At 46.3% G+C, this 71,401-nt stretch overlaps 3 protein-coding genes across 3 annotated transcripts; all 3 read right to left on the bottom strand.

Annotated features, from left to right (window-relative positions):
- Window positions 1-41,728: 41,728 nt before the first annotated feature.
- HOXA1 (homeobox A1) lies at window positions 41,729-44,107 on the bottom strand (the record flags this gene model as incomplete). The annotated part of the gene is made up of 2 exons (XM_082014707.1): window positions 41,729-43,052; window positions 43,492-44,107. 2 exons carry the CDS (start codon window positions 44,105-44,107, stop codon window positions 42,697-42,699), a joined length of 972 nt encoding a protein of 323 aa, XP_081870833.1. The 3' UTR covers window positions 41,729-42,696.
- A 3,694-nt stretch (window positions 44,108-47,801) lies between these two features.
- HOXA2 (homeobox A2) lies at window positions 47,802-50,559 on the bottom strand. Its single transcript, XM_081996709.1, has 2 exons — window positions 50,163-50,559; window positions 47,802-49,484 (listed from the first exon to the last, which is right to left on the bottom strand). The coding sequence occupies exons 1-2, from the start codon at window positions 50,542-50,544 to the stop codon at window positions 48,739-48,741; spliced, it is 1,128 nt and encodes a 375-aa protein (XP_081852835.1). The 5' UTR covers window positions 50,545-50,559; the 3' UTR covers window positions 47,802-48,738.
- Window positions 50,560-55,795: 5,236 nt separating this feature from the next.
- Window positions 55,796-58,437, bottom strand: HOXA3 (homeobox A3; the record flags this gene model as incomplete). Its single annotated transcript, XM_082015294.1, has 2 exons — window positions 55,796-56,565; window positions 57,966-58,437. The coding sequence occupies 2 exons, from the start codon at window positions 58,435-58,437 to the stop codon at window positions 55,796-55,798; spliced, it is 1,242 nt and encodes a 413-aa protein (XP_081871420.1).
- Window positions 58,438-71,401: the final 12,964 nt, after the last annotated feature.

Genomic DNA, 71,401 nt, shown 5'->3' with positions numbered 1-71,401 from the left:
CCCTGGTAAATCATAAGTGCAGCAATAACACCTTTTATTAGAACTGGTACAAGAATTTAAAGACTTGCTTAAGTAATAGCAGACATTTTCAAAGGTCCTGTGAAAGTCAGGCCCAATTTCCCAAAAATTGGTAAGAATTCAATGTGAATGCCCTGTGAAAGTCCCCAAAGGGGAAAACAGCACAGCAACATGCTAAATCAGCCACCTTGGTAGCCGACCTACCTATCACCTACAGTTACACAATAAACCTCCTACAGCCCCTTCCCCCCAGACTATGATATTTTATGCCCACAGCTTACTACGTGAAGTTACTAGTAACTACTATATTCTTCCAGGCCAGCTGAATCTTGGACGTTGGGAAGAATCAGATGCTGATGCCCCTTCTCCAAACTCTTGCCCTGGGAGCAAATTAAAAGAGCAGAGAGAGGAGTTGTCTGTGTCAGAACAACAGAGAAAGTGGAAGTATCATGAACTGTACTTGGAAAGAAGAAAAGAAGATGCAGGAAATCTCAGTGAATTCTTAAAGCAGATAAAACTCAAAAGTGAAGAGAGGCAAATGGGAGAGAGAGCAATAGAAAGCTCAGGGTTCAAGAGTCAGAGAGCGAGCAGCCATGCTCTCAAGTATGTCCACACAGGAAAGCTCTCTGCAGAGTAGCTACAGAGAGACTGGAAATGGCATTGGAGTACCATCTCTTTATTTTCCAGACTTATCCCTGAATCCATTATGATTTGTGAAATTGTTTCTCTTACTCAGGTCCACATACTGGGGAAGAAAATCCTGGCCCATAAAGCCCATGTAAGGACAGTCATTAATCTCAGTGCTGATGGTTTCTTCTTTTGTTTCCAATTACTAGCCAAACACTTGATAGAAATCTTGCTTATAATTCTTTCATTTTATCCCTTTAAATGCACACATATTGTCTCATCCCTCATCACTTAACAGAGTTCACGGTAGAAAAAGTCATGTAAACATGAAAAGATACTTTTTGAGCTTATGGACAAACAAGATCCGTAAGCAGAAATGCAAATATTAGTTCCATTTTCCATCCTGATCTTTACAGAAAGCTATGACTTCACTGTTACACAGCTTAAACACAGAAAAAAAATCTAGGAGATATGATATGAGTTAACATTAAATAACAAAGGCAGAAGACTGGCTTCTCATTTCAGTTTCCGGTGGATGATGGATGACACTTTTACTATATTTCCAAGTTAATTCTAAAATGTCTTCTGTCTTTTAAATAAGAAACTTGCACTTTCATTCATTAAAGGCTTATAAAGTAGAATTTTATTCTTTCCACTTGCCTGTAAAACAGGTTTTCCAAATTAGGCACTGAAGACTTCAACATATTGAGAAAGATATGGCAGCTTTTATGCCAAAAGAGGTATAAATCTTTCAACTCTGAGCACATTTGTTTATATCATGACCAGTTGTAGCCATTTTGCTTCAAATTTATTGATACGACCTGGCTAAGTTACACATTTATTACCTTTGGCAATCAAAAACACAATAAAATCAATTTCTGAGGTCATCCATCTGTGATTCTCGCTGTTGTAAAGTTTTTGTGAGAGTCTTGCTGTTCTTCTACTGTCCACTTCTGTTGTGATGGTAATTGTAAACCAAAATTATGTCATGCTTGGACAAAGAATATAGAACAATGGGGCTTCAGTCCATCACAGAGCTTATGCACATCACGATACCCTAAATAAGAGTTCCAGATTTGTTTATTTACTGATAAATGAGACTGTACAGCTTCTTATGTCAGAATTCTGTAAGGTCTTTGTAATCTGAACACCTGTAATATATATCTTTCCTAAAACTCTGCCTGAGTTTGAAGATTCTTAATCTAATTGCTATGTCTTATTGCCCTCTTAATTTTTTTCAACAAATGAGGGGTTACCTAAAAGTATTGAAAACAGGTCTGGTTTTTAGTAACCTTCTATAGGCACTTTAGAAGTAGTCCAGAAATCTCCAGAGGCCAGTGGGCAAGAGAATGAAATCCACGTGTCTAATCTAGTCTTTTCCAAACATCTGCAGTCTGAGATGCACATGCCTTCTAGACTGTGAGTAAACTAGTTTAGTCTTGAATGTAGATGATCATGAAATTGTTGACTTTCATGGGCTACATGTATTTTTATTTTTGACAAAGATGATTTCATGCCTTTCATTGCATCTGTGTATACAAATAGAATGTCTTTTAAACTACATGGTAACATAATGAATGTATATTTTGCCTCAGTTTGGCTTTGGCACAGGCTACAAGGGCTCTTAAAGTGCCTTTAACAAATACGTTCATAATCCAAAAGAAAACTCTTCTAAAATCTCATACAAGATACAACCCTGAGCTATAACATCTTGAGGAAGGAGGAGAAGTGTATAATGAAGGGACTATACTTTGTCATCTCAGTGTAGTCTTAAGGACACCTGCAAATTCTGCACATGCTTCTTAGTAGCTTCAGGTAGCCGTTAAGACATCTGTACCAGTCAATCAATGTTCTTGAGGCAACAGTCACTGGACAAGACCATACCAGGGACCTTCTAACAATTTATCAGTAACACTAACAGACATCCAGTGCTGGGAACATGCCTGGCGGTGTTTACACATCTAGCAATACATCACCTCTAAAAACTTAGCCATGGGAAAACAAGACAATTCTGATAAGATTTCAGTATTGTCCAGAGAGTTGCTACATTACTGAGTTCCAGTGTTGAGGTTCACTGGAGAGATGGAAGACAGCTTTCTTTGCTTGCTGTCCCCTTTCAGCCATTATTAAATCTTCGTATGTTATTATTCTATTTATATCAATCCATACAAGCACAATTCCTATCCATAAAAAGCCTGTGTATTATCTAAAACAATTTCAAACTAAAAAGCTTTAGTCCTCATAACATTTGTTTGAAAGTATTATATAAACTATGATTATTTTAGTATCTGATTTTTCTTAACATACATTTAGTCATTTTACAGGGCTTCGATTAATAGCAGGGGTTTTTATTATTGATTAAGGTAGTTGTGAATTCATCAACAGAGGACCGACTGTACAGTTATGCCCTAAAGGAAAACTTTGAAGTAGTGTGATTATATTATGCAAATAATTAAAAAATATTTTTAAACAGGCATTACTTCAGCATTTAGATATTGGCTAAAGCAGTTTTAACATGCAAGACAGGATGTTAGGTGCTTAGCTGATCCAAATGCCAGTCTATAGATTTGAAAGACTAAAGATCACATCACTGGGAGGTTGACAGAAGTGACACTTTGCAAAGTGCCAATGATTTATGCCAATGTCTTGCTTGATGATACTGTTATAGACAGCACTGTCATTACAAAGTCCCTAACGACTTCCCTCTACATTTATGGTGCACAAATTATAGGTGAGCCCAAAGATCGAAACCTTCCTGACTTTTAGATTTCAATGACCAAGTAATTCTCACTAGGTTCCCTTCTTGCATGTTGCCTGATACTTTCACTTTTCTGTTTCAGCATTGTAATTAAATCACAACAACAAGGGCAAAATATACATTCATTATGTTACCAAGCCTTCTTTAGCCTTCTTTAGCAAACACCATGCAAAATACACTAAACTTTATATTCCAGCAATGAGCAGTAATAAATCTCTGGCTTATTCCTCAACAGAAATGCTGCAGCCAGTTCTGCAAGGTACCAAGGGGTATTCACGCAAGCTGCTTGGGTCCCCTACTTCCCAGTTATGTCAATGCTGGGGAAAAGGGATGCTCAAGATTGGGAAGGACTACACCTCTTTCTAAAGAGTGCCTCTTGGGCTGGACTCTAGAGTAAGCTTTCCATGCTCTTATAGACTTACCACCTGTGATCCTGTGATGGGTGTAACGTTCTGATTTTGTACATTTAAAGCACTATTCCCATGCAACATTATTCCCCCTTTAGTTGGGCCTGAAATGATTGCTGATACTAAAGCAAATTACAATGTTTAGGGTTTTTATTCTCTTCAGTAATTCTGTTGCCTTAAGAAGACAGAAATTGAGGAATTAATTGCATAAACCATATAGAAGCTCCCAGGTAACACTGATAATATCAGAGGATATTAGTTTAAATCAGGAGGGAAATTAGTTTCCCATAGCCATTTAAAATGGAGTAAACCTTCCTGGGTTAGGACTTTTTCTGCTCTCTTTTTCTAGCACTGACAAAGCCAACCACAAAGGAAAAGAGGAACAGCTGGGACCCTTGATAGATCTAGAAATAGCAGGATGATAGGACACAGAGGGAGGCTCTAGAAGCAAAGCTACAATTAGGTGAGCCATAAGATTCCACACCTCCCAAATAAAGTTCTCTCTGTTATTCCCAGTCAGACATGTAATCTTCCTGAGGGTATAATAATTTAAAAACAATAAGTGAAATTCTGCAGGTTATTTTAAAATAAGTCAGTCCTTCCTGTGTCCATCAAGCAACCTACTTCAGTGTCTAAGAGCTGCCTAAGAGCTGAACCAGAGCACATATGCCCCACTGTAGGAGCCATTCAGTCCAAACGTGCTAGAAAGCATCCAATTGCTTTGGTCTTGTGGCTTGCTTTGTAACCACAAATCCTCTAGAAAAATACAGCCTCATGCTACACAATAGGATACATTCATGTCTGAGCTAGGACTTCCTTCAGTTTCCATCCCAGTCACTGCAATTCCCTGCTGGCTCTGAGGACATAAGCGTAACACACAAAACCAGACAAGCAAACATACAAATGATGAATGTCTAGATAGAAACAATGTCCTTCTTAGTGAATTTTTGTGGTGCAGCTGGCAGTATTCTACAAATTGTTCACTCAAACAACATGTCATCCCAAGGTCAGATTAGAGCTTAACCAGAAAGTTATGTGTCCAAAAACGTGTTTTCTTGACTGCCCTGAATAAAGCTTGTGTGTGTCGAGCTCATTACTATCCATAGCAATGTTAAATATAGGGTATGATAGGCCTGTTTAATCTGCAAGAGAAATGGATTCCCTAGGAAAAAGAGCATAAAACCAAGTGCACTAGTGTCTTTAGATCCACTTCAGGAAAGGTAGATAAAAAGGGAGTCATTCAGTCATTCAGTCAGGGAAAGATGATCATTGATACATAAAGGCTGCTCTGGCAGACCCTGGGAGACAAATAACTTCATAAAAGCTTTGATTCGACAACCATCCCTTACACAGAATTCCTCTTCAGTTCAGACAGGAGTCTCAAGCAGTGTGTTGCAAGCATGTTGTGTTAATAAAGTTAATAGCATAATTTATATGAAAAGAAATATCAAAAAATGTTAATTACATATTCTTGCTATAGTAAATATATATCAGTTTAATGCTGCTATTGTCAGATAAATGAGTACTTACAGCATCTGTTATGTTTGGATTTTTTTTAATTGCTGAAAAATATAAAGTCACGATTTGAAATTCTTTATTCTTATATTCTGGTAACTTCATAAAAGGAAGTTCTAGGCAGTTAAGTTAATCTTTGCAAGACTAAAAGCTTAAAAGAAGGCTGAAAAGACCATTGAAGGTCAGAATTTACATATTGATCAAACTGTAAGTTTATACTCTTGCAAACATGTAATTAACTTTGCTGTTATTGAATTTTGGTTCACAACCAATTTTATTAGTCATAGTTTCACCAGTAATTCCACTGGACTGAAGCATGAGTGACAGACATCTGTAATAAGGTAGAGTGCATACTAAGGTGTTATGTTTAAAAATAGAGATAAATCACCTGAAACATTTGTTATTTTGAAGAAAATGCCCTTCATAAAAACACAGCTTTTGGCAATAAGATGAAGCCATCTTCTGAGAGTTATTGATAAGAAACTGAAATGAAGACTTGTATAAAAGTTATGTTTCAGAGTTCCAAACCACTGGACCTTTCCCTATGCAATTTAATTTTGTAAGCCTATAATAATAAATTCAGCGATAAAACAGCTAAAGGATTTTTTTAACCCTTTGGTTTTTGACCACCAAATAGCTAGAAGCTGGTAAAAATGTTATCTGGGAGGTTCAATCTCAAGTGTATTGAAGGGATGATTGCTGTCCAGGCAGCAAGCAAGAGCATGTGGGTGAACACATGTTGCTACATTAAAGAATTGCACTAGAATAGTTTGATGAACAACCTGAGATCTGTTCTGGTTTATGCATCAGCAGCAGAAATGGTCATTTATATTCCAGCTGGATGAGCAAATGCAAGATTTTCTCCCTGAGACGTGAAGAGAATACACAGGAACCAACCACGTCATCTCAAAGGACTATTCCTTTGCATCCTATCCCCAAAATTCCACCACAGCCAGGGATATGACAGTCATGTAAATGAAGATGAAGAACTCACGTTCTTAAAGTTAATCATAATGGATAGTAACAATGATCAATCACAAGTCACTGATCTCAGTGCTCCTTTCACCTTAGGACAAAGAGAGAACAGAGGGCAAGTTTTGCTTTTCAGTGTCTCTCTGAACTGACAGATTTCTGCACAATCAGTGTTTCTGTGTCACGTTCCTGCTGGCAGACACATAATGAATCTGCATCCTTCTTATCAGCTCTTATCTATCCTTCTTATCTGGGTACCCTGGGAGCTGGGTACCCAGGAGAAGCAGTAGGTTCTTCTTGGAGACTAATGAAGCCTTTTAGGTAATGGGAGATCTGAGTTCGGGCATTGCTGCAGACTCTCATGCAGGGGACTCATCTGCAGGTGGACTGGCACTGCTAAGAACAGAAATCCCGCACAGCCTGCAGACAAATGAAAAGATGACTGTGATGCCTTTTCTGCTTATTTTGCCCAGTAAGAGGACCTGGGTACAAGAAAGAAATTTAGGAGTCTGCACGTGTGCTCTCATGTCTGAAAGATGTATAAAACAAAGCTAAGTTCAGACCTGAACTCTTGAAATTATGATACCTTCCAACCAAGCATGTCCTTGCTTGACAAAATAGTGAAAAATTTAAGATTATATTAAGCATTTCAGGAATGACTATCACCAATCTCAGCAGGCTGCTGTGCCTTCAATACACATTACCCTCAGCCATCATCTCCATGTCAATACAGCCATCAGCAATGAAGGCTTCACTCCGAGAAGCGAATTCCTGACTTCACTTGTTATAGCAGGACCCAGAAGCACAATATCATACAACACTCTGGAAAAAAATGACAGGATCATTGACAGTATAAGCAGAGCAATGTTATGTCTAGTGGCAAAATGTAGCTAGTTGAAATGTGTTTTATTTCTGTTGAAGACAGGTAAGTTTACACTGCAAGAGAATGTGTCGCTGGATAAATGTCTACTGAAAACAGAATAAAAACATGAAAGTGCTATGGCCTACCATTAGGCAGAGCTAACCGGAAATGGCAATATTGCTTAGCGTTCATTTGGCCACATGCTTTTTAGATGTGGAAAGGCGGTGTGTTTAGTGGGACTTGAGTTCCAAGATATGAGCTGTTGGCTTGTGGCTTCTGTGGTGGCAGTGGCGATAGGCTTGTTGTTTTAGATTTTGGTTTGAACAAATTACTGTGTCTACAAGCAGCTGTCAATAAATCTCTTTTTTTTATATACTACAGAGAAGATGTGGTATCAGGTTACATCAGCTACCATGTTCATCAACCACCACATCTGAAATCACTGCATTTCATTGCATTCTCAGGCTAAAACCTTTTAGCTAAACTTCCCCATACCTACACACATGAAGCAAGATAGCAAAATGAGAAAGTATGGTAGAGAGAACAGTCAAGGATGCCTCTTTCCTCCATGTCTAAGACCCATCTTACTGTCTTTTGGAATTTACTCAGTGTGATCGCTATGAAAATTAGGTGATTGCCCCACCTATTATTCTGAGCAAACTCCTGGTAACAACTAGACTGCTGCTGCAGCATGTATTTATTCTCCCAAACTGATCTACCAGCCTAGAGCTGTATCAAGCAGTTTTCTTAATTATGTGCTAGCTGTAAACGTTTTATTAGTTATAACCATAAAGTGTTTAAAATTATTTAGCACCTATTGTACATTTCATAGCTCATCCTGTAACTTTAGAGTACCAAGACACTGAAATTCAGAGCACAGTGGAAGATGACCTTTTGTATGCAAGCTAAATCAATTTTATACTCCTTAGAATTTGACCCACTGAATATAAAAGAATCCAAACTGTCAAAAAGAGAAAGCTATATTAAAAAAAAAGGGGGGGGAGGCATCTCAGCAGTGCCTTGTAAATAGGTAGTTCAAGAAGTGTCTGGGAGGTTATTGTGTAGACCTTCCTCCTTTCCAGCAGTTCCCAGCCAGTACGTGGTGCCTGGCTCGTGAAGTGAGAGCATTTCGTGAGTGAAGAACAGGATCCCATCTACCAAGCTCTGCCGAACCTCTCCTGGGAGGGAAGGCAGGCAGTGGAGGTGGCTGGTGGCAAGCTGGCAGCAGGGAATGAGCTGGACCTAGTCCAGCAAAAAACTTAACTTTCCTCAAGTGAGGCTTGGGTGTGGTAAATTAAAGAACGACTGTTGTAACTCCCTGCTTCATGTTACGCTTCGTGGTCACCTCAGAGGTTCATGCGACACTGGTGGGAACTGGCTTACACTGGGAATGCTGAGAAATGGCTCAATGAGCCGTGATGCTGCGGCATGCTTTCGGACGGCACATCTCAGCTCCTGCGGTTGAGCCTCTGGCTGCTGGGGGAAAGCGACTTTATGTCTGCCACCCTAGAAGCCGTTTGTATCCCCGAGGAAGGTAGAAGGGATCAGGCTCTTCACTTGCCTGGCGGAGTGTGTTTAACGCCGGTAAAAAAGCCCTGGAAGGAACTTACCCTATGCGTATGCCTCCGGCACAAAAGCCAGATCCACAGGGTTGTGCTGTGACTTTTAAGCTTCCTTTTCTCTTTTTCTTTCTAGTAGGATCGACAATAGGCATCAGGAGCCAAAGGGGATGGTTTTATTTAAAAGTTCTATGAAGTTGGAAGAGCTGGGATTTTTATCACTTCATTTTTACAAAATTCAGGATTAAATTCTGCATTTGGTAACAATCGGGTGACTTCAGAGGAGTCAGCAGGCATATCAGAAGGCTAAATCTGGTTCTTAATCATTAAAATATTATGTAAAGGAACATGAATAGAAACAAAGGCAAGAGAGTCTCCACTTCCATATCAATGTTCCAGATACTTTGCATTCATACAGAGCAGAGTTCATGAACTCTCTCTAACCATGTTAACAATCCTCTGGGTTTCTAAAGGAGCAGCAGGGGTTGGAATGAGAAGTCTCCCCATATACATCAATAACATCAGTCTTGACACACTGATGGGATTTCCAGGGGGTTCTTTGCTAACTGTGCCTGCTAAATCCCCTGCGCCACTCAGTAGTGGTAGCTTAGTATGCCTCGCAGGGAGAAAAAAAGTCTGACGTTTGTAGTTCAAAACAAAATGTGCATCTGTGGCATGTGATTTCTTGTGAAAAAACAAGTCAGAGCATAGACATTTTAAATGCATTTTTCTCAGTGACTGATGTCAGTTGGGGTGTCTTAAATGGATATTTTTACAGAAATTAAGCACAGCCATGTTTTGCACCACACAGTTTGTATTTCACAAGATACACAAAAACAAAGTTAAGCATGGCTTCATTTGAACATCAGAGAAGTACAGTAGTCTCCACTGTATAAAGGAGACCTGTTGTCTGATGATACCTAGCATGTTGTTAGTTTTGAGGAAGCAAAAAAAAAAACCAGAGTGACAGACTATGCCAGACCAAGAATCCATGTAGCTCAGCCCAGTCTTGCTCGGTATCTGACACTTAATGACTGGAGAACATTATCAGAATAAGACAAGCATATTTTTATTGAGTAAATCCTCCTAGTATCCAGCAATCCATAGTGTAAGGACACCCTATGCACCTACATCTTTTTATGGAATTGCTCTTGATTGTCTTTTCACCATGATTTTTTTTCTAATTGTTTTTGAATGCATTCATACTTTTTGAGTTGGGAGACTGCATTCAGGATCGGATTGGCAGCTGCAGTTGGTGGCATGTTGGCATGCCAGTTTCTACTCAGTGAAAATCCATCCCTTAGAAAACTCAGTATAACAACTGCATCAGCTTCATAAACTTTTGAACTGACCTGTCTTTCAATGTAAGCATTTTTTCATAATGGAAAAATAACTGCATGCTGAAATCTGGCATTTTGATAGAGTTTTCCACAGTGATTCAACAAATTTTTGGAAAAATAAATCTTCATCTTGAAAATAACTTTGAAGCTTTCTAATGCTGAAAAAAAAATTAACCAAGTGGTAGATTTTGTAGATCTATATATTGCAAATCTGACTGATACAAAATAAAAGGTTTCAAAATAACAGTAGTACTCTATATGTCTTATGTGCTTTGAAAATAGATACATGGAGTTCCTATTTCTGTGTATCTCCTTTTAAAAAAATTCTAGTATTACCAAAATCCAAAAGCTATTAACAAACTAATACATTCTGCTCTAAGCACTTCCAGTAAAGTTTTCTATGTGACATTTTCACAAAGCTGAAAGTGAAGCAAATCTTCACTGTGCCTGTGATTAGGCACAAAATAAAACCCAATGCATCTAGTGCTGCTGTAGCTGATGTTTTTCTGTCTTCATCCCAGACACATCAGGTTCCATGCTGGACAACCTAATACAAAAAAGACCTCAATAAGCTGGAGCAAGCTCAGCAGAGGACCATTGAGGTGGTCAGGACTGGAACACTTGCCCAGTGAGAACTGGGCTTGTTCAGCCTGGGGAAGAGGTGGCTTTGGGACGACATAAGGGCAGCCCCTCAGTACCTACAGGGAAGTTGTTGAGAAAATGGAGGCAGGATCTTCACAGAGGTGCATGGCAGCAGGACAAGGAGACGTGGTTATGAATTGAAACAAGAATTTCAGAATGGATATCAGAAAAAAGTTTTTTCACAATGGGGACAGTTGAATACTGGAAGTCACAGCTCAGAGAGGTTGTGCTGTCACCGTGCTGGGAGGTTTTCAAGACCCAGTTGGATAAAGCCTTGAGGCACCTGATCTGCTTTCATAGCTGACCTTGCTGTGGGCGGGAGGTTGCACTGGAGCCTGCCTGCGGTCCCTTTCAGCCTCAGCTTTCCCAGGGTTCTGTGATTCTACGTGTATCTGTGGTACCAATGGGATTTTACACAACATAGGTGCTCCATCAGCTCGCTCTACTAAGCACAAGCTGCCTCCCACACATACATGGCAGCATCATGGAGAGCAGTGGGTTGAGCTGCGAAAGGAAATTTGCCTTGCTGTGTCTTCCACACCTTCAGGAGACGTCCTCAAGAAAGTGAGACCACTGATTGCACCCGCATATCCAAGGTCTCCTGGCCCTTTTGGGGTGTAATAGTTGCATCAGGCATGTGCAGGCAGGAGGTAACGTGTTCACCAGCACCTTCTCCACCCTCCATCCTTCAGCTGAAGGAGCTGGCTTGCATGCATCAGAGCCAAGCTGGGGAAGCTCTGACATGGTTAGAGAGGGTACACAGAGGCACCTGGAGCTCAACTGTGGTCAGGAGCACAGTGGCGTGACAGTGCAGACATAGCTTGGCCTGCTGAGGGTGACAGGCCTAAAATGGGGGACCTGAAGCGCTCCAGCACATGAGCAACCCTGCCCTTTCCTCACAGACTTGTCACAAGCTCTGGAGCTTCACAACTTGAGCCTGCAAGAAGCACCTTATTTGCTCAATTCCTGCAGTCATAGGGACAACTAAGGACATCGGGGTGGTCCTGGATAGCCCTCAGACCTCACCTGCTTCAAAGTCTTTGCAAGACCATGGCTTAAGCAGTAGTATCTTCTGTCACCATTTAATTATCCTCATTTCTCCAAGCATGCCAGCGCTGGACTATAAATGCACCTCTGCAGTCTCCTGCTTGGTTTGCCGTGCAACTCTGTGAGCTACTTGCCAGAACCCGATCAAATGCCGGGATTTCCACTTTTATTTGCCTTAAATGCTTATTTAAACAAACAGAAACAAACCTTAAGTAAAAAGTAAAGTCCTCAGGCTCCGGGTGACTACAGTGGATTGATTGTACATACGGGAAACGTTGTCATAATGAAACAGGTGTTATATGGTAATTGTGCTATGTATCCTAACAAACAAGGTTCATCTGGCACAATTCACCCAAAGCCTTCAGGGAACTTACGAAATTTATTTATAAGTGAGAGAGGAAAAATATTCCTCTTGAGTTAAGGTAGCATGGAAAAATGGAAGCCAGCCATATACATCCTTCTTGTGGTGGCAAGCAGAACTGTTTAAACAGAGGGTGATCCTCCTGGGCACTTCTGCGGAAAGGAATGGCCTCCATTCCCTACTGGGTCTCCTGTCCACACAGCCTGGCTGGAAACTGGTTCTCTTAACCTTAAATAACAGAGGAGGAGAGGAAGAGCTGGGGAAAAAAATACAAAACTAACTTCATCCTCATGACTTTGGGCACATTTTGTTTCAAGTAGATTTAGGGCAAATCAGTAATGGGTGTATGAAAGAGGCAATCAAGGGAAATGTCATGGAGGAAGCAACTTTGCAAGTAGATGTGGGATAAAACATTTGCAAGAAAAATATGTAAAAGGCAAAAGGAGGAATAAAGAAATTCACCAGCCCAGGGGCAAAGGTCAGTGATGCAGATAGATGCATTCATGTTTATATGTTTTCTTACAGTTAAAAACCAAAATGTACTCAGAAGCATATCATCATAAATCCTGTCTGGATCAGAGAAGTGTTTTTCATTGTTCGATCACCCTTCCACCGAAGAGAGTGCTGACAGCTTTTCTAACAGGTGGCACTTGCTCTATTATGTGCTACTAAAGAGTGAAATGGTACGGGCTGTCATCCTATTCCCAAGTATCATGCTTTAAATGCGAAAGGGCTTTCAGCGTCTGACCCAAACTGGCGGTGTGATCTTCCATCTCCTATCGTAAACCTGACTACAAAAACATTTTGGGGTAAGTTTAAATAGGTGGATTTTTACAGATGATTTGTGGGTCTGTATGCCCAAGGTAAAATTCTAGCTCTGCTGGAATCAATGATAAAATTCATACCAACTGTAATAAAGCCAAGTTTTGCTGAACTTTTATAAAGCCAGGCATTTTTAAATGTCAGAAATAATGCATTCAGGAAACATTAGTGCCTTCACTCAGCTGAAAGTGGGAACCCCGCTCATAAAAGGTTTGGCTGTTCTTCCAGCTGAGCTGGTTTTTGGACATGCTTTGCTGCCTCCTACACATCACACAAAAGTGTTGAAACTGGCAGAGAACAGGATCTTTCTTTACCTCCTGAAAGCTTCGCATGCCAGTCCTCCTGGTGAGCCCAGGGTAACAGCTGGGATCTCGAAAAACACATTGCTGATGGTAGATTCAATCAGCAGGGCTCAGGTTGTTGGATTCTCGGAAGCGGGTTGCTGGAGCATGGCTAGACTAGCGTTGGATCTGTTCCTAGGTATGGGTTTGGATTTGCTCTCCCGGGGTAATGAACCCTTACCCTGTCATGCAAGAAATGCTGATGTCTCCAACAGTGTCTGTGGGTAAAATACCATCTGAATTAGAGTCATTAAACCCAGACATATCTCTTTAGGGTCAAGAAGGCAAGGAACTGCGATTCACACTTCTGGGTGAGTGAGCACATAAATTATAGCTATTTAACTAATTCCTTACCTTACAAAGATGAATTGGACAAGGCTTTCCCAGAAACCAGAGACAATTTGGACATGTTTGTATATGGGAACACTTTCCCAGTCCTCACTCAAAACGCTACCACAAGGTCATTTCTCATTACCTAAACGTCCTGAACTATTTCAAACTGTTCAATGGACCCAGTATATCCAATGGTTCTCTCTACAGCAAGTATAGTACAATTCCCTGCAATGCCTTCAGAGATGCATCAGGGTCTCAAGAGCACAGGCAGCAGCCTTGTGGACTGGCACAGGAACAGTTAAGGAGCACATGAATGAACTCTGGTCCAACCTCTAGTAAGTGACACGGGGTGTTCCCTGTCCAGTCCAGCCCTGGGGACAAGCTGTGAGACACTAAGCCAGCTCTCTGTGGCTGTATTTCCCTAAAACGTTCGTATTTTTCCAAACCAAGTGAATTTCCATAAAAATAGGACCTGCCCCAGGTAACAGGAGTCGGGAGTTTGTATTTTATTTTCACAGGAACAGAGCATGAGAAGTTATTTACTCTAGAAGATGATGTGCAGTAACGGGTATGAACCAGCACTGCGTAGCCCCAGGAAGAAAGTATGAAGTCATAAGTTCTGCATTTAAAAGAAGAAAAAAAGCTACGGGAATCAAAGACTTCATTTGTGAACAGAGGACGCCTGCCAGAACCAGAAATAGTTCTGCTGCCTGATGCTTTCTTTCCTCAGGCTCACAAACCCCAGAGGTGTCTTGGGAAGTGGGTGGAGCTGCAATGTTTTAATAAAGTACTCTGGAATTTTATTAATGTGAAGGGTTGCAAATGCCTGCAGTTCTGGTCATGTGAGCATCTGCATTCAGCTGTCCTGGATTTTAATGAGGTGGTGAAGAACATTAGCTATGTAATTCATGTGGCTGTTCTTTTGGCCTGTAACAGGGTTTAGCGAGGTTAGCATTATGTTCACGTTCAGATTTTAGTGTTTGGCTTCCTGGAAAGAAAAAATAGGCAAAAAAAAAAAAATCCTATGCATTGAAGGGGATCAGAAGGACACTTTGAAATGAAAGGAGTGGTTTGCAAATGTGGAGCTCATGGAGTGCATGGGAAGGTTAGCCAGGAGAGACGAGGGACGGGTTGTTAGAGTTCCATACCCAGAGACTTCATTGCAGGTCTCAGACTCACAGAAAGCACTGACTGTCCTATTTCATCCCCAGTTAGGAAGAGATTAAAGCTGAAGTGAGTTTTTAAAATCTTTTTCCTTTCAATAGCAAATCAGGTCCATCATACTTCTTAGAAAGAGCAAATGCTTACTGTCTGGGGGCTTCTTTATTAGGGCATACAGTTTGCTCTTGGTCCCAGCCCAGCTCTGACTGGACCTTAGTCCCTGCAAAAGGGTGCCTGTGCGTTGATGCCTCCCTCAAAGAAACACTGTGTTGGCCCAGGAACAGAGCACTTCTCCAGAGGTACCCCATGCAGCCCAAAGACAGCAGCTCCCTCCCAGGAAGCAAACTGAATTCCTCTGTGTGCCACTGTTCAGATTTCTGGCCGTAAATACCAGGTAGCTTTCTGAGCCTGAGCTGGTAGCTTGTCCCATGTCCTGAGCTTATATTTAGTGCTCCTTCAGCATGCTTAAAAGTGGGAAGAGAGCAATTCCATATGTGAATCTTACTTGGAACGTCAGCTTCCTCTATGGCTACAGTCAGGTTACATGGCTTTTCCGCCCATTTTCTTCCTCCCCCAAAACTGGATCTGGTGTAGTGCTCCTTTCCCGCTCCCAGAGGAGGACTTGGCATTCAAAAGGAAATACACTGTGAAATCAATCAGCACACAAGCACTCATTCTCCGCGTACAGCCCTTTCTCTCGTCAGTTATCTGTTCTCAGTGTTTTAGGGTGGAGAGAGGTCCTAGCCCCAGTTTCACCACTTCTTGCTTGTGGTGAAATGACCATCGTGACCTCTCTGGGTTTATCTTTCCCCTTCTCCTGATGGCAGTCTGAACAATTCCATCGCAACATGTGATACTCCAGCAGACACGCCACTCCTCTACGGCAAGACCATTAGAAGGGTCTGGTCAAGATCAGGCAGGGGTATTTCTTGACTGTGCCTCAGAAAATGTCTTTCCAGCTCCTCCCCTGCTCCTCAGGAACCGGGGTGTCACAACTGGGGAGAGGGCCTAGGTATGCCGGGCCAAGACTGTTGTGCAGTCCCTCTCTGGTAAATGCAAAGGCCAGCTTGCCTATGAATACGTGAATAACGTTTTTCCCCTGTGCCAGATTGCGAGCTGTATGTCATGCTGTCAAGGCTAGCAATCAGCCTGATTGTTGCAGGCTTGACAAACGCGCTTATTTTTAGAACTGCTAGATATTACACATTGCACTAGATCTCTCTTTCATGTTAAAGACTTTAATCTTCTGCTGGAGTTTCTTATTGGACATCTGCCCAGAATATAAAGACTGATCTTTCTCCCCCCCTCCCCGCTTTGATAAAGTGTCAGAGCCTCACTGAAAGGTGTAGATGGCAGTCAAAGGATCTCAGTTGAAGTCATGCCTCTCCCACCTCTCATCCAAATTATATGTAGGGGTTATTGGCAGTATGTTGAAATAACTTTACCTTGGGATAATAGCCTTTTGCTTATCTCCCATCTATCTGTCATACTGTCTAACTTCTGTATTAACAGAGTCTACCTTTGGGCAGCTCACACAGTACAGTAGCTGTCATTCTGTCCTCACTCCTGGGTATTTCATGTAAACTGAACTAAAGTATGTTAAAGGTGTACCAGGAAAGACAGTCATTTTTCCATCTCTCTCCCCAGCAAAGTGAGAGGTAGCCAAAAGAGCGGCCCTGCAGCGCTCCAGATGTGAAGTAGCACAGTACATATCATTACAGAAGAAACATTTTCTGCCTCAGGGGTCTATTAGTAATTTTGACAGCAGAGGCACTCTAATCCCATGCAGAAGAGAACAAGGGTAAAATAAACTGGGACCTAGTGAGTTCCCAAAATTAAACCCCAGCTCAGATATCCTGGCCCTGCCATCAGACCACAGATTGCTGCAGACTATATTCTGGGGTGCAGGGCTCAATATTGCCTGACTGTGAGGGCTGGGAATAAAGTGAGAGTTGAAAAGGTGGGAAAGTTCACTTAAAAGGCTCATTGCTTTCATCCCAAATGTAAGGCTAGGTGACAAATGGCCCACGAGGACAATGCACTCTGGGAAGCAGAGGCCACAGGAGGCATGTGAGCACCTCCTTGACCAGCACGCTTCCCTTCACTGCAGGAGAGACACACAACAGCACGGGGAGGCAGAAAAGAGCTGACACAACAACAAAACCTGACTGGAGCACCAAGATTAGCCATTTCTGAGAAGCACAGATCCCAGCACTTCAGCATCCTCCTCCCTGGGCTCACCTCTCCTTTGCACTGTGCTCCAAGCTCGAGATTTGTCTTTCCTGAAAGCTAAAAAAAAGGTCTGTAAAAGGGAGTGATTCATGTAAGAATAAACCAAGATGCTTATCATTAGCTTCCATAAATTACTTTTTCTCCATTATTTCTGCTCTCATTACTTTCTAAACTCCATGCATTTGCTGTTCTGTTTTTTCTCCGTGCCCTCATTCAATGGGGGTGGGGGTGTAAACTTTTGATCCCTCTTTACTGATTTGAATTTTAAAAGGAGGATATGCACAAGAAGTCTGTGTCATTTGAGTGAAAATATAAACCAATCATGTTCAAGGAAGTCTAAAAATCAAGGCATCAGGCAAAAACTGGCAAAACATGGCATAGCTTTAGGATAGACTATGTCCAGTTCTTCAAAGAGGAAATACGTGGAAATCTCCATAAGGAGGAATCATTACACCTTTTTACAAGGTATATGATCTTTAGAGCTGCAAAGCTAAAACCTCCTAAGCCTTTGTGCATTTAATCATATTCAAAACTGACCACAACCTTATCTGTCCCTCCTAGCATGCTATCCAGCTGATCCAGCTGGTGACACGAGCTGCTAAGGACATGCTCGGCAGCCAGGCTCCACGCAGAACAAATATCAGTGCGTTGCCTCATGAGTAAGTGTGAGAAAAGGTAGGAGAGCCACAAACAACAGGGAACTGGCCTGAGGCAGTTCAGCTCGTTAGCAGAGAGAGTGGAGCAGCCCCGAAACAGATGTAACCAACACCCTCCATCTGTAATCACTGTACAGTTCTCATGTCAGGAGAGTCTGGGCAATATGAGGATCCCAACTGCTGTCAACGTCCAGTCCATGAGAAAACAGAAGATGTGGCAAACCTCCAAGTATAGCTTGGCTTGATGGTCCAGCAAGTTAGTGTTATACTGGAGAGACACTTGCTTTCCAGCTACTGATCTCAGTTTCACTTCCCCCCCCTCCCTTTTTGACAGATGGGGATTAGTGTAGCTAGCCAATACGGTTAATCTCTGGAGAGCAGGAAACATCTTACGCCACTCAACAGGAGACTTTATGGATGCTAGAGGTCAAATTCACAATGATATCTGAAAACCTAAATCCTAAAGGGGTGCTTGACTTCCCTCTGGCTTTGGTGGGAGTTTAGGCACTGGAGAGTTAAACCTTAAATACTTTTGGGAAACTGAGCCTAAACAGCTGACATTTAAACAATTTGTTGGTGAGTTACTTCCTGAGCTGTTCCCAAGTTTCAAGGATCCCTACATCAGTTATAAAGCTGGGGGGGCAGGAGGGAAACAGATTATAACAGTATTTGCATAATGAGGCAATGATCCTGCAAGTAGCAAGACAACTACCTGATGTAGAAAAAGTACTGGCAAGCTTGGCCTTTCCCCCTTAACTACATAGCTGGGAAGCTGTTTAGTGAGTGATATACCTGCAGTCACAGGCCCGGAGAGTCTAATACCCCATTCATTCTGTTTATCTGGAATGGTATAGGAGAAATTGAATTTTATATCAGACCTGTCAATAATTCCACAACATTGGCATTTTTCCACATTTATTAGTACAGTGCTTCTCATATACCACAGGCATTATTTACAGATGTTTGCTATGTCACCTCACCTGCAGGAAAAAAATGAGAGCTGGATTTCAGTTTGAAATGAGGATTTCCAACATGTGTCAAAACATGTTGCCTCTTTTATTAATCCCTTCCCACAAGCATTTCAACAACCGTGGTTTAAATTAAAATTCAAGAATGAAACCACTTAGAATAAGGTATCACCAGTACCTGCAAGGACACTGTCCCTTTAAGGCCTTGCAGTCAGCCCCAATTAACATTCCAGTTTTATTGCATGTACCTGGTCTGAAAAGAGTCAGTAGCCACTGGGTGTAGCATAAATTGTTGGCCTTCAGCAAAATGAACAGCTGAAATGCACGCAGTACCTGACCATGCTTGTTAGGCTATTTGCTCCTTTAATCACCCACTGCACTCGTCAATGCCTGCCATTCAATCCTCTTCAAAACCTTCATCATGTCGCTAGACAATGAAACGTGACAAGACAGGTATTACTGTGTTATGGTCATCTGATATCTAGAAGTGTCTCATTATTGCCTTCAGTGATTAGCTACAATTACTGCTTTTAACCCAAGTATTTATGACCATAACTAAGTGTTTCAAATATTCATCATAGGATACCTTATGAGCTGGAGAAGGGTTTGTGGAGGAAGGACCAGCAGTTCCTGGCTGACTGTCCCCAGAGCAGCAGCAATCCCAGTGAGGGTGCTCCCAAAAATTCTTTGACCCCCAGTTTGCTCCTAGCATTCGCTAGCCTAAGGGCAGGCAGCCTACATCTTGCCTGTGCTGACTGCAAGTGGTATCAGACCTTTTAGGAAGGATCCATGTGCAAGACCAATCTTGAGTCATCTTTCTTGCCCTAAATCACTCCAGGCAGAGATGATGGGATAGTTGGAGGCCAAAGATTCATCTGAAGTACTCAAAACGTCTCCCGCAGGAGGTGCCACAGAAGCCCCCTGTGTAGGCAGGCTAATTTGGCCTCAAGTAAGTAATGTTACCCTTCTGTGGTAACACAGGCACTCCTGGCCCCAAAGTTACTGCAGTTTCTGTATTCCAGCTGAGAATTTGTAATTAGATTTAAGATTAGGCCATCTTGTTTGTTAAGCCGATGCAGTCCTGTCCTAACAAAGCCCCTTTAACCGATTTAGGACCAGGGCAGGTTTTTGTTCCTGACATCTGAAAACAGCAAGTTGCAAGAGTTAGAGCAAATAAAAGATTACGCAATCCCATGTTCCTCGAGGTTAAGTAAATTAGGTAAATCCTTGAATTCAAACTCTTTGCTTCATTCAGGCCACACCATTTATGGTGAGCAGCGGGCAATGGGGAGTCCCCTCCAAGAAGGGAGGGTCCTACAGGCAAGCAGAAGTGGAGCAGGCAGGGCTGGTGTTTGCGCAGTAGGAATGCTGATTGTCAAGGAGAAGGCAGGACAGACCCAGGGTTTAACATCTCTCAGTAAATCTAAATTACTTCCAGGATCAAACTAAGGCTGCCTCTCTCCCTTTCACCCTGCTCAACGTAAGTCAAACTCCGGTGGAGAACTTATCCTGATCTTGAAGTTCAAAGGCAAGACACACATTTCACAGCGGTGCTGTGGGAGGTGGAAACAACACCTGCATAAAGTGGTAAACAAGGACAGCCAGACTTTCACTGGGGGAAAGGCAGATTTACAGGCGTGTTGCCAATCAAATCCTCTCTCCCACTGTGGCTCAGAGTGGCCCTGGTATTCACTCTGCCTTCCACATTGCACTCAACATGACAAACTAATAACCACAGCTGGCACTGCTGCTGGCAAAGTCAGCAGTTACCTCAAGCAGATGACTGGTAGGAAAGGCAAAATTGCTTTTATGTTACCTACCAGCAGAGCCCTGGAAAGTCAAGTAAGGGGATGTGGCAGATGTCCCACCCCAGTGGCACAGGAGTAGCAAGCCTGGCTCTCCAGGATTCACCTCCATTCCAGCCCTTCCTTCGTCCTTCCCCATCCAGCAGCAGGACGAGCCCAGTCCTTCAACCTTGGGGCTGCAAAATTCAATCCTGCCACCACTGCTGAGAAGCTTGGAGCTGGCCCTGCAGACAACGCAGCTGATTGCAAGAGAATGTGTTGCCAATTTTGTTTCTTGTGGTACAATGAAACTTATTTAAATAAAATCCTGATTAAGACAGGAAGCCATGCACTTGATTCACAGCAGGGAAACCTGAAAACTGCTTGCTACATGCCGTTAAATTACCAATTTCTACCATTTTATCTTGAAAGCAGAGTGCTGTTTCTTTGAACTGGGAACAACACGGCATGCACAACATTTCAGATAATGTGTATGTAAGGTCACTTTGTTCATATGATGTTATCAAGCCCAAAGTAAAAAGCATGGGGGATTTTTTGCTCTCCAGTTGAGGAATGTCCTTTCATATGTGGAACTCAATGACCCTATGGCAGCAAAAGATCTATCCCAATGTGCAAATGGTAAAGCAAGGAGGCCCACCCCACCATAAGGATCAGTGGGAATCCAACAGCTTTCACCAGTCATTTTCCTATGCCAGGGATGCATCAATGAGGTACAACAAACTTCATAGCTCTCCCCTTTATTCCTTGCATTTAAGTCATAACTGCTACAGGGCACAGTTAGTATTTGCGGATCATTGCCTTCCGTCTCAGTTGCAGAGGACCTGTTACACATACCAGGCACAGCTGGCAGAAGTTCAATTAGACACACGTTAAGATAGCCTATAACACTGTACCAAAAATTTAATTTAATGCTAACTGTGAATAATTTGGTTGATTTTGGCCATATTTCCTTCTAAATCTTATTCAGCTAATCACTTGACAACTTTTCCATTGCCTGGCATGGACTATTCTTATAGTCCATGCAGCTTTGTTGTAGCTGATCATTTCAGATCGTTTCCATTTCCTATTTGGATAAGCATGTGAGCAATCCTGAAGCAAATACTCGAGTCTGCTTCATACGGATAGTGACAGGAACATAAGAACTTCCATGGAAAATGTCTATAAATAGAGCCTGATCATGGTAAAGAAAATATAGTTACTGGAATTTGTATTTGTTAGTCCTTTCAGCTCTTTTCCTAGATCTTCTTGAAAGAAACATTTTCTCTCTCATCAGCTAGCCTAGCTACAAGTTTGGGGCACTATATCAGCTTACACCACCTGAGAATCTGTTCTTTTTTGTACTGTCTGTATTCAGCTACAGCAGAAAGTCACAGAAGACATGTCCAATACTGAACTGCTTTGTCTTCATCTGCAGATCAGAGGAATGTGTCATATATATTAACCACCATAAATATTGTGTTTCTTTTCAGTACCCAGACAGAGAATTAATGGCATTGATTTTTAGGTATCTACATTTTACATGAGGGTACACCACACAACATAAATGAATTTACATCATTGTGAGAATGAGCACTCAGCCACTTTAGAGCATCCCATTGAAACTCATCCCTGGCCTTCTATAATGACAAAAGCTTGTATATGTAACTGTATCCTATAACAACAGTTTTCAGTGAAATCGCCTTACTTCAGCAATGCCTTGTTTTAAGGGGTCCAGCTGTGTTAGCAACATCGCCTTCCTCTGCAGAGTTACGAGGGGGCAGTGATAGCCCACCGTCACTGTCCTGCTGAAATTCCACTTCAGGCTGTGATGGAGAACAGTCAGCCTTGGCAGCTGCCACCAGGATAAGCTTTCGTGTTTCAATGTTAGATCTTTCAGCAGTTTTATACCCAGGGTTGCCTGAACAGCGTTGATAACATGCCAGAGAAATCTAAGGCAAGTAAATGAAGTGCTCTGCTGGAAGTGTTTGTTCACTCTTAACAGTTTGGGGGAGAGGGGTTACTGGATTTTGAGGAGTATATGTACACCCTTTTCTGGTGCCTAGCATTGTTACTCACCCCCAGCTCTTCTTTCCAAGCAATCTTACATAGCTGTTGATGCAAAATGCCATTTATCCCACACCATGAGTGCTCAGGTAGCATGCAGTTATTTGTCTGTCACTACCTAGGAAACCCTCTCTTCCTCACCAAAATGTCCTTCCTCTTGTGTGAAATGAGCAGACAGATAGAGGGATGAGAACAAAAAGTTGATCTAGGAAAGCAGAAAGGGTGAGGTAAAGAAGACAGGTGAACTTGCCAATACATTGGTCTATTAGCCCCAAGGCCAACAGGGCATTGCAAAGCCTCCAGACCCTACTAGACACCTGGATGCAGATCACTACTTAATGAGAGAGGTTGTTCTCACCTGACTGCTGTTTCTCTTTACCATAGGCATCAGCATAGTAGCAGCAATGGGTGTGAGTGGATTGTTTCAATTTCAATTATTTAATTTCTGTAGCCAGATGTTTGGCCATGATGAAGCTTGCGCTTGCTGCACTTGGACTTTCTATGTGGTCAGCTGAGTCTCCTGGACAGCCCTGAGAGTGCTTAGTTTCCAAAGCAGGCCAGAAACAAATTCATTCAACTCAGTATGGGCTTATTGAACTATTTATTGTAGCAGTCCTTCAGTGGGACCCTGAAGCTCTAAGTGACTCTCAGCTATGGATTCTGCTTATATGATGCTACTGAGACTTGTATTACAATAATAAGCCATTGGAGAGATTATTCATTATATGTAATTAAGATGTCGGTTAACCATGACACCAGAATGAGCACAAGAGCAAGGACACTGCTAAATCGGTAGCAGTATTCCAAGCCATCAAGATATCAGTTTGATTGACAGATCAGATAATCTCTTTAGTAATCCTCTGAATTCTAAACACAGAAACCTGTAACTCATCATCAGATAAGAATATGCTGCGGTTATACTCTACAGCAATGGAGAACAGAGTTTCAGTTGGCTGGGTTTATGCACTCACTGTTAGCATGAGGTTCTTAGAGCATCTCTGTTTCAAAATAAAGTTTAGCTTTAACTTTACTAATGTCAGGCATATTCATTAATGTCAATGACACGTTCTTGCAGAGGTTCTGCTTTTTTTTTTACAAGGCACTAATGATGTAATAAAGATTAATTAGTGTAAGTTATAGTGTCTGAAGTGTATACCTTCAAGCTGTTAAATGCGTCAGTGGAGATCCATTATGACAACAATGGGCGTATTATTCTCAATAGGGATTGCTCTGTTTGCCAGTATGAGATGTGTGCTCGTTATTAAGACAAAACCAGTGAGAAGAGCCCAGATTTGAATGCAGCTGAAAGAAAAGCCTTGCTTTACACAGCGGGATAAGCCTTGATTTTGTAAACACTGTTACTTTGCTTTCATTGCATATTCCTGCCAGTATTATTTCATGGCATCAGCTGTTTTACAGGCTTTTATTTGTCATCATACCAAATCAGGCCAACAGAACATGCTTAGCACTTTGCAGCTTAAAAAACAAAAAAAACTTGGTGATTTCTGAAGGATAAGTACTTGCATTTCAAATAGAATCTGTGCATCCGTATCAATATCTGCCCAGGTCTAGATGGCCCATCAAATGAAAAAGGTTAAAGCTCACTGAATTTCTGCAGCCAATAGCACACAAGGGACTGTTGTGGCTAACAGCACGTCTATATGCTTGGACATCCCATAGTCCAGTTAAGCAGACATCCACTCACCACTGGATCGGAGAGGGGTGATTGCCACTGTAAAGACCAAATCCATCTGTGTCTATGGATCAATATTGACAATTGAGATATACTCCAACCATCTCTTCATTCAACCATCTCTTTAACTTGTCTGAAGATTTAAACTGATTTTAAGGCCATTGTCAACATATTCTAAAACAAATGTGAAATGCAACAGTAGGATATTTGCTGGAAACTTACTCTTTAAATGTTACAAACACCAGTAGAAAATGCATTCCTTGGAACATTTTGAGTACATAAGCCAGTTATTAAAATTCAGTGCTTGAACTGGTTTTTGCAAAGGTCAGTATTTGCATGAGTTGGACAAGTCCTCACTGCGCTGCAATGGGTACATCTGCAGGCATTTCCAAATCCCCCACAGCAGCCTGGCGCCAGTGTGGTATTCCGGCCAAACGGCTCCTCTACACTTCCCAGGTTGTCACGCTAGAAGGTTTCCCTTTGTGTTTCTCAAAGGAATATTTTGCCCATGCACACTCAGAAATTGTTTCTCAACACTCTGTTTTCCAAACTTGAGATTTTACCCAGGAGTCTTCTGTACATGACATTCCTTGAATTTTATGGGCCTACAGCTAGTCTAGGACATTGGCCTTTACAGAAGAACATTCAGACATCAAAATTAGATATCATTTTCCTTGGGGTATTTTTGTTTGTTTGCTTGCTTGTTTTTAAGTTGTAGCCTTTAAGAAGGTTCGTTGTCTCACTCTCTGTGACCCAAAGTTGGATCAAAGAATTTTCCTCAAAACTTCAGCAAAAAACAAACATTTTTTATGAGCTGAGATCAAGCATGAAAGCTTTTAGCCCTAGAGAAGCTTGGGAGGAATTTACAAGTATTTGAAATTGAGGAGAAAAAAAACAAACATGCCAAGAGTGACTTCCCTGACACCTGGGGAAATGCGGTTCCTGCCTCTCATCTTGCCATGGCCTCCAGTTAAATCAAACTTCAACTTTTTCAGAGCAACATGAGTAGAGCTCAAAGCTAGGTCTTCCACTTACTTTTGCTGGCTTTCTCATTCAAGTTCACCTTAATACAAGAGAAGGAAAGCAAAGAGAGAGACATGGGGAAAGGAAAGATCTCTCCTTCCTCTCCTAAATGTAAGTGAATGACCGTGCTGAACCTCCAACCCAGAAATGCTCCCCTCATTTGCTCGTTGATGGACAACCCATAGTCCAAGGGGACTTTTCAAGAAACTTGGGGGGCTCATAACAGCCCACGCACACGGTCTCCATCTGAAGCCTTTTTCTCTGCAGTTGTGCTGGCCCAGAGCTGGGCTCAGATGCCACCTGAAGACTCAGCTGGCACTGAAGCAGCAGGATGACTTTTCATAGCTTTGCTCTGATCCTAGAAATCCAAAGTAATGCCTATGCTTAACTTTATACATCTGGGACAGCATCACAAGTGCATGCAATGCCAGAGCCTGAGCAAGTCAGTAATATCAGGTAGCACACCAAAAACTGTTTCCCAGTGCTGTCAGGGATTGAAATATTAGTAGACTATGCCTCAAGAGAGCCATGAAAACCCAAAACATTGTCTGTATATCACTGACTGTGATCTGCTTGTTTGATTAAGATCTCAAGATTAAAGCTGGATAAGGGAAAAAACCCTTTCCACAAAATCTTCACTTTCTCAGAAACAAAGAGATTATTCTGCCCAGTATGTAATGAATCACAATTTCCTGAAATAACATAAAGTATCAGGGCAAGCCACCCTACAGGAGCTACTGAAAGAGTGGGCAGCTTTTGCAGACTATGTAAGGGTTCACCTGAATCTGGCCAGTTCTGGGCCTTCAGTCACAGCTCCTGCTGATGACCCCTATACCACAGATCAGGACTACTACAGAAGTGCCAGTGTCTGGTTTTGCTTTCTGTAAATGAAAAACAATAGCAATTACTCCTGCGGGTGTTGATCAGCACCCCATTTGTGGAAGGTGTTGAAAAAAGAACTAAAGAGCCTTTGCTTTATAGGTTTGACTTCAGAATTAAGACTAACCTATCGTAAGGTTTCCTACCTTGCAATCCGAAGTCTGGAATTTAACACATCTAATCTGCAGCGCATGTTACTTTCTATACATTAATCATTCCTAGAGTTCAAAATATGTTCATTTGCTTAATATGAATCCATTAATGTGCTGTATGAGCATATATTTAATGAAGATCACATCTGTGCTTTGGCATATTTATAATCAGATGCACAGTTTATCAGGCAGTTACAGAAAATATGTATCTGGCTGTGACTAACTTAAGGATTCCAGCCATGTAATTTACTTTTTTTTTTTTAAACTAATCACTGCTACTATTTGGAACTATATATTAAGAATGCCTCAATTATGTGCATTTCACTATGAATGAACCTTTTTCTAATAACAGCATCGTACCTGAAGTAATTAAATAGATGTAGAGCTTATAATCACAACAGAAATTGAATTCTCAGTTAACATTTTCAAAGTCCTATTGATGAAGATTCCTACTGATTGCAATTCCTATTGATTGAAAGTGATTTTAATCAGTTCAGTTGTTTTTCTAGAGGATTGACCACAAAATAAATACTCTTTTCCCATATGAGAATATTTGCATTACTAGGACCCATAAAGGGATGAAGCTTAAAATTCAGCGTTGGTTTACTTTGCCTAGCTGTCTCCCCTGAAGAGAGAAAAACAACTCTTGTTTGAAGACCCTCAGCACCATAATTTTAAATGCATGGGCATATCCATCTCCTATGGATAAGACATCAGAAAATTTTAAAATACCATTTCTGAGACTGCCATACAGCTCAGCCAGTTCAAACATCTACTTGCTTGAGTTCTTAAGCACTGAGCAAGCATGGAAATCAACTATAAAAAAGGAAAGCTAATGGTTTATCAAATGTAAAACCCAAATGCTTATTTTCACTCCATAACAAATTAGCTTTCTAAAAGACTATAAATCTGTTCATATTATGCACCTGTAGTATTTTCCATTGTTTTTTTTTTTTTCTGAGGTATATAAACCTTACACTTATGGCAAAATTAACCAGTGGCGTGGAGTAACTAGCACGAGCCATTCAGTTTATTTCAGCCTTCACAGGGGTTGTGGTCTAGGATTTTTTAAACTTCATATCATTGACAGCCTCAGCCAGATCAGCTGTCTCCATCCATGTTTCCACCCCATACTGGTTATCAGTTTTTTACCACAGATTTTAGTAAAGCTAAAGGAGAATTTCAGTGGGGAGAGCATGACCTCGTGACTCTGAAGACATCATCATGGCATTGCACAAACCAGCATCTGGGGGACTGTGAGACAACCCGGTGACTGGTTCCATTTCAGAGGCATGAATCATACCCCGGGAAAGGAAGTCCTGCCACAAGCCTGCCTGTTCAGGGCATGGCAATGAGCTTCATTAAAATCATTGAAGAACCAGCACTGATCAGAGTCTCCATCCAAACAAAAATCCAGTTGCAAGTCAGTTGCAGGTCTGGCCTATGGAGTATATAAGACCATAACACATGATAAGATGTCTGAGTCAGTATTGTCTTAAACCACAACACTTCCCTAATTTCCACATGATCCATAAAAGCATAGTCAAGTCAAAAATTCCATCGCAGCAGGGAGTACTCACTTTCTCTCACTTTCATGTATAGTACGGACAGGCTTACAAAATAATGTCTGTAACTGGAGCCCTGAACACCTGAACTTTGATAAAAGGCAAGTGTCAAAACACTGTAAGTTCAACTTTAGGACTAATATCCTAAATGGTTCCTTTGCACGGCAAACTTTGTTTAGGCATTGTAGTGCACGAGTCTTCCTACAAGGAACTTGGATAAGATGAGCTGATGTTCCATCTCTTAATCTTTTTAGCACCTTGACTCTGTATGTTGCTATTTACTGTCAGCCCCAGAATCCTGCAATATTGTGAATTCATCTTAGTGTCTAGCACCAGGTGGGGGATGCGCTTTGCTCCCCTGGTATTGTAATGCTATAGCTGAGGACAAAAGGTATAACATCTGCAAGTGTTTTGATAAATCAGATTGCCAAATATTTCTTTTATTTAAAAAAAAAATCAAATTAATTAAAACCATTTGGATAGTGTGATAGATAAATTATCAGAGAAACTGCAACGTACAGGAAAGATTCAGGACCAGAGTCTGGCTGTTTCTTTACAGTTTCACACAAGTCGAGATGACAGACAGATGGCACAGTTAGGAAAATCTAGAAAGCAAAATACAGCCCCCATGTCACTTTAATGATGCCTCTGCTTATCACAGCCTATATTTTAGATCAACTTATAAAGTATTTTTCTAAATCATAAAACTCTCTTGAGGTCTATTTTCTAAAGACAAACTGGTCTGTAAAGATGCATCAGTCAAGCAGAAGATTAATTCCTGCTGTACCAAGTTGTTGGTTTTGGCACAGAAGTCAATATTTATAAGACAGAAAGCAGCTGTAGTACGCAAGTTAGCATAGTGCATAAATCTTTGCAGCAGGTTATAGCAAGCTGATGATACTATCCACAGGTAACACGATGGAAGCAATGCCACAACAGAGCCTTCCTAATGGCGGTCATCCATTTACCAGTGTGAGCCACGCTAATGAGGTCACACTGATTCACTTCGTGTCATTTCCCCTTTGGAAGCAATCAGCCCAAATATAAACCAGTAATACATTAGAAGAGGTCACCCAGCACAGTAGCTCTGTAAAGAGTGAGCTGTTTGTATAGGACTCTGAGCCAGATCCAAGCTTGCCCGGAGCAATAGGACGTGCGGCTACTGACAACAGGGCCTGGGAAGCAGATTAACCCCCCGTCCCCTCCAAAGCTGGCTGAGGTAAAGCGCTGCGCTCGGCTTTGCCTGTGCTGCGGTACTTCATCCCGCCTCTCTCATCACCCCGCCACATCGGCCGTGGGGGCAACGGGGGAGGCGGGGGGTTAACTCTCAATTTTCCTTCTGCTGATTGAAGCTTTTGCCTCCTGCTCGGCCATGCCAGACCCTGCAGCAGCCTTGGGGCAGCAGAGGGATCAGGGCACGGCACTGCCAGGAGCTGCGGCAGATGTGGTCCTGCCTCCCTTGCAGGGGGACAAGAGATTTGTCTTCCAATGGACGCGCTGCCCCCCTTCCCCATCTCTCCACCGCTCTCGCCCACCACACCAGCAGCTTAACTACTGGTTACTAACCACTCTATTTCTTTATTTTTCTTTTTCAGGAGTTGACACAGGATGTGAAGAGCATTGAGGCCAACAGGACTATTCCATTGCTTGCAAAGAGTTTCTCACCAGTTCCAGAGATCCTGGGTCCAACCAAGGGGTTTGGCTGGGACCATGCAGCACTGCACTCCCCCTCGGTGCTGAGCATTACCTCTGGGGCAATGAGACACCCATCCTACGTCTCCTCTACGTCAGAGACCTGGTGTGGTCAGCGGCAGGGTCAGAGCACAGAGGCTGGTGGCCAAGTGGCTCAGGCAAGACCCTTCCGTCCGCAGCCTCAGCTTCCACATCTGCAGCCTGGCATTCATTCCCTTCTGTGGCACACGATGAGCTCTGTGGAGGAGAGGTTAGAGCTCATTTTTTATTTTGATGCGCCAGGCTATACAGATCACCCGCATCTCCACCAGCCTTTTTGCCTGTGCCGAAATTGAAGATATCAGAACCCTTGCCACAGTGTTATCCCTAAGACTAGATGTGAAGGTAGTTCAGCCTGGAAAGGTACTCAGGTATTGCTCTCCCTTCTTGAGAACCCTGTCACACCAAATTTTGGTCTCCTGGCACTGCTCACATGAGTGCAGTTACTCACATATGAGACCATATGCAGTTTCATGGCTTTCCCTCTAACCACTGCTGTGCTTGTTCTGACATTTACAGCCTCACTTGACCAACATATTTGTGGGTTTAGGCAAAGATGTTAGAAATTTAATGTCGAATAGATACAGATTGAGCCCACATGGGAAGCAGGAAATACAATAGAAATGTGCAACTCCATTATATGAATTTATCAGTGTACATTCTGCATGCTTTATAAATTTCACTAGCATGATCATCTGTTTTGTTACTAGAAGAGAAAAAGCTAGCAAATATGAATTTCTTGAAATAGGCAGCAGAAAAAGATTGACTTGAAATAAACAAAATAGTTGAAATTAAATTTTCTTGGCAAGATTTGCTTGTGTTGTTCATCAAATAAATGTACATTATGTCTTGCACTGTTACTCAGCTGTGATCCTATAATGTGTTCTCTGCATCCTGTCAGACATATGATCCTTTGTCCCATAATAGACCCAACTATCTCACAACCAGCTGAGCTCAGGGTCATCCCAGGGTCAGGCTGGTTAAAGATGGCTGTCAGTTCACTGCCTGACTCACAGACACACTTTAAATCACCTTTATCTTACTTGTGCTGATGCTTTCCAGCCATCGCTGCAGCAGGAGCTGTGGCATCTATGTACAATGTAGGGAAATGTCTTGTAGCATCCCTGAAATTTTCTCTGTGGATATGCAGCGTGCAATGTACCCAATATAAAGAAAGTGCAGCTTGATGTATAACGTGAAATGAGAACTATTTCAGATACCTTTATGCAAGGTAGCTAAACAATATGGTTCTCATCCATCTTGCAGATGAAAACAAAAATTCAGAGGGTGAAATATTGCCTTTCAGATCAGAAATATAATTATTACTTAGACTGAAATTTTCAGCAAAAAGATTATGTGCATAAGAAGGACAGATAATCTGGGAAATGCATCACCTGATGTTTTTATTGTGATAAATACCTCCCTTCAGCTCCTGATGCTATACAACTTCTTAATGTTTGTCACTAGTCTCCAAGGTATAGAAGAAAGACAGGCCTTAATTGTAAATTTACACATGCTTTATTGCCAGTGCAATGGCATGAACACATTTAACAGGATTGTCATTCCAGTTAATTATGCTGATTCTGACATGTACCTATCACATCTAAAATTGATAGTGCCTTTCGACCAGTTAGTAGCATCACAATATGTTGTGTCTTTCTCTCTAAGGTTAAGCATGTTAGGGGCCAGAGAATGGCAGGAGACGAGTCCCTGCATACTAAGTGCCACCAGCCCAACAGCAAAACCTCCTTTTAAGAGGACTGTAGATAGCTCAAACCCAGCACATGTTCTGCATTTCTATGTGTGCTCCAGCCCACCTGCCCCAGGCAAAGACAACAATCTTCATTATGCCTAATAGTAAACAACACTGTCCCAGCCCCTCAGAAACTCTTGGCCTTGCTCACAATGTGTAATACCAGGCACCCAAGCAGATGGTAACACTTATTAAAAGATATTAAAGCAGAAGAAAAGACGGCAGAAAAGGAGGCAACTATTAGAAAACACTTTGTGGCAAGGGAAAAAACAATTCCCTTTTTTTCCCTGCAGCAGGAGTCTGAGTCTGTGAATTCCAGACTGAAGAAAATGGGGAAAACTTGAGATCAACAGCAAACCACAAACTAATATCAAATGAGAGTAAAACACTATCCTTACCCTCAGCAGAGTTATCGCTGCTCACATCAAAGCCTCAATTTAAAACCTCGATCTGAAAAGACAGAAATCTGGGGAAACCGTACATCCTCCTTTCCTTCCCACACACCCCAGTATAAATCTTGTGGGGCATTCCAGATGGGAAATGGAGGTATGTATCTTACAGTCACACCTGGCTGACAAGGGTAATATTTTCAAATTGTCTAAATTGGAGGGAGGGAGAAAGGAAGGGAGGAAGGGAGGAAAGGAAGAAGGGGAGAAGGAAGAGGGGGAGGAAGGAAGGGAGAGAGGGAGGAAGGAAGGGAGAGAGGGAGGAAAGGAGGAGGGGAGGGAGGGAGGGAGGGAGGAAGGAAGGAAGGCAGGAAGGCAGGAAGGCAGGAAGGCAGGAAGGTCATGTTTGCTTTTACAAAAAAATGGATTAAAAATTCTTCAAGTCATTCATTTTCTATCAGATGACCCACATACCTTTTAAAGAAAAGCAAGCTTTTGTGCTACACCCAAAAGTGCAAAACCATGGGTGATGGGATCCAAGCTAGAGTAAACAGTGCAAAAATCTGGAAGAAAGAACCTAAAAGAGTGATAAAGTACATGAAGGAATAGCAACCTTGTTGGATGGTCCCGTGAAATGCAACTTGGAATACCTCTCCATACCTCATAGCAGTTTCACATTGTGCCTGGGAAAGGAGGAGATATCACCACTAAAGTCACAGTAAAACAGGCTGACACCAGGGCTTCTCTCTTCTCTTGTGCTATTCCCCTGCTCCTGCCCAACCTGGACAGCAGTCTCTCCTTCCATCTGCCCCACTGCCCTATAGCCAATATCCTTGGGGGCAGTGGTAGCAATGGCCAGCAGAATACATACATGGTTGTCCCTCTTCTTTCCTCACATCAGCCTTGCCCTTTTGATCACCCTCATCCTAACCAGGAATAAAAGCAATGGAATTGCTGCACCAAGGGCTGGAGAATGTAAGCCCATGAGATCTTGAAAATGGGAAAGGCTTGGAGCACCAAGTGAAGAGATCCTGAAGAGCTTGCCTCATAGTTGTGGATAAGCATCTGAGAAATACCTAGATAAAGCTTTATTTTTTAAACTATTTTAAATAAGAGACTAAGCTGTATGCAAGGAGGAATTCTTTCCCCCTATTCTCCTAATAATAACTTTTGCAGCTCTTCACCTTTCAAGTCTATCCGGAATCCATTTTGCTGGTCAAGAAAAAGCAGTATTTTCAGTGGTGGCATTCTGGCTAAGCACACATACTCCTACTCACGATTAAAGGGATGTTCACACGTGACAGCTCAAGGAATGTCCTTCAGATCTAGCTGACAGGATCTCTGGAGCAGAGTGTGGTGCCTGCCTTCAGACAAACTCACATCAAACAGGTACGTCTCAAGACAGGGCTGCTGATGGACTTCATTCCTTTCTCCCTCTTTGAATTCAGATAGTGTTTACCCCACGGGTAGTGACTTTTGGGGCTACTACCACAGTCCTTTTTCTGAAAAACTCCCCATTTAAACTGCTAGGGCATTTTATATAGCCCAAATATAGCAGGAGTTAACCTTTTGTGATGAAAGGGAATTTTCTATCTGATGCCTGCTGGCATTTTTTTACTTTAAACATTTTATTACAATAAAAAATGTCCTACCCTCTGAGACATGAATGATAAATCTTGGACTATTTAATCTTTGCTTAAATGCAGATTGTTTTTTTCCAAAAGCTGATAGATATTCCTTGCCCTGGGAACATTTAGAGACAAACAAACCTAATTTTAAGGCTCAGGCTGGACTCCATCACCTTTAGTGCTGCTGCTTTGAACTGATCTGGAATTGCACTAAACAAAGGGACCTGCTTTAAGGATTAAAAACATGAAAAAACATGCCTCATTCTCATGAATCCTAAAGGACACACCCATGCACCCACAGATCATTCTTGTCCTTCGACATCAGCACTTCACACATGTGAGCACCTAAGGCAGCTCTCAACAGTGCTTCACCGAGGAGAACGGCTATTTGAATTTCCTACATGAAGTAACAGCATCCTTCTCCCTCTGAGGTCACACCCTGCGTGCAGGCACCGGGGGCACGGAGGACCCCGTACAGCTGTGCAGCGACTGCCATCCTGCACACGCTGCCCTCGAGGAAGAGGACAGGTTCCTGTCCTCTCCTCTCAGCCAACACACACCTGAATACAGTTAATATCGCTCAGCTCTTCCATTCATCTCCAGGCTGTTTTTTCGATCTCTGAGAGAAAGGAATTTTATGAAATAAAGATCTAAGGGTTGAAAATGTGTGTGCAAAGGAGGGGGGAGTGTGACAAACCTCACAGCCCATGTGAAAAGTTGTTTTGCTTCTAGACCAAAGGGGAGGAGGCCTGATCCTGCTCCCATGCTAGATAAGCAGATATCCTGCAGGCAAGCAAAGCTGGCAACAGGCTGAAATTGTGGTGAGAGTTGAAAAGCTTGTTTTCCTATACGCACAACAAACCAGAGATGTTGACAGAAAAGCAAAAGAACATCTGCTCGTACTGATCTATGAACGCTTTCCCTGGCTCCATTAACCTCCCTTCTTTCTCTGTCTCTCTTTTTTTCCTAAACTGAAAATTATCATTTAAAATGTTCAGGGCTTTCATTTCTCTATTAATCAAATTAAATCTCCTTAGCTACAGTTAAAATACTCTGTGAGGTGCTTCGACCAAAGATCATTTGCCTTGCAATTAGAACTCATTTTTAATACAACAGGGGGGAAATGGAGAACCACAGCTTTAAAATCAATATAACTATAAATTACACGGAAAAAGCAGTAGCATCCCAGCTTGAAACAACAGATTTATTATCAAAGTGAGTAGTATTGTATAGACAGAGTACATAAGTTTCATAAAGAAAGAGAGAAGGAGACACAGAGAGAGAAATCAATGTTAACATGGGCTCACTGTTGCTTTAAACACTGCATTTGTGGTAACTAATTTTCACTTATTATTTGAAATTGTAAACTGTCACACTGAAAAAGGGTTAGTGGCTCAAGAAATCCTGTCTGCAATATTTTTTAAGACAAAACTCCACTGATTTTATGAAAAAGGTCCACAGAAGAGGGTCTCGTTACGTCTTCCGTCTTTAATCCTGGTTAAAATGGGTTACTAAAGGGCCTCCTCCGTTCCTGTATGTTGACCGGGATCATAGCTAAGATTGCAGCTGAGATTTCTATTTAAACTTCCATGATTTGCATTTGTTTTGATTCACACATAGCGGGTAAGGGGAGCAAAATTGTTCTTTCTGATAGCAGCAAATATTTTAAATGCATCATCTTCCCCTTCCACAGGCAGGATTTCCCTGTGGTAGCTCACATATACGGTACAAAAAACCCTTGGATGTCTGACCAGAAGATTTCTTGTTAGGTTTCCACTGCTTTCAGCACACAGCCAGCCCTGCTGTCTTCTCACTGAAAAGCAGAGGGGAAATTTTTGCGCGTTGATGAATACAGAGTTTGCAGTTGGGGCCTGATCCAGAGCCCAGGGTAATGGGCGTGTCGTCTTCTGTTTCAGCTCCAGCAAAAGTGGGAGTCAACCTGTATGGTTGACTGGTCTTGAAACATATCACCGTGTTCAAAAAGGGGATTACATGGAGATTATCTGGATTTCTATAATCTCTCATCTGATTTGCAATCAAACCGTTTTGTTAGAGGAGCCTCAGCAGATTTTTCAGCAGTTTTTGTCTATGTTCCTTATATGCTTTACTGTGCCATTCAAACCCTGAGGTGAGAAAGGTGTGATTTGAAGAGAGGAAAGTTATCTTTACTGGTGGATTACTGGGTTCAAGGAGCCTAATCTTTCGATTTGCAGAGCTGTGGGTCTCAGGTGAGCTGAATCTCCCTGGGCAATGAGACAGGGTAGATCCCACTCAAAGCCTATTAAAGCGTGGGGTCAGGTACAAGCCTCTGCTAACATTCAAATCTTTCCATTTGTGAGCTGACTTGAAAGAAGCTTGGGTAATGCCTCTTTAAATGAATCTAAATCTGGGGGAACATACGTGTTCCTATGGATAAAGATGTTGTATGTTTCCTGTGCAGTGTGGGCTGAAGTGTGTCACTGAGGATAGCTCTTCTCAGATCCTTTTTGCCTCACCCTCTATTTTCTGTCACCCTAGCACTGTCAGAAATACAAAAAATAAAATAGCGGGGGGATGTAATAAACTACAAAGCCCCAAGGGGTCCTGCCTGTCTGCAATACCCGCTTCCATGTCTAAACATATTGTTCATGCTAATACTGTTTGCTGGAAGGAGTGTTCCTCCAAGATAACATTTTTGCACTGTGAAATATGCGTGGCTCTTCGATGGCTCAGCTCAGATGGGATCACCTTTCAGTTTCTAGATGGTGTTATTTTTTTTTCACTTTCTTTTTTTTCCCCAGCACAGCATGAGGAACACAGCACTACCCCAGCCAATGCATTTTGTTTTATGATCCATCTGTCCTCAGAACCATGCATGGATGTTAAATCCACTGATTCTGCAGAGCAGTGCTGCAGAGATTTTGTTTCTTGCAAAATAGTCTAGTCTGGTGAAAGTCCCCGCCTTTGCTGGGTGCTAGCAGGAATACTTTACAACTACACTAAGAAAATAAATTGAGGCTTGGATGGTATTTCCACTGCAACTGATGTTTTGCACAAAAGTTAATTGAGGTAGTAGACCAGTTGCAAAGGTCAAGAAAAAGTTTTGTTTCACTGGTACAGAAGAGTTTCAGTTAACACTGCGTAGCAATCCCCACCGCTGTGACTGACCCCCTTCCATAACCTTCACCTTCTTACAAGGGCAATGAGAAGCCTGGGTGAGTGGTTATTCTCAGAGACTCCGACGATGTGGTCCCCCTGATCTGTCCCCAGATGGAGTCTGTGATTTACACAGATGTGCTTTGCACCTGAAAGCTCACTAGTGCACAGTGAGATTCCCACTCCCTCCTCACCCCCATTTCCACCGCCAGCTTCATCCTCACCCCCATCCCTTTTCACTACTTAATGAACCCGGCCTCCTGTGTTTTCTCTGCTCTTTATTCCATGTCACCAGGGCTGAGTGACTGCTGAAGATGAGAGGGGATGAGGAGTGTGAAGAGGGAAGCTTCTGCCTTTGGTCTGAGCCTGATCAGGAATGATGAAAACCACATGGGCTATGAAAAAGTCCAGTCCAACTTTCTGTTTACCGACATCCCTAGAAACGTCAACATCTGTCACCAAGTTACCCCTAAAAGGGGCACCCCCTTGCTACAGGACCCCGATGGCAGGTCCCATCCCTCTTCCCCCAGCACGGGCTGGAGCGAAGGGGTGTTGACAGGGGGAAAGGGAGGTTATCCGAGGTTTGGTGATGGCTGTATTCACAGACAAAGGAGATGAGAAGCGATACCCCCGCCTCAGCGCCGCGGTGCCCGCTCCGGCCCGGCACAGCCAGGCGGGGAGCGGCCGGGACCCCCCCGGCTGAGACTGGAGGCCGCGCTCCCTGTTAGCCGCGGGCCCGAAGGAGCCACCCGCTGCGCCGGCTGTGGAGGAGCGCGGAGCGAGGCGCGGAGCGGCGCGGGGCGGCCGCAGCCCCGCTTCGTTGTTATTACAAGACGCACAACGAATTTTCCTCGTATTAGTCATTTCCCGAGGATCAAACCCGAAGACAGCTGCGAACGCAATCGATCCCTACAAAATGCGTTAGCGAAGCGTTCAATCAAAGTAGATATTTCCTTGGATTTATTTCTTTTTTATTTTTTAATAATCGATAGCATATTGCTCTTTTTTTGCCTTTTTTTTTTTTTCCTGGCGGCGAGTGGCCCGCCGAGTTAACAGCCCCGCGTAGGTTAGAATTAGAAAATGGATAAATACTTATGCGTAAAGCCAAGCGTATCGGATGCAAAGAGCAACCGCTGCGCAGCGCCGGGAAGCCGGGCAAGCACCGAGGCAGACACCGGGCAGACACCGGGGCAGGGCGGGCCGTTCCCCCGGCTCCCGACCGCTCGGACACTTCCTACAACTGTTGCGAGCGAAACGCTCCACGACTCCCTGTATTATCGTAATCCCTCCGCTTCCCGCTGGCTACACCACATCTTAGACCGATGTGAACGCAGGCAAGAGTTTGTAGCGGAGGCGGGCTTCGTGTCCTCTCGCCGTCCCTCGTTTGGGCTTGTATTTGGTTTTATTTTATATTTTTTTTCTTTTTGCTATTTTTGCTTTCTTGAACGGGGAGAATTTTTGCAAGACGTTGAGTTTGTATTTAGAAACTGAGCACCCGGAAAAGTTATTAACTAAGTAATGGTTTCATCGTAATAGAAGTTGATCATAATTCGACCACATTTTTTAAAGAATCAGTAGTCCTGGTTTAACTTTACGAGACATATACTTTCAAGGAAAGCAGATCAGAAAGCCAAAATAATTGTAAAAGTAATGGCTGAAACATTCTCCGTGTGGAACAAATGTTTAAAATATGTCACTGCCCTATAAAAAATAGCGCGGAAGCATTTTTCCGGGCCAATTTCTGCTCGTATTACTGAAATGTCTAATCCTTTTGAAGTTATATGGCAAAGAGGGCTCCTCGCATGATCAAAATCAACAAAGTTTGCCCCCAGATTTTTAGCCACAAGGGAAGACTTCTTTTCCCCAGAGCTCCCATTGATTTCAATGGTCTTTCTGAGCCTGAAACAAGAGTAACTGTGACCTGTAATACTTTATGACACATAAACCATAAAAGAATAATGTTAACAGTGAAAGTCGGCGAAGTAGTGTGTCTGGGGGAGAAAAGGAATGTTTGCCTTGGAAAGGGAGAAGGCGGGGGGGGGAGAGAGAGAAAGAGAGAAAGAGAGAAAGAGAGAAAGAGAGAAAGAGAGAAAGAGAGGAAGGAAGGAAGGAAGGAAGGAAGGAAGGAAGGAAGGAAGGAAGGAAGGAAGGAAGGAAGGAAGGAAGGAAGGAAGGAAGGAAGGAAGGAAGGAAGGAAGGAAGGAAGGAAGGAAGGAAGGAAGGAAGGAAGGAAGGAAGGAAGGAAGGAAGGAAGGAAGGAAGGAAGGAAGGAAGGAAGATTTTTTTTAATATATCATAATGCTATTTATTCATATGTTATTCTTTTAATTATTTATGTATTCCCTTTTTGTGGTTACCAATTTACTGCCATCTCACAGAGCTAACTCCTAAGGGAAAACAAACAAGAGATCTTGCTCCTTAAGCGTACGCGGAAAAACACTCCGAAACGATTCTTTAAAAAAAAAAAAAATTACAGACCCACTCTCCCCGCCGTCTCGAGGGGACCGCCGTGCCTCGGGCCGGGGGTGGGCGGCCCCGGGGCCCGGCCCCGAGCCCCCTGCCTTTGGTGCCCGGGGTCCCCCGGCAGTGCCTGGGTGGGAGGGGGGTTGCTCCCGAGAAGCAATTTCCCGGTGAAAACCCGCTGGAGTCCATAGCCCAAACGTGAGCTGCCATTAGAGAGGTACTAATAAATCCCTATTAAGCATGCATTTATGCAGTGATTACGTGAACTTTGGCCTTTGAAGAGTCCCTGCAATTAGCAGCCACGTCCATCGCGTTTTGCCCAGATCTCTCTTTACCCTTTTCCCATACAGGACGGAGAGGGGAGCACAGCCCCGCGGCTCCCCCAGCGCCTCCAGCCGCCCCCCGCCACCCCCCGTCGCTGCCGGGGCGAAAGAAAACCCCAAGCGTCCCCTCCCTGTGCCCCCGGACCCCCACCACCACCCTCCACCCTTTGAAAATGTCGGATCCCTTGCGGGAGGGTTTATTTCCCGCACCCCCGGTACCTCTCGCCGGGGGGTACCCGCCTTTAGCGCCGGCGCGGGGGGGAGATGCTGGGGTGTTGCTGTCTCCGCAAAACAGCGGAAGGCGGTTAAGATTTAGTCAAAACTGCTGGGGAAAAAAAAAGAGAGGAAAGTTGCCGCTGCCGGGGAGACAGCGAGAGGGATGGCTCTCTAATTGTTGCCTTTACCAAGGCTGTGAGATTAACCACTGGGACTTATTCTAAAGTGACCCATCACCGAATTCATTTCTGCTTGAACTTTCGGTGAACCTGAGATTAAAGAGGGGAGAGCAGCTAAGCAGTTTGTTGTTAGCTGCCTTTTCAACAGCCCTTTCAGACTGAGTAAATATTGATCGGTTTCAATCTGATTGCCCCAGAGGAAAACCCCGAAGCATCTCAATAGCCTCCAAAAGTAAACTTTAAAGGTGAACAGCAGAAATGGCCTTAAGTACGATAGGAAGATGCTAAACTCCGTTTGACATTTGGATTCGGTTTGGGTTGGGGTTTTTTGGTGTTGGGGGTTTTTTTTCTTCATTTTTTCCCCTGAGACTCCAAAGAGAAAAAATAAAATAAATTTTAAAAGGTATAAAGACAAAAGGATCCCTACGACCTGAAGGGCAAATTAGCCTCTCCATCAGGCCAAAGCACGCTGTGTATTTTTTTTAGCAATATCTTTGTGGTAGAAACTCTAAGATAGAGATTTTCATTTCTCTTCCCCACACCCCCTGACCCGAAAGGCTGATCGTATCGAAATAATAATAACGCTAACAAAACGAGCCGGGATCGGGAGGTCTGGAGTGTCTTTGCTTGAAATCGATCCAAAAAAAAGATAAGCCGGGGTTTGGGCTTGGAGGGAGACGGGATTCTTTGCCGGTGAATCGCTCACCAGAGATTGACGCACTGGCAAGTGTCTTGTCTCTTGCATTTAGGCTACAATTTATGGCCGCTCTTTCTAACACATTAAGTCAACACCGGGGGAGCCGGGTTGCAGATCCGGATTCCAGCAATGTTTAGATCCAGATTTCGATATTGAAATGCCCTCGTTGGCATGCAAATGCCACTTTAACACATCCAAGTCTCTGGAAGAAGGCCATCTCTTTTGCTTTGTGGCTTTACATTAATAAACAAAAGGTAAAGTATATGGCAGGCGGGGAAATGAAAGAAATAGAGGCATCGGCGGGAGCCTTTGGAAATAGCCCTGCTCCCTTGCAGATAGCTCGGCTCTTGATATGGCCGCCGCGCCTTGCAAATCAGGGCTTGTCTCTTTTGACACCGAAGTGAAGAAAATTTCGTTGACTCTCTGCGGGTCCCGCAAAGCCGAGCCTACGTGGGCAGCCCGGTCACGGAAGAAGAGCGGGAGCTCTCCCCCTGCAGATGGGCCAGGTGAAGGAGATGTTAACGCGTGTTTGCGCTGAAATTCAAGAGACAGCAGGGACTTGAGACACCCCTGCGTAAAGCTGAGGATGTCTCTGCTCCGTCCTGCTACCCGGTTTCTCCACACACACGATCCCCCCCACCCCCGACCCACGCTGTTCATTTGACACCTTTTGGAAATCTTATGGTATTTACCTGTGAGAACTTGCTCTTTTTCCAAAAAAAAAAAAAAAAAAAAAAAAGATACTGGTGGAGAACGGGCTGGCGTTAATGCCAGAAGCTGCCAAGCGCCTGTGAGCCGTCTCCCACCTTGGTACCCACCAGCCGCTGGGGACGGCAGCCTGGGGCGGGGGGAGAGAAGCCGGACCAGCTTAGTGCCCGGGCTAATTAAATGTGCAGCCCTTGGCGAGGGGCCTGTGGTGTGAGGAAAGACTGGGCTGAAGACAGTTTTTGCTTTTGAAGCATGCTCTGTTTATGTAAGTGTCAGCATCCAGCCCGAGGTGAAAAGGTTAGCACTTGACCCAGGAAGTTCTCGTGTTTGTGCTTCAGAAATAGGTCGGGATCATAAATTCCACCCTGTTACGGAGGAGGGAGAGGAGGGCCTTATATTTTCTAAAAATAATATTATCTGAGCATAGGAAAGGAAGAAGCTTTGTATTATGAGTCCGGCTGGGCAGCCAGAACTCTGACCCCGGCAAAAAACAACGCATGAGGAGTAACACTGGGAGACTCTTCCTCCCTTTCCCCCTGGAAAGGCCCCAGCAGTAGAAAATAAGGGAGACCAAACTGCTGAGCCCAGCCTGTGACTCAGCGCTGACGTCACGCAGAGGTAGGCAGACGAGTGCTACCTGAAAGTGGAATATATTTATTACAGACATTATAAGGACCCGTAAATCCTGCCCTGGCTTCCATCACCGGCGGAAACACAGAGCCTTTCATGATTGTACAGAGAATCAGGAGGACATTTCGCTCACACACGACAACTGATAGAACTCAGTGTACCCGCAGTACAGCAAAGCACGGTGCGTCATGCAATGGTTCCGGACACCAACCACAGAAATTATACATTCATTTGGCCATTCGTCACATTCACGAGTAGGTTGAAAAGACATCGAGTCTAAAGGAAGGTTAATATGAAAGTAGGAAGAGGCGAGGTCTTTGGGACGGTTATACCTTTTAGTTGAGTATAACCCAGCACAGTTTGGGGGGAGGGAGGCAAGCACACCGGGTAAGGTTTACAAAACCTAGTGCAATTGAAGCCTTGTTTGTCACATTTAAAGAAATACCGCTACTTTTTTCTTTTTTTTTTTTTTTTTTTTGAGGTATCTGCTTGAGCTTAAGACGTTACTTGATACGGTGGTCGGCTTTTACCGATATAAAAGTGGGTCCAGTTTGGCGAATGCGCTCACCCTGCTTAACCTGATAATCGAAACGTCATTTCTAGAAAAATCTGTAAAAAGATAAATCTCTTGGACAAAGTATTTACAAGCAACAAACTCATAGACACGAACAAAGAATACATTAAATTAAGAGGGTGAAAGTCCTATAAGTCGTGTAAACACTTGTCATAGTGCATCTCTTCGTGAGATTATGTACCCTAGATCACCTGTCTTTCACTCAGGGGAACTCGGAGGAGCGTCCTTGCAGCGGAGGAGAGAGACCCTTAAGCGTGTGCTCCTCCAGCAGAAGGGGGGGGGGGCAAAAGAAAATCCCCTGGCACCCAAGGCACCGGGACCCGGCGGCTGGGAAGCGAGCGGGGCGGTGGAGCCGGCACCCCCGGGGCCGGGTGGCGGGAGGGGGATGCCGGCGCGCCGGCACCTCTCGGGGAGACCGACAGACCGACCGACGGAACGACATAACCGCGGCGAAGGGAGGCGAGCAGCGCTGGCGAGGGGTCGCGCCGGGTCTCAGTTGGAGGCAGCGATCGTGTCCGAGGCGGAGGAAGCGGGCGAGGCGCTGCAGGGCGAGGAGCAAGACTTCTCCGAGGCGTCCTCCGCCTTCTCCTCGCAGCCCGTGGGGGTGGTGGGGGAGATGGGCAGCAGCCCCTCTTTCTCCCGTTTCTTTTGCTTCATCCGCCGGTTCTGAAACCAGATCTTCACCTGTGTCTCGTTGAGCTGGAGGGAGGCGGCGATTTCCACCCGCCTGGCCCTGGTCAGGTACTTGTTGAAATGAAACTCCTTCTCCAGCTCGGTGAGCTGCTTGGTGGTGAAGTTAGTTCTGACGGTGTTGGGCTGCCCCACGAAGCCGTACTCGCCAGCCTTGCCTGCGAGGGGACATGCAGCGGTTAAGTAAGCTCAAATGATTTATAGGCGACGTAATCAATATGTCCGCACCGGCTAAGCGATAGGGAGCAAGAACTTCTTAGGATACGAAGGAAGCCCCGGCAGGGTGAGTGATGGAGTGCGAGGTGCTAAACCGGAGCCAGCCTCTAGTGTCAGAGGAAACTTGATAAGTGGTTTATGAATTACAAGAAATATGACCGCGGGAGAGGCGGAGAGGGGGAGTCGAGAGTAAGCGGCGCTGGCTTCCAGCGCCGCGGGCAGAGGGCTGCGGCTGCTCCCAGAGGTGCGGGCCGCCCCACCTGCCCAGCGCCCCGCGGGGCACCGCGCCGCTTTCCCCGCACCTATGGGTGGGGAAGAGAGGAAGAGAGGGAGAGAGGGTGAGGCGCGGCCCCCGCCCTGGCCCTCCCGCCGGCCACTGACCTGTTTTGGGTGGGTTTCTTTTCACTTTCATCCAGTCGAAGGTTTGCGCCGGCGGCGAGGTCTCGGTGGAGGGGGAGCGGGCGTTTTCCCGGTGGGCGGCGTGGAGGGGGGACAGGGTATGGCTGTAGGTGCCCAGGGGCAGGCTCTGCTGCTCCTGCCCGTATGGGGGAGGCACGTACTGAGCGGGGCCCCCCGCGTAGCCCTGGTGCGGGTGCTGCGCGGCGGCGGCGGCGGAGGAGATGCTCCCCGAGTACACGGCGGGGGCGCAGGGGGGGAAGCCACCGCCCAGCTCCGCGTCCTGCCCGAGGGGGTAGGGGCCGTACGCTGGTCCGAAACCCTGCGCACCGTAGGTCGGGCCGCAGCCAGGGTGCGCGTAGGACACCCCCAGGCCGCCGTGGTGCTGGTAGGCAGCGGGCTGGGCCGGGGGGTGGTGGTGGTGGCGGTGGGGGCTGATGGGCACCCCGCGGCCCGCGAGGAAGCGGTCCTCCCCGCTGCAGCTGCCGGCGCTGACGGCGCAGGGCTGGAAAGTTGTAATCCCGTGGTCGGGGTGGTAGGCGCGAGCGGCGCAGCCCCCCGCCTCGCCGCCGAGGACGGGGTACTCGAGGAAGGAGCTCATCCTCGCCGCGTCCCTCTGTCACGCCGCCACCGGGTCTTCAGCGTCCGGCGGGGCCGCGCCAACTTTCCCACTTCCTCCATGGGGCCGGCAGGAAAATGACACGAAGGTACAGGCAGCAGGCAGGCACGTGGGGGGCGGCAGCCAATGGCTGCGGCGCCTGCGGGACTTTCCCGGCTCCTGCCGCTGATAGATCGCTGCGTCGGGGGCATTTAAACGCCGAGCGCTCCGACGGCGCGGCACGGCACGGCACCGCGGGGCAGGGCGGCGGCGACCCCCCGGGGGGGGAGGGGGGGCTGGGCCAGGATGTCGCCCCGCCGCCGCCGCCGGGGTCCCGCCCGCCGGCTGAGAGGGGAAGGCAGGAGAGACCCGGAGGCTGCGCCCGGCCCGCGGAGCCCACCGGCCGTCCCCTCCAGGGTGAGTGCTGCTGCAGCCGAGGGTGCCCCGGCGGCTTCCCTGCTGTCGGAGCTGTCAGGCCGGCGCTGGGCACCTCCGCCGCCCCCCGCCCCCCATTTCCCCGGCAGGGGCCGCGAGGGGGGCGGCTGGATCCGCGGTACGGAGAGGGGGCAGCGCTGAGACCATCGGCCCTGGGGACAGGGATGAGAATTGGGACCGTGGATGTAGCTGGGGACGGGGATGAGGATAAAGGGGAGAATAGGGATGGGGACGAGGATGTGGATGGAGGTGATGGGATGGGGAGGGCGATAAGGCCGAGGGATCTCGCTGCTCCTGCCCCACCGCAGTCCCAACGCGACGCCAAAAGTTAAAGGGGCTTGCCCAGCCGCATCACCAGGCGGCCGCGGACATTCGCATGGAAATGAGCCGCTTTTGGGAGTGACGGCCATTGTGCTTTCCCGGGCCCGCATCCCTTCTCCCCCCGCACCTCCGCCAGGCTCGCCCGCGCCAGCCCGGGGCTGGAGTAGGGGAGGAGGAGCCGGGGGCAGGGGACGGATGATGGGGCGGGGGCCCGCGGGCTCCGCAGCCCATCTGCTGAGTCCCCGCTGCGCCGCTGCCGCCCGCCCTGGGACCGTGGCGGGGGGAAGGCTGCCCGGGGTGCCGCGGCTCGCAGCCCGGGGAGGCGGCCGGGGGCTGGGGCAGAGGAGCGGCGGGAGGCGCCGGGCCCGCCGCCCCGGCCCCTTTGTCCCTGCGCCCCGCCACCCGGGCCGGCAGCGGCGGGAGGTGGCAGATGGCCGGTGGCAGAGGCGGCCTCAGGACCCTTGGGAACCGCGCTGAGCATCGACTCAAACCTGCCCATCCCCACCCCCACGCGAAGGAAAAAAAAAAAAAGAAAAGGGTCCGTGAAGAGAGAAGGAGGGCGGGCGATCAGATGTGGGTTGCGACCTCATAGTCGGTTTACGTATGCGGGAACGGAAAGGGGAGATAAAGGCCGGGCATCGGTCCGTCCGTCCCGGGGCACCCAGCCGTTTGCAGGGAGAGGGGACGGCACCAACGCGCTTCAGAGAGGCATCCTGCGAACGGTTAACCCCGGGGGTAGGTGGGTGGGAAGTCATGTCCCCCGCCAGCAGGGCTGCCCCCTCTATTTCCGCAGGTGCATTTCCAGTTGGCTCCTACGTCCGTCTCTCCTCACGCTCGGTTGTTGCTTGTTTTGAATCCAAAAGGTTCCTCTACCCCTCCACCTCTCCCTGCTCACCAACACACACAGACCCTCAAGCTCCTCCCTCCCATATGAACTACAACATCCTCTCCTAGGTGCAAACCTCTCCTACTGCTATTAGGTCAGTGCTTATCCCATGCCACCTCCACGGCCTCTGTAACTGCCAGCCAAAACCAAAGGGCTGCTGCTCTCTCCACCACGAGTCTGTGTGCCCTCTGTGTTTCTATTTGTTCTGATTTACTATGCAGGCACGGATGGTTAAGGGCTCTCTGGAAAGGTTCAGTTTCTTAAACTCCAGGAGGGGCGGGGTGCAGTACGAGAGCTACAACACTCCAGAGGCATTTATGGCATTATACTGCATCAATTTTGGCTATGGTTACGGCTGTAAACGCATTTGTTTCATTCTTGTAAACCAGTTGTGATAAATACTGCATAAGGCAGAAAAAAAAGGCAAGCCGTGGGGACTGTTTACTAATAGAAGTGTTGGCATCTTTGCAGTGCTTTTTCAGCTAGCCAAGAAAAAGAAAATATATTTTACTATAAATAGGTCCATTTTACCCATAAATCCCGCCGAATCACAGCACCTCTCTTACAGTCTCCAGTATCCTGAAATCCTTTTTTCTTTCCCTTTTTCGTGCCATTGTCTCCTTTGTTGCATTGTCTCTCTGGCAGGGCTTTGGGTTTTTGCCGCCTGCACTGTGCGTGGGGGCAACATCATGAGAAGGGCCGGAGCAGAGAGGAACCCCCCTTTCTCCTCCCCCACGGCCCGGCGAGGGGAACTGCCGCCCCTTCCCTATGCCCGCAGGCCGGGCCGGTCCCTCCGCGCCCCTGCGCGGCTCCACTCCGCGTTTCCTGCCCCGGGACTGGGGCCGAGGGGGCGATCTCGGCTCTTCAGGCTTTTCCCGTGGGAGTGTGTCCCCGCTGTGGTTCCAGGGTCCACCGGGAGACTCGGAGGCGACTCCTGCTCCCTGAGTCTCCCCATTTATTTAAATGGAGTTTGCGAGAAGTTTAAACCTTGTAGCATATTTTCCTTTCCTTTTTTTTTGTTTTTTTTTAAGCGTTGTCAGCACCCAGAAATCTGGGCACAAAAGAAACCCCAACCCGTACGTGCACGTTGCGGTCCAGTTCAACCCCGTGGCAGAGGAGTTAAAATGCCGGTGAGGCTGCTCGCTTCCCGCAGGGACAGGGCTGGAGCAGAGAGAAGGACGAGGAGCAGGGCCGAGGTTTCACCGCGTCCGCAGCTCAGCCAAGCTGTTGTTTTAAAAGAGCAATAAAAATGAATTATGACTAAACGCCTTCTCACTTAATGGTTTTAAACGGGGATCCCCAGCCCCGGCAAATACGTAAGAGGATTTTTATTTGTGCATGTGTTCCTGCAATTGATCTCTTTGATGACATTCTCATTCATAGAAAGAGTTTGATTTATGACTTTCGGAAGAATTGCGTTCAGCCCTTCCAGTTATAACCCACGCATCCCAGCTCCACAACGTGTTGCAGAGCTGGGAGACGACACTCTTCGCATGGATGGGCAGCAGGGCCCCGGCCACAAACCCCCGCCACAGCCCCACTCGCCCGTGTAATATAACCACACGCACTCACACGCACTCACACGCACGCAGGCAGCCGGGATCCCCTGGCCCCGGAGCGGCAGAGCCCCGCTGGCATCTGTTGCTCGGTTTTAGCCCGAAAGACCGGGCTCACTCTCCGCTTTGGGGTCTGGCAACGCCACTAGCTGGGTGGCAGGCTATGTACCGGAGATTTCTGAAAGCCCATCTTTGCAGGCGATTTGCTGGAGACCTCTGAAAGCCCATCTTTGCTGCTGCCGGCAGAGTGGGGAGCCCGGAGGAAACTGTAACTTTAAAGTCAGCGTTTCCCCTTTTCGTTATCAGTCCTTCGCCCCGCAAGAAGGTTTAAACAGAAAAATATCTTCGGCTGTGCCCCCGCACCTCCCTTCAAAAGGACCGAGTGGAGGGGCTGATTCCTCCCTAAATGCTCCCCCCCGCCATGCGTTTATACCACCCTTTTGGTTTTACAGGCACTAACTTCTCCATTTTCTCTCCTTCTAGGGCTGATTTCTTGGACCGCTCAGCACGTGAGAAGTAACCAAGCGCGCTCTCTGTGAGCTCTGATATTTTTTAAGATAAGCTTCCTGAAACAGCTTGCTGGCTGCTAAGCACTACTTTCTAGAAAAAAAAACAGGATTCTTTCCCGAAAAAAGCCTTTCTTGTATGTAACAAGCTAGTTTCTGAAGGAGACGCTTATCCTACTGAGTCTCATGTTTTGCCTGTAACAGAGAAAGTGCTCGTTCACGCTTTTGTTACAGCTCATCATTTCCAAGCTTTGTATCCTCATGGAGATAAGATGTTACATTTATACATTAAAAGGAAGAGATCGCCATCAAAGCTGTGAGCGGTTTTAGTTAATTTGGTTTGTTGTTTGTTTTTTTTTTTCTCTTGTGAGAACCCTGGCAATAAAGAATTTGAATGTGTTTTTTCCCTCTCTAATAAATGTCCTAAATTGTCAAAACGGGAGAGCTCATAGTCAGAATGTTGGATTTTGATTATTAGTAGATTAATAGTAGAAGGGGTGGGGAGAAGTACCCGTCATGTTATCAGTCTTGAAAGGAGAGAGAGAGAGGGAGAAAGAGAAAGAAAAAAGAGAAAGCTTCTTGTAGCAAACAAGAATTTATTCTACCAAAAATACTTATGACAACGCATCCTAATGCAATACAAAAATAAAAAGAAAGTGAAGATACAATTCCTATATGATCACTTTCTTACAGACCTCATATATTGCTTTCATAGAAGGACCTAGAATGTGGCTAGGTTAAAATCGAACGCAACTAAAACTTGGTAAGAAACGGCAAAATGTCACAGCAGAGGGAGGTAATCAACAAAAAATACTGACCAGGAAAAGGGAGGGGAAAAAATAAAATTAGTTCACAGGGAGGAAAAAAAAAAAAAAAGAAAAAGAATAAGGAGGAGAAAGCAGGACCCTTGGAGAGGACGTCTTTAATTTCTCAGTAATTCAGATGCTGCAAGTCAATTGTGGTGAGTGTGTCTGTAAAGAAGTCAAAACTGTCAGCAGAAATATCTACGGGACTGTCCAGAGATCCTGGCAAACTGGGGGAAACTGCATCTGAAAGCTGTAGGCAGGAATCTGTGGAGAAAACGTTAAAGTCCTGTAAAGAAGGGACATCCAGGGCCTCAGGACTGTCATTGTTCAGGCCAGCTGCACAGTTCTGGGCCATTGTTGAGAGGCAGTTTTGAACAGTGGGTGACTGATGTTGAAAATGTTTCAGATTTTTCTCATTGCTCGTTAAAGGCGAAACCGGGAAAGTTTGGGACTCGCCATTGTGCACATTCTGCGCCTGCTGCTGGGAGAGGGCATTCTGCTGGAAAGCGTAGCCTTCCCGCTCCAAGAGAGCGCCAGAGACGTTGCTGAGGGCTTGCTCGAAGAGGGATTTCTCCTCCTCCTCCTCCTCCGCTGCTTTCTCGGGGTCCTCTAGGCTCTTAAATTTCCCCTCGCTGTTTTGGTTCTCTTTGCACTGAGTTTGTCTTTTGTGCTTCATCCTCCTGTTCTGGAACCAGACTTTGACTTGTCTCTCAGTCAGATCCAGCAAGGCTGCGATCTCAACCCTCCTTGGTCTACAGAGATACTTGTTGAAATGAAATTCTTTCTCTAGCTCCAAAAGCTGGGTGTTGGTGTAAGCCGTCCTCAGCCGCCTAGATCCACTGCTACCGCTATCGGGGATTTCAAGGGGGTCTGTTAAAAAAGAAAAAAAAGAAAAAAAAAAAGAAAAAGAAAAGCACCACCACCACATGCACCCCAAAGCACCACCGCCAGAACAGCGAAAGCAGAAACACACGCACCCACACACAAAACAGATAAATGAAGGGATTGAATTTCAGCACCCGAGCACATCGCATCCCGGGGGTGGCGGGGGAGGGTGCTCTCTCTGCACGTATGTGTCTATATCTATATGTCCATATAGCATAAAATAGCAACTGCAACAAAATGGCCGCCTTTGGATGCAGTAAACCCATTGTGTTGCGCCCGGTGCTTGCGTGCCCCTCGGCCACCTCCGCAAAATCACTGCCTCCAGCTCCCCAACCTCCCCACACCAGAGCAAACTTTATATTAGCCATACCGCAATTTATAATTAATGCATCAGCTGCTTAGCTGAGCAGGAGCAATCTATCACTCTTCATTACTGTCAAATATCCCAACTCTAGGACGGCGAGACGGGAGAGGTCAGCTCCAACTCAAATAAATCATCCCGCATTAAGCAAGTTTGGGGAAAGTTTGGCTTTCCAGAGAGCCCCGCCAGCTCCGTCCCCCCCGCCCGCCCGCCCCTCCGCCTCGTCCCCCCGCGAAGCCGGGGGGGACGCGGGGAGCCAAAAAAGCGGCCCGGCGGGGCCGGCGGCAAGGCTTTGGACTGACCTTTGTGGCTGAGGCAGGCAGGTCCAGCGGCTGAGGCGGAGGCCGAGGCGGGCGGCAGCGAGGATCGCTTGGACGCCTTTTTCTCTTTCATCCAGGGGTACTCCGGGGGCGGCGGGGCGCCGGCGGGGCCCGGGCTACCGCTGCGGCCGCGGGGACTCGCCTTGGGGCGACCGCCGCCGCTGTGGCGAGGGTGGCTGCCGGGGTTCAGGCTGGGGATGGTCTGCTCGAAAGGAGGAGGAATCAGTGTCGAGTGTGAAAGCGTCGAGTTCTTGATTGATGAACTTTGAAATGTATCACCGACAGGGGGAAAAGATGTCAGGCACTCAGCAAGCGATGGCTGGCTATTGATAAAACCGATCTCTCGCTCAAATGCGAAATTCATGGCCTTCAACTGGCAGCCCCCGCGGAGAAAAAGTTCCCTCGGATTCAGGGGGCTCGGGGGGGGGAAGGCCCAGGAAAAAGGAGAGAGAGGAGAAAAAAATCTAGCATAGAAGATCGCTGGTGGGGTGTTTTTTTTCTAATTCACTGATTACAGCCGTATGGGGACCGTGCTACTATTAAACTATTGAATTCATGGAGACAAGGTTGAAATTGGACCGAATTGGCTGTCACATGATTGCCTCTGCCCAATGACAATTTGGGCTTTAATCAAAAGAAGCCACTGTCTGTTTGATTGATCCAAAAAAGTCGGGAAGGAACGCCTCATTGGGGGCCAGAAAGGCTTTATTTACACTTTTTTTAAAGAGGGAAATGATATCTCGAGTATCTATCCCCTTGGCGTCCTAATCTGAAATGATCGGGGGGGGGGGAGCCTGCGTGTGCGTGGATATGTTTGTGTGAGAGGCTGCGAGTGTGTGTGTGAGAGTGTGTGAGTGTGTGTGTGTGTGGCTGCTTGTCCTGCAGCCTGCTGCCTCCCTCGCCTCCACCCGCACACTCTTCTCTCATTGTTTGGGACTGTCAGGAAAACGCTTTGCACCTCACAAATCATTTAAGCACCTCAATCTGACGCCTTGAGTCATTAACAAAGTAATCCATTAATCTTCAAAGTTTTGACACCGCCAGGCCCCCGCATAAGAAGTTGCACCCAGGCAGGAGTCTGAAGCAGAGGGTCTTGATTTTTTCCTAGGAAAAGCACTTCCTCCAAAACTAGTTTCTCCTTCCCGACTCAGCCTCGAGGGGCTCCTTTTTTTTTTTTCGTCTTGTTTGTTTCTTGTTTTTCCTTTTTTCTTCGTTTTTCCCCTTTTTTCTCCTTTTTTTCCCCCATTTTTTCCTTTTTTTTTTTCTTTTTTTGATGGCCATCGGGTGTACAGTACGGAGAACAATTGGCCGCCGGTGCCGAGCCATTGTTTAACAGGATCTTCCTCAGCAACCTTGCTTCTAGGGGAAGAGTCACATAGACAGCAGCCCTTGTGCTTCATGACTTCCCTCTCCAGTTGGCTTCCCGGGATTGGACCGTAAAACATAACCCTGGGAGTACCTCTCTGGGCGAGCCAAATCGCGAGGAGGCAAACACGTCTGGATGTTGCCTCTTTAAAAAAAAAAAAAAAGAAATCCTGTGCCTTAGCTTGCAAACCATACTCCCGTCTGCTGGCATAATTTGCTTAATAACCGTAGTAGGCTGGGTCTGGTGAGTATTTTCGATTACCAGGAAATATTTGGGCTGGTAGCGGGTTTGTTTTCACGGGGTCAGGCAGCGCGAAAATGCCGCGGGGTTATGACTTGAGAGACGGCACTCGCCTCCGATGCTTTGGCTCTCGCCGTCGCCGTCTCCAGTCGCCCCTGCTTAGGTCGAGGCCAGTCCCGAATTTGGATGCTTTGGGCACAATTTTCCAACCAGACTGAGGCGAGAGGGAGAGAGATGACAATGATGGCCACCATCATCAGCCTGATGAATCCTACGGTGACAGCCCCCCCGGACGGGGCTTGCCTTCCCGCGGAGCCCGGGGTGCCCGGCGGGGTGCGGTGCGCCGGGGGTCGGGGGGGGAAAGGGCTTCCGAGCCGCTCTCCGCGTCCTCGAGGAGCCAGGGATCATCGCCAGCGCGATGCGGTGCCGTCTTGCTTTATTTTCGGAGTTGCAAAAAAAAAGGGAGTCGGCAAGCGTCTTCGTAATTAAAAAAAAAAAAAAAGGAATAAGGAGAAAAAAAAGGACGGGGGGGGGGGAGAAAACAAGACCCCAAGCAGTCAGAGGATCAGTCTGCGTCCACACTGCACGAAGTGCATTTAAAAAATCGGTTTTAAGTTAATGCACCCACAAGATGTAGCATATCTGCGAAGGCATTGGAGAGAGGGGGAGGGGAGGGGCCGGGAGGCTTTAAATGGGCTTTTTGGTGGTTGCTTGTTTAAATAAAATATAGAACGAGACTTGTCATTTAATCCCTCAAAAGGGATGCCTTACAAATATCGATGCTGTTGGAAAATGCAAGGGGTTTAATTTTCTTGCTTTTAGTCCAAACAAAGCTCTGGTGGTGTCTGCGCGCGATCAATCTTGGCCGCCAAAAGGTTTGACAGCTACTGGCCCTTAAGAACACATTTAAAGCTTCTTGCTCTTTCCAAGATCAAATGTGGCCGAGAAAAGAGGCAGAGCAAGAAACGCAAGTAAACAAGGAAAAAAGCTGCTTTTAAAATATTCTGGCAGAGCACTGGGCTGCTTGTGGGAAAAGTCCGTTTTTATTTTGCTTCTCAGTGCCTACCGTGGGGTTGGGTTTTTCTTTTTCTTTTCTTTAATTTTTTTTTTCCCCCTCTGGAAAATATTGGGATTAACAGCAGGATGACAAATAATAAAGAGAGAGGTTTGGACTTTAACCAGGCTTTGTGAGTAAAACCTGTGTGGGTGTCTCTATTCTGCACATTTGTTTCTTGTGGTCAGTCTAATACAAAAACCACCTGGAACAAAACCTTTGGAGAGGGGACGCGAAATTCTTGGGCAAATCAATTACTTCTGCCTACAGAGGGATCTTTCAATCGGGCGAATCTTAAATGCAAAAATACGAATTCTTATTTGCAACATACAGACTCCGAAGAAGGGTCTGAGTACGGTTTCTGGAAAGAAGGGGGCAAAATCTCCTGTGTTTTTCTTTCGGGGGGAGGGGGCGAAAATCTGAATTCCTTCTCTTTGAACATTTTTCTAAATGTAATTCGTGCTGCTAAAGGAGCCACACAGTAAGAATCACCGCCTGTACCGTTACCTTTTGTTGTATCTAACCTAACTGATACGAGGGGTGGGGGCGGCTTGAATTTTATACGGGTGCTCATTTGAAACGAGCAATGTCTTGCCGTGTTCCAAAAATGTTTCCTTCGCCTACAAAATAATAATCAGTCGTTGATTTGTATTGGGTAATAATCAAGTTTCAATGAAAGATATCAATCTACATAACCTTTCCTTCCACGGTTACATATCTATGTACAATAAACAGCACGTATAAATATATTTGCAATCCCTTTCTTCGAGCATGCTTTATCTACTTATGCAGAAAAACTCTATATAGATTCATGGATGCATGACAATGTTTCAGCATCAGGCAAGGATGGTTCTGTGAACAAGATAAAGCCCAAAGATTAATAATATTTCAGCATGAGACCAAAATGGCGACATTTTTTTCTTTGCTCTAAAAGATACAGATGGTGAACAGCGTGCGTTATTATCTACACAGCATAGGAATATGTCTTTATAAACGTGCAGGGGTATATTTTACCTAGTCTATTAAGGTCCATTTTGATTTATCTTTCAAGTTTCAATCTAAAAATTACGGACATTTCGGCTGAAAGGAAGAAAAATCGGATTTAAGCACACGCTTGCCGATTTCTGCCTTCCACCTCGAATCGATTCGGACCGGAGACCCCCGCGGGTGCCCGTTTGGGGCCGGGACAGTCGCCCTTCTGTAGTACCGTGTGTGTGTGTGTGTGTCCCCCGCAACACACACAGACACATCCACACCCCCGCGGGAAGAGAGGGAACACAAGGCTCCCCTCCCCCACAGCTTCAAGCTGCGGTGGGGAAGGAAAGCGGCTCAGCAAAAATGAAACAACCCCAAAATAAAAAAAAAAGACAATAATTTAAATTAAAAAAAAAGAAAGAAAAAATTCCACTTCTTTAAGAAAAAGGGAAAAAGAGGGCGGCGGGAGTGGCGGGTGGAAGGAGCCGTGTCCGGAGGCAGCAGTGCTCGGCATCCACTCCTCAGCCGGGTTTGGGGGGTGGCCGGGGGCCTGCTCTACCACCCTCGCTCCCAACGCCGCCGCCCGGCCCCCCTCCTGCCCCAGCGGGCCGGCCCGGGGACGAGGCGGCCCCTCCGCGCCCGCGCCCACACCCACGCGGGGCTTTATCCCGAGCTCCGCTCCCATGTGCTTCACAAACAAGATAGTCGTCCACCCTCCGCACCCTGCCCGGGAGGCGGGGGACGCTCCCCGCGCTGCTCCGCGGCCGGTGCCCCTCCGAACCGCCGGGGCGGGGGGCGACCCGCGCCTGCCTGCGCCCCGCTCCGGGCGGGCACCGCGCAGCGGGCGCAGGAGGAGGCGGCCGCTGCCGCGGGCCCTGAGCACACACCCCCCCGCCCGGGGAGATAAAAAAATATATAGAATTCCCCTCCCTGACTATGAAATGCTGAAAAGGCGTCGCGGAGCCCTTCGGGTGGGCGAGCGGGTCCTCGTGTAAGTTTACAGACGAGTTTCCCAACTCCCCACGTCATGAAGGGCTCTCCCTTCCCTTGCGCTGCGAAGAACTTGTTCTTAACTCTTTATTATTCAGAATAAAAACTTTATTTTTTTTTCAGAACGTGAGCAGCAAGGAATGTATAACTTTCAAAACAAATCTAGCCTTTTCAGCTTCACACGCTTTCCGCCCAGCTGGATGTTACAAGCATAAAGTATTCAAACTGTGATCTTTTTTCCCATATTTTATTGCATCGTCATCATCATTGTTATCACCATTTTTAATAAAAGGAGCTATAGTTTCCTTTCAAATGATATTTCCTATGCGTGCCGATATGCCATCTAACACATGGCCAGGTAAATACTTCCTGAATATTCAGGGTACAGATTTTTTATATATATATAAATATGAACAAATGGGGATAAATAAAATTTTAAACACTTAGATTATTCAATGTTTGCAAAAAAAAATATAAATAAATCTGAATGTTCACCAGCATACACACATTGAAAGACTTACACGTATTAATAATTGTCCAGGGAGTCCCTGTCCAAGCGCTTTTGATGTCTTTCTCGCTATTTAAAAGAAGTGCAATAAAAAAAATTGCTTCCCCGTGGGATCAATCATGTACGAACAAATTCACATTTAAGAATTCCTTTTATAGAAAATTTGTTCATATACCCTGTTTTGATAAAAGTGTAGAAGGTAAAGTATAAAGCCTCTGCATACTCCCAAAGTGAGACACAAGGCTACAGTTCAAGAAGATAAATATCCACTAGTGAAACTATAGAGCAATTCAAGCAACAAATATTGCTACGTCACATAAACTAGAAAACGCTTTTACCAAAGGAAACGAAACAAACCAAAACAAACAAAAGAAACGAGAAGGGGAGGGGAGGGCATATGGAGAGGGGAGGAGAGAGAAGGGAAGGGGTGAGTACTTTCCAAAAGTTGGGGGCTTGGTGTTCCACTTAGTGACTCCTGTCTCTTACAGATGGGTGAGTTTGGGCGCTTCCTGAATTCTTCCCTGAGAAGGATGGTGAGCGGTAAGGTCTGTGTATGTTGGGTGTGGATCGCAAGGTCCATGGTGGTGATTGTTGGCCATTGGCCCAGCCCCGCTGTAGTCCATGTTGGCAGAGGGAGGATGAGGGAGATGAGTTAGACCAAAGATGGAAGGCCCAGAATTGGTCATGGTCTCCACGTAGTTGCCCCCTACATAGACGGGGCTTCCCTGTATATGTGGATTCCCATAACCGTTGCCTTGAAGAGGATGAGTATCATATTCAGGTGTCACAGCTGCCGTCCCCGTGTATCTTTTTTGAGGAGGTGGGCAATTATTAAGAGGAGCAGTATACGATGCAGGAATGCCATAGGTGTTTTGATGAGGCTTGTTAAATGGCGGAGGCGACTGGGGCTCGTAGGGGACACTGTTTACTAAAGAATGCATAGAGTTTAGATATCCCCCAGCAGCTGGAGGGACAGGGCTTCTGCTTGGGGACTGTCCTCCTGAAGAGGTCATCATGCCCTTGCCCTTTTGATCCTTTTTGTATTTCATTCTGCGGTTCTGAAACCAGATTTTGATCTGTCTTTCTGTGAGATTGAGCAAATTAGCCATCTCTACCCTTCGTGGCCTGCAAAGGTACCTATTGAAGTGGAACTCCTTTTCCAGTTCTACCAGCTGGGCACTTGTGTAAGCTGTACGGGCTCGCTTAGAGGAGGCTTGCCCCGGAGGGCTTTTATCACCAGCACAACTCTCACCTATGTAAATCACACAAAGAACACAGTCAGCATGGCGAACTCGGATGCAGCAACGAGATACAACGGCCAACAACACCAGCACCTGGAGGAGTCCAGCTCTCAGACGCGACATGGACACCCACATGTGCAACCAGTACTCCCCCATGGTGTGAGCTCAGGTGGGCCAAGCTACAAACCTCAATAGACTCCCTTCACCTCATTAGTGTCACTATATGGCTATACTTGCTTCCTTTAAGAATGACAGCATATAACAAACCTTGAGCTTTGCATAAAGGAATAAGAAAAGTTCAGGGAAACACAGTGGGTTTTAGAATCTCTGAAGATGAACCTATGGCTCTGCTAACATAGTGGGATCAGGGTCTTCAAGAACTAGCTGATCTCCATTGCTGTAAAGACCCGCAGCCCTCTTTTTCTGAAAACCCTAATGTATAAACACCAGCTAGAGATGCCTGAAAGTTAGGTATCTACAATGTAACATTAGAATGTATAAGCATAGAATTGACAGCATAGTGTTTCTATCACATCTAGCATATATCATAAACATATGGTAGTGATTGGGAAGTATAGTACACATAAAAAGAACATGAAGTGGCTAGACTTGCATATAGGCATACAGATACATTTAAATGTTACTGCTTTTTAATAAAATAAATACATGATGTGGAAGGCTGTAAACAGCAGTGTTACCAGGGCTTTAAAAAGCAGACTGGCAAAGACATTTGCTAAAGTTTTGGACTCTGTTTCCAAAGCACACTTAAGAGGAAAAGAGTAAGAGGTTAATATCATCCCGACTCCTGGGCTTCCATCCCTCAAATAATATTTTATGGGCTGAAGTTCATGGCACTCCAGAATGATTGTTGTTTACCAAGCTCATAACTTTGCCAATCAGCTTGTTAAAATAGGAAGAGGTTCTGACTGCATGCAGGGCATTGATCCTGCCTGCACATGATTATGAGCTATTTTATTCCTGTTACACTTCAGCAGAGATAGGTCACTGTCTTATTAATCTAACAGCACCGTGCCAACAAAGTACTCGGGACAGGCCTCTGGCTTCAGGCCTGGGCTGCTCCACACTGACATGATTTACTGAAGGGGGGATTACCTAGGAAATGCGATAGATGCAGGAGGGCACAAGTGGTTTAGCCACTAGGAAACAAAATCACTTTGGACCTACCCTGCAAGGCTGGAAAGCTTTGCAAGGGGTGGTTTGTTCATTGAGCTCCCCTTGTGAGTGGTGGCAACCCCTTTCCAAAAGCTGAAGGGAGTCAACTCGGAGAGGAAGGAAAAAAGCCCCCTCCCTCCCCTCCCTGAAATGAGGATGAGCAGGGCTGCCCTCCTCCCCCACCGGACACATGGCCAGCCCCAGGGTACCCAGGGAGAGCGGGGAGTGTGTTTCATACCTGAACTGGAACTGCTGTTTTTCTGCTTTGTGTTTTGCCGAGACTCTTTCATCCATGGGAATATCTGTTTGGACATGGTGGGCGAGTTAAGAGCTGGGCTCTTGGTGGGGTTGGCCGGGGCAGGGTTGCTGCTGGCATTTTGAGATGGTGAGGTGGAGGACGGAGGTGGAGGTTGTGCCTGCTGGGCCGGAGGTGGCTGCGGTGGGGCCTGTGGGTCAGCGAGGCCGGGGGGCTGGAGCGGCTGACTGGGGAGGGTCCTCATGCAACTCTCACTGATGTCATTGGCCTTGTGGTGGGACACGGAGCTGCCGGGGGACTGGAGGGAGCACGCGGGGCGGTGGTACTCAGTTTCCACAAGTGATGAAGATGGAGGATATTGCTGCTGACTCGCATTATAAGTGAAACCATTTGCTCCTTGGTAGGGGTAGGCACCATAGATTGCAGAGCTGTCGTAGTAGGTCGCTTTTTGCATTTCGTTGTTTCCCAATATTTATTTCGCAAACTGACAGGGTCTTGACACCCTTGGAGAATAACATTGGCACCCCTCTGTCACGTGGCACTCTTCCTCCAATGGCCTCTCCGGGCAGACCTGGGGTGTGGGGAGAGCAGAGCAGGGTGAAGAAATGGTACAAATCCATCTTACTTTCAATAGCTAAGTGACATGAAAGCCATAAAAGAAAAAGTGGTCAGCAATATTTAGCAGCATGACTTGGCCTCAGGCACAGAGCGTTTCGATATAAAAGCTGCTTGAATTTACTGGCAGCTACAAATATGTGCTTTGCTGCACCGGGATAGGGGCTTTCTAGGGTTTTTTTCTTCTTTCTTTCTTCTTAAGAAACAGAGCAGGGCACCGCACGGCAAGGGGTTTGATCGTTTATCACCAAGAGGCTGTTTTAATACTAGCCTCTGAGATTAGGGTGATCGAGGAATCGGTAATGCAAAGGGGATGGGCTGTTCCTTCATTCCAGCTCTAGGATCAAACCCTCTCCTGTAACCGGCGTCGTTTTATTTTTAGCCTTTCTCTCCAGGTTACGGCTCTCCATACAACTTCAAAGAAATAGATGAGAATGTTCCCGTCTACGTGTGGCAGGGGGCAGGAGCGGGGTGGAAGGGTTTCCCAGCTGGGGATATTAATACACCCCGATCCCAAGTGACGGATTTTGGCTTGTCTATGAAATGCTCGATAGGAAAATAAACAAAGCCAGCGCCTCCCCCACTCCGTGCTCGCACAGCACCCCGAGCCGCTCTGCTCCCGCACCCCGGGGGCAGTCGTTTCTTCCCGGTCCAGCCCCGGCCGCCGCCCGCAGCGGCTCCCGCTCGGCCCCCGGAGCGTGGCCGGGCCGCCCCATGCAGCCCCCGCGCCTGCTTCCCACCCACGAGTGGGTCTGGAGCCCGAGCTGCACCCGGTGCCTCGCGAAGCCCCTCCAGCGAGGCCAGCAGAGGCAGGTTGAGCGCTTTGGCCGTTGTTGGTTGGTTTTTTTCAGCACTGATTTTCAAGACGCTAACTTTTCGTGGAATCAGCCAGATCCTACCTGTTAAAACATGATGGATTGGGGGGTGGGGGGGGAAACACACCAGGAACCTGAAAAACCAGCGTTCATCTCCATGACCACGGCTTGAACTTTCCTTCCAACTTAGTGATAATAGGTTCTGTCTTGGAAACTGCTATGTAATTTGATGTATGAGGGTCACTTGGCTGGGGAAAGGGTGGACACAAACCCAGAGAATGCTTCTCCTGCCCGGGCGAATCCCTTTCTCTCCCCCCCTCCCCGCCTTTTTTGTCCCCCGTCCTTCTTTCTTTCTGGGATTTTTTTGTTCCCCAGATTAAAGTCTGCTGGTTACCTGCCTGAATATAACCAGTTAAAGAATCGCCCGCATTAATGAGAGAGGAGACCTGTGAGTAACCCCCGATCTAGGAGCTCTTTCCACACGCACTTACATTGTTCTCAGGAATTAAAGTGTGTTCCCCACCGTCCCCCTACCCCCTTGGTGACAAACAACCACGTCTTTTCGGATCAGAAGAGCTCTCATTCCTTTGCCACTTTCCCTGTACTTAAGCAGCTGGATATTTCCCTCCCCAAACATCTAATGAGGACAAATGCTTAGGGGCGAAAAGCCTTACACAACACATGCACCAAACGAGCTCATTTTACGCCTTTCAAGTTATACAAGTTCTTAGAAAACAGTATTCTCTTTGTTAGATCGTAACAAAATGAAGGTAACACACCTACAGCAGGGCGGCTACCCTGTTATTGCACTAATCAAACTCTTTGGATGTTATTAAGCTAATAAGCCGATGGAGATCTGAGGCGCGCACACAATTTCCAGCTCCTCGCCTCTCCTTCCTGATGCTATCGAGGCCTGGTGTGATTTTTCTCAATTCCTTTGAAAGAGAGAATATAGACACCACTACCGAGGAGAAAAAGGAAATAATGGGCCAGCGGTGATTTTACAAAAGCATCTGCCTTTCATGATCGCGACATCAAATATTTCGCCTTCCCCTCGGCCGCTGGGACTTTTGCCGGGGCGAGCAGGACGGGCAGCGCTGAGCGGGGCTGCTCCCGCAGCCTCCTGCCCGCAGACAATAGGCAAATTTACTGGGAAAGCGAAATATTATTGAAGCTTCGGCCGCCTGCCAGCAAGGGGAAAACAAACAAAACAAAACAAAAAATCAGCTCCCGCTTTTGGCTTCGCCAAGTTAATCACTTCCTACAAAGTTCTGGAGGCGCGGGGGTAACCTGAGGAGCGCCCGGCCATTCCTGGCGAGAGCGGGAATAGCGGGATTAAGAGCGACAACGATCACGATAATAACAGTGCCTAAGAGAAAGGAGAGGAGCAAGTTTGAGAAAGGGGGAGAAAGTTTGCCACCCCAGCCGGTGCTGGAATGGGGAGAGCTCTCCTCTCCCCTTCGGAGACAAAAAGGCCAGGGCTCACAAACACAGTTGAGCCCCCAATTTTTCCAGTGCCCGTTTAACTGGCTCCATCTCCATGTGTGCAGTACACCCCTCTGCCCTTTACCAACTCCTCTCCCCCCACCCAGACAGCCCGGAGACAGCAGATGAAAGCTGCTTGGGGGAGGCAAGTCCCCCCATTTCCCCCACTCCCCACTTCAGCTCTCCTCTACCCTCTCCTCCCCTCCGCCTCCCCCCTTCTCAAAGCACACCAGATCTTTGCCCTGTAACTCCCAGCCGAGCCCCAAACTCTGACTCTGGGATGAAAAAACAAGCAGCCCCCCTGAAAGATTTCCTGAAAGATAAAGACAAAGTTGAGAGAAGGTAAGGGGGGGGGGGAGAAGAGAGAGCTGCCTGAACACGAAGTGTAAGGGTATCAGTCACTGCCTGGAAGGAAGCCCCAGCTTGTGAACTCTTCTTGAACCGACATTTAAGTCTACGGTCATAAATCACTGGGACATAAACTCCGCCATTCACGACTGATAGCAGCGTATTTGTGGCCTGCTTACCTTAACTTCTGACGACTGAGGCGGAAGCCAGCGTGCTCGCTCGCTCTCTCTCTTTTTTTTTTTTTTTTTTTTTTATTGAGGCGACACAGCCCGGGGAGCAGGGGCTGTCTGTCCCTCAGCCCGCTCCCTGCGGCCGCGGGGTGGGCACCGGCTCAGCCCCTCCGCACCCGGCACCCCCCGGCCGGGAGGGGCGAGCCCTGCTCCACACGGGATGGGGTCGGTCGCTCCGGACACTCGCCTCCCCCGCTCCCCTCCCGCTTCAGGTTACCCACCCTGCCCCGAGCCGGTTCCCGGCGTGCCGGGCTCGCCCTGCTAGGGGCGCGGAGGACGGGGATGTTTCCCAGGGCTGCTGTGGGAAGGGAAAGAGCGAGAGGAAAGGAGAAAGGGAGTTGGGGGGAGTGGAGGGGGGAAAAAAAAGAAGGGAAAAGAAAAAAAAAAAGGAAGGAAGGAAGAAAGGCGGCTGCCTGGGGAAGACGGGGGCGGGGGGGGCCGGGGGGGAGCGGAGGAGCGCGGCAGGGAAGGAGTGCGGCCCCCCCGCACCCGGGCGTCACCAAAGTCCAGGAAAATTATGCTAATGAAGACAAACGGCGCTCACAAAGGGTCCCTCTCACCAGCCTCCGGGGGTGCTGCCGGGGTGGGGGGCTCGCGTTTGTCCCTCTTACCGGTGGGCTTGGGGGGCAGCTGCGGAATAGCCCCTCTGCCGCTCCCCGCAAAACCCCGGCTGGGTCGCGGGGAGGGGAGCAAAGCCCGGAGAGCCGGGGCTGGGTCCGGAGAGCCAACCGAAGCCCACCAGGATCCCCGCTCTGGGCAAGGCTTTCAGAGCCACGCTGGAAATCATTAGAGTTACTAATTATTAACTCATGCATGCGTGAGCGCGCACACACACAGATGTACACACAGACACCCCACCCCGCCTCCCCAAATATCCCCAGCGCCCGGGACGGGCACAGAGGCGCTCACACACACACACACACATGTGCTGCACAGGCGGGTCGGGGTGCCTGCAGTCGCCCGTGGGGACAGCCACGCGTGGACGCGGGCCCGGCGCCGCACAGCTCGCCTTCGCCTCCCGCTCCTCGGCAAGGCTGGGAAAGGCGCTCGCCTCTTTCTCCAGCGCCCCGGGTTTTGCGGGGTGGTGGTGTGTGCGTCCCCGCCCTTTCCCTGCAATAGAAACACGGCAGCGACCGTGCAAACGAGAACTTCAATAAAGTTGCAGCTCCTGGCCCGCTGGCAGACCGTAGCTGGACTATGGGCTCCGTGCATTAAACGGAGGCTCCGAATAGTGCCTAGGTGTAAATTTGACGTTACTTCGTTAATTAAGGCGTTAAAAATATAACTAGCGCGTTTAAAGCACGAGGGAGCCCAGCGTCATCTTAAAGCACAAACAAAGCGAGGGGGAAGCGAGAAATAAAAAGCACTATAAGGCTGGGGTGGCCTCTTACGCATACCAATGGTTTTTGTCATTTATGGCTATGCAAGATTTATGACTTCATACACCAAAGCTGTAAACAGAGCACTAAAACAGAAAACACTTGCTCCTTATGGCATAAGTGAGAAGGCACCACATGAAAGGGGAAGCGGGCAGCGTAGGAGGAGAGGAGAGGCAAAAATCCCGCGTATGCGTTTTCCTTCAAACAATCCCTTGAATGTTGCATCGGAAGGAAAAAAAAAAAGTCTTTTTAGTCAATAATCAACCCCACACTTTCTTCTGAAACTTGCTGATCAGCCGTTCGCCTTCTTGCCTGACCGAATAGCGAGAGGCAGCGCTGCGCCCCGACGGAGCCCCCCGGACGGGAGAGGAGGATTTGGCAAGGGAGAGGACAGCCGGGGACTGCCGAAACCTGCGGACGCCAGGGAGCCTGACGGTTTGGGGAGCCCTGCCGAAAGCCTGGGAGATCTTTTCCTAGGAGCGCCTTTAAACTTTGGAGCCATCTCCAGCGGGATATTCTGACTACATGTCTGTATTTAAGAGCGGGGACGGGGAGGGGGGGGGGGTGTCTTTTTAAAGCTGAAGGGATTTGCAAGGGACTTTAATCGTGAGAACCGAAGTGGTTCGTAGGAATACTGAAGTGTTTCCTCCACTCGTCTTACTGCCTGCAAAGAGCATTTTGCGAGATTTGGCCTATTAGTCCCGTTTCCCCACGCCCCCTTTCTCCCCAAAGAGGTCATTTTAAACATGAGAAGATGATTATTTTTTTTTATGTCTCTTATGATGTCGGGATAATTGTCCCAACGCACAGATCCCCGCTGCTTTTATCTGTCTTTCCCTCCCAGAGGCCGAATATTTTCTTTCTGCTCCCTTCCGCGGAGAGCGATAGAGCTCAGCTCGGGGAGGGACTGGAAGCACTTGGGGCTGATTCCCGGGCCAGAAATGAGCTGCCTTTTCTTCCCGAAGGGTTAAACTCTGCGGGACTTTCCCCCCACACCCTTCCATGGCATTACTCTTAGTTTCCGAATAAAATAATATCTATGAAGCGCTTTGTCCTTGGATGCTCCGAAATGGAAGCGGGCAACACCATAATTCAAGGCTGATTTGGGGGGATCTCTAAGCAGTGAAATAGCAAGGCGGGGAGTTGCTGGAGAAGGGGACCAATTCTGGAAGCGCTGCCTGGCCAAGTCTTTAGAGAGTTGGGAGGGGATATTAGCTGCCTTAGAGGAGGACTGGACTATCGAAGCAAGCCATGCTTAATCTAATTATTGTTTATATTCTCTAACACTAAAGAATGGCAACGGGCTCTTTGCTATTTGCTCAGCAGACAGAGGTTATTTACACAACTCGCCGAAATCCCCCTCTCCTCCAAAACTCTTCTTGCTTTCTTTTGCTCTAGAGCAGGACTGTATTATTTATGAGTGTTTTAACTGGGTCAATGTTCATCCGAACTGGGTCATAAATCAAAGGAAAGGCTGCCAAGTAATGGAGCTGCAATTAAAGATGGGATTTATTTTTGAGGCGCGTTTTGGCCCATTTCAAAATACGGCAAAGCCAATCTTGGCTTTTAGACACACAGCTGGGAGCGAAACAGCTTTCCTCCCCTCGCCGAAAAGAAAGAGACGCCGGGTCTAAGAAAGGAGAACGTGCTTCAGTATGGCGAGAAAGGGAAATAGCATTCTTTGGGTCAGTTCTGTTTTGAGAGCGGCTTAAAGAGCAGGAAAGCTAGAAACCACCCCAACATCTCCGCCCTGCAGGTCTCTGCAGAACGGCCGCGAGTCGCTCCGAGAGGAAATAACCTGTTTGGTTGGTTGGTATCAGCGGATTTTTTACCCTCGTTTGCTCTTCTTCCTCTTTCCCTCTCTTTCTGACCCCGTAGAAGATGAATAACGAGAAGCACCCGGTAACTGGGCACAAAATGATACAGCAGGAATAGGCGAGAGGCGCGGAGCGAAGTGGAGGAAAGCGAGTCCCAGTGCTCCGACTTTTCCCAAAGCCGGGACACACCGGAGAAACGTCGTGTTACATAGATTTTTGCCCTCCTTGGATAGCCAAGCAATCTTTAATTTTCCTCATGTAAAGCGCATTCTTCACATATAGCTGCGCACGCATATTTATAAGTATATGCAAATACTTACATACGTGTTCCTACGGATATATCTATATATATGTAAACGACGGTATGGATAGGAATTTAGGATTAGTATCTGTTGTCCTGGAAGATAATTTCCACTCTTCCCCTTTTTATGTTCCTTTTCCAAATCCCCATTCAGAGAGAGCGGGGGAAACAAAAAAACCAAACCACATTTCCAAGGCTGATTTATTGTTCGAAGCCATGGCTGGCCTTCGTTCAGCTCCTTCTCATCGCGGAGAAATAAAGAGGAGCCCCTTGGTTTATCTGGGAAGGGGAAGCTTTACCACAGAGCTGAGCGCCCATGCAGCCCTCGGCGCACAGTAAACAAAGTACCACTAAAGCATCATAAATAAAATGGCAGCACGATCGCATACTCATCGATTTACGGAGCGGCGGCGGCCGAACAAACACCCATAAAACAACAACCGCCGCCGCCGCACACTCGAGCACGACCCCGACCGAGGAGCATCCCCCCCTCCCGCCCCCCGCATCGTTTTCTCCGACTTCCCCAAATACTTAAATAAATAAACAAACACACAAACACACAAATAAAATAAAATAATAAGGTGAAATTCAGGAGTACAAAAAACAAACAACAAAATCCAAACACGACAATAAAAGAGGCTTCCCATCTCTAGCCGATCATAAATAATGATAAGATGGCAATCGAGGGGCTGGAGCTGAGGCAGCTGGCCATCAAGAGCAGTGTGGGATCTCTATGGAGAAAAATAAATAAAGAAGCAAACTCTGCCTGCTCTGCTCGCTGCGAGGGGAGAGTTGAATATTTACCGCAGCAAATTGAAACAAAGGGGGAAGCAGCCTGGCTCCGGGTGCACACACACCCGCCCGCACACACACGCATTCGCTCCAGCCTCCGCTACTGACCTTTGCCTCGAACAGCAATAACTCACCACATAAATGAACAATCAACGGAAATACCTTAAAATAAAATCCATCCTTTCTAACGAAGCATTTCGTCCTCTCGGCTCGACAATAACCTTTCCATAAGGAACGAAAGCTGTCAGCGAAATGGCCAGCTCTTGCGGGGACGGTGATGGGGGCAGGAGGAAAAAAAAAAAAATAATAGAAAGCAGTGCTTGCTCTGAACAGAAACTGGAAAAGCGTAATCGCAGACGGAGCCAGACCGGGTCTCCACTCCAAATGCCACAATAATGCGCTGTATTATGTGCTCACGTGGTCATACGTCAACTTAAATCCTTTTATTTGAAATAGGGAATCATTGAAGGAACAGGGTTTCTTAGCGCGAGCCTTTGCTTTTTAAAGCCTTAACCCAATAAGTTAAAGAAGAGTTTTAAGGGGGGGGAGGGAATCCAAGAGATGGAAATGACTGCGGGGGGGGGGGGAGATTGGTTTGATTCTTTTTCCTCCCACACCAATATTTCTTTACACAAAGCCCATTGGAAGGTAAGAGGAATTCTTCTCATAATATGGGATTACGCTGCACTTTGATACTTAGCCTAATTAACCGACATTTGCTCCCCAGGCCCGCCACTCTGCTCCACGTCGCATGTCGTCTGCAACCCCCGAAGAAAGCCCAAATCTTAATACTATTATTTCCAGCCCCCTACTCAATGGGACGATTAGCAGCCCCCCCCCCCGCCCCAGCCGCCTCTACCCTGCCATTGTACAGGGCTTGCTCAACTCCCACACGCTACATCAGGGCTCCTGTAGAAACTAAAAAGACCTATAATTACCTGACAAAGGCAAAAAAGAGTCTCTTCTAAGAGGTTAGTTGATTTTTGTCCTTGTAACACACTATGAAGAATACACCTTCCTTCACTGGCGTAGCTCTGAATTTTGCAAAACCTTTTGGGACCTTGCTGTTAAACCTGTGCTTACGCATTTCCTATACAGCTAGTTTGAGTGATGCACAAAATTATAGGTTTCTAACGGTGGGGAAAAAAAATTGGGGAGGGGGAGTTCTCTGCCTACGGGTAAGAAAAAAAAAAAGAAGAAAAGAAAAGAGCAAAGCTGGATGCGGCCCCCGAGCCAGGCAGCTTCGCCTGTGTGCGAACACGCCACATTTTCCCTGTAGGATTGCTTAACTTGTACTATTGACACAATAAGCTAAACAAACAAAAGAAACCCTCAACTCACATAACTTTTCTGGAAGTAGTCAAAGAAAATCAGAGAGTTGACACCTTTAATGTGTTCCTGGTCCAGTTCTGTGACTCCAGCATTTTGCATCATGATGTATATAGCCTTGCCTAAATCTTTCCATCAACCTCCACGAGCTCAAAGAAAACTTTCCGCTAACTGCATATCCCCTCTTACTGCTTCACCTGCACGTCATTGAAGAGAATGGAAGGAGTTTTCTTTTTCAAGGTGATTTTTAGTGTTGTGGGCAAGCCTCATATACTCTCGCCTGGATTGTATGAGTGGGCCACTGGATTTTAAATCCATCAGTAACAGTGTATAGCAGTGGACGTTGCAGCAAAGTCAGCATGAAATTACAACAGAGGAAAAATTTGCAATTTTTCATATGGAAGAGGCTAAACTAGTAGCAGGGTGTACATACATTATCCCTCACTAAGGAGTGGAATAAAAATTATATATCTTTGAAAAAGAGAGAGCATTAGCCACACACAACATGCCCAAGTCTGTAACTATCAGCACGACTGGTAACTCCTAACTCCACAGCCCTCCTACTCAACGTAAACGGAGGCTGATATCTACTCGAGATGGATTCACGGCTCTTTCAAATAGGGTGCGCTCAGATCCCTTAAAAGAAACACACATAGAAGTTCTCCTGCAACAGTGAAACTGGAATTAATGGGGAACGGAGCAGATGTTGGAAAAAGCAGAGCAAGTCTTTCTCGGGGCTGTTGTAAAAAGTTATCGACTGCTTTGCGTCAAAAGCAGAAAGATGGCTTTAGAAGTTACAGTCCTGAGCAAATAGAAACTACAAAAGCAATAAATCACAATCATAAGTCAGCTTAAATGCCTTAACGCTAGCTATGGCTATTGGCTTCAAAACCCTGTTTCTATGAACATCTTTATTAGTATTAATGGTCAAGTTAATGCTAAAACTACTGTTTAACAATTAACTTCGCGTATGTAGTGGGGAAACTAATTAATTCTTAAGAAAAGTAACTTCTTGACGTGTGAATACCTTCCACAGGGTGTGCTTTGGAAGGGCGGAAGGGGGAGTCTGCCTAACTTTGTGCTGTCCTGCATCGCAGCTGTAAATGATTCCCTTCCTCCGATTTTGGAGAAAGCTTTCTTTGCTCTGGTATCGTGATCACGAGTTTTCAAATACAAATTCAAATGATCTTGCGAGTGGCAGACGCTAGATTTCCCCCGCCACCCCATATATCGCTTTGTTCCTGTTCCTGGACATTCAGCATTGTGTTTTATTACCTTGATGATTTGGAGACCTGAAACATGGTTTCCAGCAGAAAAATGTGGAGTTTATCAGTAGGTCTGCTACTGATTTTTCTGGGCTTTATACACATGGCTTCGAGCTGAGCTGAAATTCCAGGCTCAGTAACAACAAACAGATCTGAGTTCATAACGTGCCTTCGTTAAGAGAGACCCTTTCTGCCAGCTCTGGCATTAATAGCCACTCTTAGCATTAATGCTATTTAAAGTCACCTTCAATATAATTAGATCTAGAATTTTTACTGTCTTTCAAGTTTGCTTTCATGCCAGTTGTTAAGAGGTAAGCCTATCGCTCCCATGTGGAGATTAAATGGGAATCACCGTACGATGTAAGTATTTATTTCCTCTCTTCCTCGAAAGATTTGAGATCTGCTGGGACGCAGATCTGTTTACCTACATCTGTGAGTCTGATAGAGATAGTTGGGCTTTGATCATTTCCAAGCAGATAAAAAGAACAGAGCTATCGACTGTACCCTTGTGGGAGAAGTCCTGCTCAGAGTCAGCTGAGTCTGCCAGTGTTGGGTCCGTTAAGGAATCCCAAATATCTCTGCACGCAGTGCTGTGGGTACATGCCACCGGTCCTTCGTACCGTATTTTCGCTTTTAATTTCCTAACACAAGCGTGAATAGACATTTGCAGCGCCTTTTTGTAGTTAAGATTTAAGCAGCCCATTAAGCCAACACAAAGAGCCCTTGTAGTCCTGTAATTTATGGCCGCTTTTAAAAGGTAGTAAAATATACTAATTGTACGTGAGCGTCCAAAAATAAGCAGGTAAATCTACCAGGAATTTGAGCTAATTCTATGTAATCCTCCCCTCTCGGCGGCCGGCGTAAGAAAATGGTCACTATGAAAAGCATTATATTTCTCTTGCCAAAGGACCGAGTACATCAAGGACTCCAGCAACCACCAAACACCGACCTCCGTCCGGTGCACAGCAGGCTAGGCCAGCCAAAAACCCCGAAATTTATTCGCGATCCATTCTGCTGCATGCACTCGGACAAAAATCAGGTTTTCTAACATCCCCACATGAACTCCACGTTTGCAGGACTGTCTGCGGAACTCCTCGAGGAGGAGGCAAACAAACAAGCCCGCGATAAAGCCATTCAACAGCGAAATGGCTCCACGCCGCTCTCCCTCGCCTTTACGCCTTTGATTTGGGAAGGAGCTAAGAATGGACAAAGAAATTCTCAACCTCTTTCGCTCTCCAAATGACTTTGCATCCTTCCTGTCCCCAAAGCCTTTATAAGGATGGCGATCACTCAGGTCCCGTACGCTTCTTTGTCTGCCCAGACACGCGCATTCACCACCCACGGAAGATGAATAGAGCCAATCCAGGAAAAAAAAAAAATCCAGCTAGGTTAAATATTTATCACAACAACAACAAACAACAAAAATCTCATTCCGGCGGGCTTGTTCTGCATGCAGGTACTAGGCAAATGGCTTGCTTACAGCTGCGGTCGGCGCAAAAGCCGCGGCCGGCAGCCCGGGCGCTTCCCGGCTCTTACCTCCTCCAGCTGCGCGGAGTTGGGCTGAAGCGCTCCCGGCTCCCACTGCCCAAGCCGAGCGGTATTTTGGGGTTTTTTTTCGGGGGTCCCTGTAAACAAGCAACAAACAAAGTACCTTACCGGGGAGCGCAAAGGGGGAGGTATTTTTGCTCCTTCAGAGGCAGCACGCGGTTTACGCCGGGTGAGCCAGGAGAGCCCCGGAACGGGGCGGGCGGGGATGAAGAGGGCGCGGGCTCCCGGCGCGGAGCGTGGGCTCCCACGCGGGTGAAGATGCACGGGGAGCTGAGAAATAAACGCGTGCGGTTGTGGGTTGTTGTTTTGGTTGTGGATTTTTTTTTTTTCCTCCCGTAGACAGCTATGCCTTCTGTCTCCAAGTGTTTGGAAATATTGTCATTCCAAACTCTTGTTACATGAATGTCTGCTTTATTTTCCTCTGGGAAACCTTTGTTTAGGATCATTTAATCAAGAACAGGCATTAAACACAAGTCGTGGTGTTCATCTCTGCTGAATAAAACGCGGAAAGTGTTCCATTTTAAATGCGGGGCGTATTGTGGTTGGGCTTTTATTCAAACGGTTAGCCAGGGCCCGATCCTGCCATCACTAGCGCAACAAGAGACTAACAACTGACCTCACTGAAGCGGGATCGAGCCCAAAGCCTTTAAAAAAAAATAAAAACAAAAACAAAAACAAAAAAATACCCCACACAAAAACAAAAAACCTACACTGAAAACCATTGAAGGAGGGAAAAAACCTGGACGGCTTGTCTTCCCCTAAAATAAACAATATTGCACAATCCAAGAAGACGATAGTCAGATTATTCGCATGCCACTTACTGAATCACCTTTACATATTAATTTGTCAGATATAATAATGTACCCCTCATATTCATTCTCGCTAATAAAAGCCATCTAACGCATCTTAAAATTGTCAGTAAATGTAAATGCTAATAATTAAATAACAGTTCTTGCGGAAGGGTGTCATCTGAGCCTTGGAAATATTAAGTCTGTCTTGGGAGAACTTTCCGAGCAGAGACTTTGCTTTGGTAATTTAGTAGTTCCATAATTACGCTAATAATTTTAAATTTGGTGTTGAACTCCAGTCTACATAAAATCATGCAATAATAGCCTACTAAGCTGTTTATTGCCGTCTCATAAATTTGAGAGCGCTGACTGTTAAAATCTACTGGCAAACACAAAAGAAAATGGAAAGTTCAATCTGCAGTCGCAGAGCCCGGGCGCTGCTGCCTGGGGTTATTCCTAGCTCTACCTTTCGCTCCACTCGGCTCCTGCACAGGGGGAACCCCCTGGCATTTTAGGCTCAAACTCATACCTTAGCCGTTTTGATCCCTAATCAATAGTCATGTTACAAACGGCAATAATCATCGATCAAGCGTGTCGTGACTGGGTTGCCCCACTCGTGTTAAATATGGAGCGCGTATCTGAAAATGGTGCCAGCGACTTTCTGTTATTTATTTTGGAGCTATTAAGTCACGCCACCATATTTTAC

Source organism: Phaethon aethereus (genome assembly GCF_964289735.1).
Source record: "Phaethon aethereus genome assembly, chromosome: 2".
NCBI lineage: Eukaryota > Metazoa > Chordata > Aves > Phaethontiformes > Phaethontidae > Phaethon > Phaethon aethereus.
Note: the sequence above shows the minus strand (reverse complement) of the source record. Positions and strands in the feature narration are given on the sequence as shown.

What these genes read in the sequence shown, in the direction of transcription:
- HOXA2 (XM_081996709.1), bottom strand. Translation starts at nt 50,544, where the DNA reads ATGAATTTCGCATTTGAGCGAGAGATCGGTTTTATCAATAGCCAGCCA. An exon ending in TGCCTGCCTCAGCCACAAAG is followed by an intron (nt 49,485 to 50,162) that starts GTCAGTCCAAAG and finishes CTTTTTTAACAG; the next exon opens with ACCCCCTTGAAATCCCCGAT.